The 71,053-nt window shown below is 49.3% G+C and overlaps 4 protein-coding genes across 5 annotated transcripts in view; 2 read left to right on the top strand and 2 right to left on the bottom strand.

The window, feature by feature from the left end:
• Nucleotides 1-9,418: 9,418 nt before the first annotated feature.
• LOC311177857 (phospholipase A2, membrane associated-like) lies at nt 9,419-12,691 on the top strand (the record flags this gene model as incomplete). Its single annotated transcript, XM_084244095.1, has 5 exons — nt 9,419-9,458; nt 9,859-9,906; nt 10,099-10,243; nt 10,493-10,599; nt 12,309-12,691. The coding sequence occupies 5 exons, from the start codon at nt 9,419-9,421 to the stop codon at nt 12,449-12,451; spliced, it is 483 nt and encodes a 160-aa protein (XP_084100221.1). The 3' UTR covers nt 12,452-12,691.
• A 7,459-nt stretch (nt 12,692-20,150) lies between these two features.
• LOC311177856 (phospholipase A2, membrane associated-like) lies at nt 20,151-21,487 on the bottom strand (the record flags this gene model as incomplete). Its single annotated transcript, XM_084244094.1, has 3 exons — nt 21,357-21,487; nt 20,950-21,107; nt 20,151-20,293 (listed from the first exon to the last, which is right to left on the bottom strand). The coding sequence occupies exons 1-3, from the start codon at nt 21,458-21,460 to the stop codon at nt 20,151-20,153; spliced, it is 405 nt and encodes a 134-aa protein (XP_084100220.1). The 5' UTR covers nt 21,461-21,487.
• An 18,596-nt stretch (nt 21,488-40,083) lies between these two features.
• On the top strand, nt 40,084-43,032 carry PLA2G2E (phospholipase A2 group IIE; the record flags this gene model as incomplete). The annotated part of the gene is made up of 4 exons (XM_084244093.1): nt 40,084-40,123; nt 41,145-41,283; nt 41,482-41,588; nt 42,884-43,032. 4 exons carry the CDS (start codon nt 40,084-40,086, stop codon nt 43,030-43,032), a joined length of 435 nt encoding a protein of 144 aa, XP_084100219.1.
• A 10,497-nt stretch (nt 43,033-53,529) lies between these two features.
• OTUD3 (OTU deubiquitinase 3) overlaps nt 53,530-71,053 on the bottom strand; it is a gene marked incomplete at both ends in the record, with an annotated part of 17,924 nt that continues 400 nt past the window's right edge. Inside the window, 7 exons of one of the 2 annotated variants that reach the window (XM_084241668.1) lie at nt 53,530-53,706; nt 54,598-54,782; nt 55,516-55,612; nt 56,082-56,213; nt 56,657-56,779; nt 60,280-60,392; nt 64,366-64,514. In XM_084241668.1, the coding sequence (XP_084097794.1) occupies nt 53,530-53,706; nt 54,598-54,782; nt 55,516-55,612; nt 56,082-56,213; nt 56,657-56,779; nt 60,280-60,392; nt 64,366-64,514 (976 nt within the window). Of the gene's footprint in view, nt 53,707-54,597; nt 54,810-55,515; nt 55,613-56,081; nt 56,214-56,656; nt 56,780-60,279; nt 60,393-64,365; nt 64,515-71,053 lie in introns of both variants that reach the window. The other variant, XM_084241667.1, reaches the window with a different exon arrangement.

Genomic DNA, 71,053 nt, shown 5'->3' with positions numbered 1-71,053 from the left:
AACCCCCCACAACTTCCCTTTCTCTGGCAATGGACCCAGTCATTCACACACAACCATTAACACACCCCAAGCACGTCTACCCCCACAGAGTGGAAGACTGTGAAGGGCTGGATCCTTCTCTGATTCAGCCGTTGCTCAGTAAATAGTGCATAAGCACAGAGAGGCACCCATCCCAGAATGAGGAGGTTACTGAGAACTTTCTGGAGAGAAGGCACCTGTACTGAATCTTTAAGCGTGGATAGGAGAAATTGGCAGCCTTGTGCATTGATGGTGGAAACATGAAAAGCTACAGCTACTTTGGAAAACAGTAGAGTAGATGCTTAAATAACTAAAAGTAGAATTATCATATGATCCAGAAATTTCACTTCATAGTATATACCCAAAAGAATTGAAAGCAAGGTCTCAGAGAGATAGGTGTACACCCAAGCATTATTCACAATAGTTAAAATGATGTGGAAGCCACCCAAGGATCCATCAATAAGCAGTGATCAGCAAATACGTAAATACACCAGAATATTATTCAACCTTCAAGTGGAGAGAAATTCTGCAGTATATTTAAACATGGATAAACCTTAAGGACATGCTGCTAAAGAAATGGGTCAGTAACCAAGAGACAAATATTGTATGATCCACTCCTATAAGGTATTTAGAATAGTCACAAATCACAAAAACAGAAAGTAGGTCCATAGTTGCCTGGGGCTAGAGGGAGGAGGAAATAGAAAGAAACTATTTAATGAACAGGGAGTTTCAGTTTTGCAAGATGAAAACCGTTCTAGAAATGGGTGATGGGATGGCTGTACAATATCAGATATGTAGTTCGTATCACTGAGCTGTGCACTTCAAATAGTTATGATGGTAAATTATAGATGATGTGTATGTTGCATTTAAAAAATTGAAGAAGAAAAAAAGGGGGCCTCTCTGGTGGCCTAGGGGTTAAAGCTTGGCAAATCACCTCTACAGCCTGAGTTTGATCCTCAGCCAGGAGCAACCCACATGGCACAGCAGACCTCTCCTTTCTCACCGCTGCTCCCCTCAGCAGTGTATTTCAGTAGATGTGCCTGTTCTGCTCCCCACTCTGTCTCTGGGATATCCTTGCACCTCTGGACTATATCCCAGTTCTTTTATGCATAAATAAAATAAATCTTAAAAAAAAAAAAGAGTAGATTGGAGTTCACCAGGGCATGGGTGTCAGGAAGGGCATCCCAGCAGATGGACCAGCATGTGCGAGGCTCCCAGGCAAGCGTTATAATGGCTCCTTCAGGGAGCTTCAGGCTAAGGGGGTGGCTGAGGATCTCAGGTGGTGATATTCTGGTCTACATTTAATAACAGGCTCACTGCAGTTCACTTTTGCCAACTTATGCACTATCAGTGCTCCCACCATGGGCAATTTCATGCCACTCACATAAAATCACTGAGGCAGCATCAGGAGGAGATGAAGCCCTGATGGGAGCAGACGGAATGACCAATGAGCTATGTGGCCCTAACTGGGCCTCAATTTACCAAGCTGAATACTGGGGTTAATCATTTCACTTGCCTAGTCCCTGCATTCTGAGTTGCCACACGGCAGGTGGTTAGCACTATGTCGACGCTGAAGGGCTCAGTAAGTGCTGTTTCTCAATAGAGAGATGGAACACGCTGCCCTTGACTTCTCGGAAGAGGGAACTTTCTTTTTGAGTTTAGTGGGAATTTAGGAGTGGTAGCCAAGGAGATGCAGCTGGGTAGGTCACAAAGAATACTGGGGATCAGACAAAGGAGCTTGGACATCCCCCCGATGGTGCCCCAGGGTGACCTCAATAACAGGATGACATCAGTTCAGTGAGTCTCAATAGGCCCTACCCTGAAATCCCCAAAACTGAAATGTACGAGGTGCACTGAAATGCTCAAAGTGGGGTGATGCATCTCAGTACTCAGATGTACCCTAATCCCAGTACAGTCACCTCGCAGGAGCAGTGGCCTTCTTGGTTACCAGGCTGTGTCTGGTCCTGAGACCACTCTAGAGGGCTTCTGGAAACCAGGGACTGTCCAGGTCACAGGAGGGTTGGGGACACCTGGTATTGGGAAGGGGTCTCAGGGCACCTGACCTCTATCTCCAAACTTCTAAGGGGGTGGAAAGATGTCCCAGCTGCCCATTTGGCCTGATGGAGGTCAGTCAATAACCATGCACTGGCCAACAAGGAGTCGGGTTTTTGCCAAAGACAACTTTTTTCTAGCAGCTTAGGGTTCCTGGGAGTAGCATGAACTGTCTCAGAGTGGGGAGTTTCCTGTCCTCAGGAACACTTTCGATTTATCATTTTTGAGGAACAGAAAACAGGGTGGGAGGTGGGAGTAGGACCAATATCCACTTGACCTTTCTGGAACCGTGGGGTGGAGCATGCCCAACTTGTCAAAAGCACAGGAAGTCCGCCTTGTCAGTTATGAAGCATAGGCACATGAGTCTGTAAAAGTATAAAAAAATTACATTTAAGATTGTTTTGTAATACAGGAGATTGTTTTGTAATACAGAAAATTTGGGAGCCCTTCAGCTGGTCCATGGCATGGGGAGAACTGTCCAGTATTCTGGTTCCCTGGCTCCTGGGCTCCCACCCACACCTCACCCCAGCAGCATGGATGGGTACCTGAGTCCTAAGTGGACATTTGCAGACAATATTATGGTGTGAGTGGGATGTGAACTGGACAAGCTCCAGGGGGTCCAGCAGGCATACCCAGACACTGCCTTCTCTTGATGAACTTGTTCTTGAACATTCCAAGCTTTTCTCCTGGGGACTTTGGCACTTGTCGCTGACCCTGCCTAAAACACTGGTACTGAGAGTTGGTATTAACTCCGGGTCTCATCACGAATGCCACCTCTTCCAGGAGGCCTTCCCTGACTACTTATGGTGGCTCTTCCTCCCCTAGGTAATTTCATATCACTCTGTTTTTCCCCATCATAGCACTTAACATCATCTTTAACTCCCTATTTCTTTTCTTATTTATGATTCATGTCTCCTACCCCTTCCACTAGAGGGCAGGAAACTTAGTCTTATTCTTTATCATACTGTCAGCAGCTAGCACAGAGCCTAATACATAGGGTTAATTGATACCAAGCTGTGGAATGAAAGAATGACTAGATGGATGAACCACATCCACTCCCTGCTCCCTAAGTGTTCCTGGAAAGAAGCCCTTCCAGTGTCTCACATGTTCTCTATCCATCTCCACCCTTCTTGGTGAGCCCCCTGCTCGTAGCACCAACCACATTACATTGCAGTGTCTCCCTGTCCAGTGGGGACAGGAACAGTATCTCATATTGGGACATCTCAGTGCCCAGGTGGGCTTAACCAACCAGACTGGGAATCCTTGAGAATGTTTCATTCACCTCTACCCAGTTGTCTATACAGCACAGATAGGGGGCAAGAGGATGTTTGTTGACTGACTAATAGAAATATCAAAGCTTATTAAGCACAGATGCCATGAAAATTTCCTTGTGCGTCTTATCCCATTGTATCCTTAAAGCCATCCTTGAGGCCTGCACCACTGACATATGGGGCCTCAAGGAAAGAGAGTGGCTGCCCCCTACTGCACAGCTGGGGAATGGCAGAGCTCTGAGCTGAACTTGGCCAGTCTGACTCCCAATCCCCTGGTTCTTGGCCCAAAGTCAACTGCCTTCCTAGAGCAGAGGGCCAGAAGGTGTGTCCTAGGAGTAAAGAAAGAAGAGGGCTCCCCTATGGGGAGAGATGACACCTCCCATCTCTGCTTCTCTCCGTGAACCACAGTGTCAGCACACGGAGGATCAGAAAGGGTTAAGGTACTTTACGGTATTGACAATTCCCATTCCCAAAGATCAATATTTCCTTGTACTTGGAGTTAAAAAGAAACTCAGCAGGTCTCCCTACATTTAAGCACAGTCCCAGCTCTAACCCATGCTACCCCTGCCCAGCAGGGCCCTCATTTTAGGGGTGATCTTCTGGGTAGTACCCTCTTTTCTTTAGCCGAGACGTGACCTCCTGAAAGGCCACACAGTCATAAGTGCCACCTGCGGGAAAGGACCCCAGCACCGAGGGGTCTCCTCCAGCAGCATCTGTGCCTTGTCACCCTCCTAGGGGCCCCTCTTTCTTCTCCAGAATCCATTTTTCCATTCTTTGTCTCCAGCTGCTTTGCCCCTCCCGGGCCACGCAGTCCCTGTGCCAGAACTGACCTCTCTGTCCTGGCCTCAGTGCCTGCTCCTGTGGCCTGCCCCACCAGAGGCCTTACCAGGCAGAATCTGGGGGGCCAGGCCCTGCGGGATCCCCACCTCCAGCCAAATTATGGGAGTCCACGGGCAGCAGATGCAACAATAGACTCTTGGCCTCAGAATCTTAAAACCCTGAACAGAGCCAGTGCAAAGACAAGCCCAGATGCAGTGAGGAGAATCTTCCGCCTGGATCCAGCTGGGTACCTCCATACTCCTAGCTCCCAGCTGCCCTCACAGATGCAGGAAGCCCCACAGACACCCAGAGTCTGGCCCTTCTGCCAAAGGGACCTGGGCAGTCACTCAGAGAATTCCAGGGGTGGAGCTGCATCCTGAATTAGCTAGGTCACAGCCTTATCCGGCTTCACAGACCTGAGCTAATCCCCTCAGCCTGGAGGAATCACCACCCCCACCACCAAGGCCCTGAGCTCAGGACTCTTGTTAGAGACCTCACCTGGTTGAGGGATTGGGCCACTGAACCCCTGGGGGTCTCAGTCTGGGCTGAGGCCAGAGCATGAACCCAGAGCTGGAGAGAGACACCCGGGTAGGGAGGAAGGTACTTGGATGAGGTCTAGGGCCCTCGGTGAGCAAAAGGACTTCAGGGAATGAGTCTGAGAGGGGACCAGAGTGGCCACAAAGGAGGTGGCGTCATCCACTCAGAGCCCCTTTCCCAAGGTCCAGCTGTGCACCAGCCACCAGGTGAGGCCCGGGCGGGCCCTGCTGGGAGCGTGGCATGAATGAGCAGGCCAGCAAAACCACGCAGGAGGGCAGAGAGGAGTGGAGAGCAGCAGCCGGCGTGCAGGCAGGGGAGAGACATCAGCACCCGCCACCGGCTGACGGGCCTTAAAGCAGACGGCCCTGAAGGCGCCAGGCTCGCTGCTAAGCGCAAGAGTGGGCGTCCCATTTAACACAGGCCCAGACTCAGGGGAGAAATGCTGTTCAGATGGGGGCCAGAGGGCGGCCAAGGTCACAGCTCCCAGAGGCTCCCAGGCACTTAGACGGACTGTTTATTCACACTGTCAGCCCCTAATTGACTGGGAGGCGCCTGACACAGCACAGGCATTAAGCCTTTTTTTCCTCATGATCAGAGAGACGGAAAAAAAATCATTAAAAAACAACCTGGAGATGTTTAAAGTTAAAACTGACCTTCCCCATATTCCACCCAGACAATCACTGTTTAGAATCATTTCTATTCTATTAAGAATAATATTTAAGATATCCATGATTAAGAATAACTTCTATTTTTTTTGTGTCTGTATTTGCCTTTTGCTCTTGTTCCCTCTTTTTTTTTTTTTAGTAAGAATTATCCCATGGACTAAGTCAAAATTTCTCATTGTCATTCTATACCCCCTGGCTCCTTCCCTCTCTGCTCCCCGACCACAAAACTGATGTGTGCTCACAACAGAGAACATTATTCCTTGTCCTTACTTCACCCCAGTGGACGTGCGCACTTCCTCACCCCTGCTTTGTCCACTCTCTGTATCGATCGCTGTGTCTCTGGTTTATCCTAAGGCACACGTTCGAAGGGCCATGTTGAATCCTAGAGATTCACATGTTTTCCCAGATTTTTATTTCAGAAAATTTGGCATCTACAGAAAAGTCACAGGAATCATACACTCATACCTGTAACTGTTTCTTCAGTTGACCAACTGGCAGCCTTTGGCTGCAACGCTTTCCTTTCTCTCTCCCAAAGGGTTGCAGACGCATCCCCTCCATAAATCAGCATCGTCATCGACCAGCAAGACACTGTCTCCGTAACTTCACACAATTATATCGCTCAAGGAATTGACCACGACTAGAATCCTATTATCTCACAGACATTAAAGATGTCCGCCGCCCTACTTCCTCTTCTTGCCACAAGGCCCTTCACAGCCTTTTATTTTTGACCTAACAGATTCTTTATTTTAACATGGGTATTTGCCAATCATACAACAAAGCCAATCAGGAGGTTTTTGTTATATGGCATGACATGTGATTTTTAAAATAAATTCTGCAAATTTCACAAAATAGAGTTATTATTACACTTTGAATGATTCAGACAGTTTCTAAAAGTCAGTTTTTCTAGTTATTCTATAAGTTCCTCTTCACTACTGAAATGGGGTAAATTCTGTGCAATTATTAATTTTACATATAAACTTGTTTATTTCTCAAACAAATAATTTTTGGTGAAATAGCATCAATCATGACAACTTTGCCTAATAAGTCATTTATAAATAAATAACAATAAAATTATATCTTGGGTAATTATTAAAAAGGGCCATTACTCTATCTCCTATATTAGTGGGGTAAATGTAAAAAATTAAAAGAAATTAAAAGAAAAATAAAATACCAATATTGTACATATGTTCACTAGTGAACAACCCGGCTGGACGGGGAAGGTCAGCAGGAGGCAGCGGTGAGCTGGCTAGTGTTACACAAACAACTCTTGTGAGAGGAAAAAAAAAAAAACCCTGGCTTGTGGCTTGTGAAGTGTGAGTGTCTGGAGTGTAAATTCCCCTTCTTTGGCTGGTTTCAAGCTACCAACCCGATGCCACTGAGAAAACGGGGAAAGGACTGTGAAGTTGGGCTTTATTAAAACTAAAAACTTTTACTCCGTGGGGACACAAGTCATAGACTAGGAACCAAAGCTTGCGGGGGGCCTCCTTGGTGGCGCAAAGGGTTAAGCGCCAGCACTATGAAACTATCTGAAGTCACTGCAGCCTGAGTTCAATCCCCGGCCAGGGAGGTGACCCACATGGGACGGCAGACTGCTCCTCACTTGCCCGCTGCTCCCCTCAGCAGTGTATTTCAGTCAATCTGCCTGTTCTGCTCCCTCTGTCTCTGGTGAACCCACTCACCCCCTGAGCCTCTGGCCTACGCCCCTGTTCTTGTATGCATAAATAAATAAATCTTAAAAAAAAAAAAAAAAAAAAGGAACCAGAGCTTGCAAACCCCACATGTGGTGAAGGACTTGTGTCCCAAATATACAAAGAGCTTCTGAAGCTCAGCAGTAAGGAAATAACAGTCCAGGTACAGAATGGACAAAAGTTCCAGCAGACACCTCACCAGGGAAGAGATTCTGTTTTGTTCCCTGGTGGACTCCAAGTGCTTCATGTTGTGTGGGATGAAGGAGGCTGACAAGAGGCCACACCATGGCCGCTGAATTCCTGGGGGAAATTCTGAAAATATGGGCAAAGAGACAGGAAACGTGTGGCATGGCCCGTCCTTGAGTGTCAGGGCCTGGATGCCATGCTGGGGCCACCAGGCCGTGGCAGGCCTTTCTGCCTGAGGCAGGAAGGACTGGTCCATGGCTATTCACTCAACAACAGGGGCAGGTCTAGCCTGTCCCCTCTCAGCCTTGACTCAGGTCTATAAAAATGCTATGCAGAGAAAATGTCAAGTAAGAGGAGCCAGGGGGCTGACAGGTCCCCCAGATTCTGCTGGGGAGCTGGGCTATGTGGCAGGTCCAGGGCCCCTGGACCCAGGGTCCTCTATCCTGGGGCGACAATGCAGCCTGTTTGTTTGCTCCTGAGGGCGGACAGGGCGTCAGGCCCAGGGCCACCACCCCCCAGCTTCTGGGGGTTTCCTGGCCATCCTAGGACTCCTTGGCTGACAGGGCATTGTCCAGCCCCAGCCTTCATCTTCACATGGTGTTTCCCTGGGTGTGTCTGTGTCCAAACTCCCCCTTCTCATGACACCAGTCGTGCTGGACGCTCTCCCCCCACCCCCCCACCCCATGGCCTCGTCTTAAGGAATCACAGCATCAAAGACAGAGTTTCCACATGAGGTCACATTCTGAGATCCCGGCAGATGGGCTTCCACATGGGGATCTGGTGGGGTCACAATTCAACCCACAACACAGGTCCAGCTCTTGATAAACTGTCTGCAAGGACAGCTACCCGCTGGCTGCTGTGCCACCCACCCCACTCCTGAAACCCCAGCGCCCAGCCTCACTGGCACGGAGCCCGAGGGTCTGCAGGCAGTTCTGATCAGCCCACTGAGCTGCCCTGATTCGGGTGGCCAGGTTGCTTCCAGGTGGTTCCACCCCAGGGCCACTTCCTCGTCAACTGTTGGTGCCCCTCAGCACTGACGCTCACGCTCTGCCCACAGGAGGGGTCTCCTGAGGCTGCGTCCCTGCGGGCCACTGGAGGATGTGGGTGCAGACGGATGTGCATGAGCCCCGCGGCTCTGCCACCTGAAGCTCTGGGATAGGAGTGAGGATTGTTTACTTAAGGAGGTGGACGCTAAGCTCTTAGCATACATTGGAGAACAGGGAAAAGATATTTGCTTTAGAAATGAGAGCCAGAGTCACTGAGTCCCTGAGGGCTGCAGAAGAGAGAGCAGCTGATCCAGGGAGTGAGCTGGTCTCCAGCAGGTGAGGCCTGGGGAGGAGGGGGCCACACTTTGAGGAGGATCCAGACATCTCTGGCCTTTGCCAGGTTTAGAAACTCATAGCAAAGTGGAGGAGGAGGAGGAAAGAGCACAAAGGGCCTCTCCTGTCCCTCACCCTCATTTAGGAGGCGGGAGCAGTGATTTAGTGGGGTCCTGGCTGCATAAGCGAGTCCAAAGCCTGGTACTGACCTTTCCTGGAAACTTTTGCAGGGACTTAATCGCTGGTCACGCCCAAAGTCGGTTATGGGAATTTACTCAGTAAGAATGAAGCCCGTGGAAAGATTACAAAATAATCTGAATGTTGGCAGCAGCTAACAGAACAAGACGTTTTTGCCTCCTGAGCTCCGTCCTGAGCTGATGAGGGGGAAAAGGGGGGATTTACCAGGGGTACCGGCAAGCCCAATTTTGATGGGGGAGGATCCAACTAGGCCGCACCCTGCCTCTTTGCATACCCCAGTCCCCCAACAGAGCAGCTATTTAAGGAGCAGGCATTCCAAAAAGGCAGGCATTAGCTTGGAATTAACAACTCCGGCATCCTCTGAGAGGTAAATATTCAGAATTTTATTCCTTGTTGGGAGAACAAGAGATCTTGCCCATTGGCTGACTTTAAGAGGGGCCTGCTGGGCACATGGGTGCCTGTGTGTGTGTACCTGTATAGAGGGTACATGCACATGTGCTTCCAGGGCAAGATCTAGTTAGTGCAAGAGGGTAGGTGTGCAAAAGTGTACAACGCCAGGTGTGTACGCATGCAGATGTGGGCACATATGTGTTTGTGTGTGGGGTATATGTGCAAAGGTTTCTGTTAAGTTTGGAAAGAGAGGGTGTTGCTTTAATTTTGAGACCATGGAGGGAAGTCCAAAAACAAAATCCACTGCGGGGACAGGTAATGTCTAATGGGGGACACATAACCTACGGCCTCAGGGATGCCCCACTTTGTCAGGATCACCCAGCCACAACCTTCCCGGAATCCTCAGCCCCAGGAACCTGGGGGATACTTGGTGGAGTGTGTGGGAGTCTGGGTGGCTGGGAGCGTGTGTGTGTGTGTGTGTGTGTGTGTGAAAAAGTTCCAGAGCTGGGAGCCTCAGGGGGTCCTGCTCTTGCACACGCCTGTGCCTCTGAGTGGATGAAGGTCGTCAGCCTGGACACCCCAGTGGGAGCCTGTCTGGGGGACCCTTGAAGGCTCCCCCGCCCAGGTCTGGGCAGTGTAAGCCACAGAGCAGGCCTGGTGGCAGCGGCTCCCTAAAAAGGTCTCTGGGCCCACCTACCTGCTTCTTCCCCCACAGAACCTGGCATGAGGACCCTCCTGCTGCTGGCGCTGGTCGCGGCCTTTGGTGAGAGCTCATCTCTGGACACAGAAACAGCCAGGAAGGGGGAGGCCCTGTTGTCCCAGCTTCCCACTGCAGCAGGGGCTCCCTCAGTGGCAGAAAGAGATAGTCCACGGGTGGGGACGGGGGAGCAGCAGAGTGAAACTGAGAGGAAAGACATGGCGTTCCTGCTGCCATCCCCTGGCAATTTCTTTCCAGGCCTGCAACAAGCTGATGGAGCCATATGGAATTTTTGGAAAATGATTACAAAGGTGACAGGAAAGGAAGGTGCATCCAGTTATGGCTTCTATGGCTGCCACTGTGGCGTGGGAGGCAAAGGATCACCCAAGGATGCAACGGATCGGTGAGGCCACCCCACTCCTGCCTTCCCTCTGCCTCTGTGGCCTGGGTGGGGCCCGAGCTCCAGGGGTGAGGCTGGGGCCATGGGCACAGACCCTAGCAGGTGGTAGCAGAGACGCAACCAGCATGTTACAAACCACTCTAGAATATTCCAAAGTTAAGGGGTCACTGCCAGGGTTAAGGGCATAAGACCAGGGTCACCAGGTTCCCTGAAACTATAGGGCCAAGCCCCAATTCTGCATTCTTGCTACAGATGCTGCGTTGCACATGACTGTTGCTATGCCCGGCTGATAAGACGTGGGTGTTCCACCAAATTTCTGAACTACAATGCTGATTACCGAGGGTCCACAATCATCTGTGGTAAGGAGAGTCCTCCAGCTCCAACCAGTGCCCTTTGCATGATTACTGGGTGTCCTTGTGCTGGCACTGTGCTGGACGCAGAGGCAGATTCAGGGGGACAGGATTCAGACTTTGCCCCAAAGCAGTAGGGAGCTCTGAACAAAGGTGTGATGAGGTCAATTTACAATTCAGAGGATCCCCCTGGGAGCAGTGTGGATGGAGACAGACGGATGGATGAGCCAGTGAGAAACACTTGTCACAAGGCCGAAGGGAGCTTGGAAGAACGTGACAGAGAACAGTGGTGTTCGGGAGGGAAGCAGTGGAGAGTGAAACCCAGGGGCCTCTGGAGTAGAACCAGCCAGTCTAGGGGTGGAGACTGGGAGCTGTGATGTGTGGATGGGGCAACTGAGGAAAGGCCCCAGGAGGAGTTCTGAGCCCCACTAGTGAGAGGAGGAGGAGACTATTGAGAGCACACTGAGCTGAAAGGACGTTAGGAACACCCAGGAGATGGCCGCAGGCAGCGATGCAGCAATCCCAGCACAGGGGAGGGGCCTGGACTGGGCAGCAGAGAGCTGGGGCTTGGCTGTGCTCACCACTGTGATGCTACAGACCCAGAAAGAAGACAGAGGAGGGATAGTCAGAGGGTGGGGGGCCAAGACAAGGTCATGCAAGCAAGAAGGAGAGCGCTCACAGCAGGTCCGACAGAGAAGGCGGGACAAGGTGGCTGGGATCCAGAGGCAGGAAGCCCAGTGAGCAGGGAGTCGCCTCTGGGCAAGCCGTTTCCACAGAAGGAAAGCAAAGGGCCAAGTCAGATTAGAGCGGGCTGGGAGCAGGTGGGGGAGGAGCACAGACTGTAGGTCTGGCCAACTCTCTGCAGAAAGTTGCCTTTGCAGCAGAGGCCAGAGTGGGCGGCATCTGGAAGGCTCTGCTCGGTGTCCCCAGAGAGCCAGCCACAAGGGCACTGGGAGAAATCCTGCGCAAGCGCCCCGCGGGGAGTTCTTTAGGATCACAGTCCAGCCTCCCATCATGGCGTCTCCACTGCCCCCGTATCTTTCGCTGCTGCTTTGGGTGCAAACTGGACCATGTGCAGATAGAAGACTGGGCAAAGGGGACGCTGACTCACAGCGGACACCTGGGGGAGGGCAGGCCAGTGCCCGGGCAGTGTCCGACAGTTTTGCCAAGAACCCAGCCTTGTCCTACCCTCCTCCCCGCCATGGTGGCAACATCCACACGGTGACGCCCGCACACAGGCCGCAGTGGAGGCTCCCCCAGGGCAGAGCTCTTCCTCAAGGGGGGAAACCCACCTTCCAGGAGCCCCCCGCAGACTTCCCCTGGCGGCTCATAGGCCAGCACAAGGGCACATGCTAGCCAGGGACCAAGGGCAACCATGATAGCCTCCCAATCCCAACCGTTCCCAGCCGCCAGGGGCAGGGCCTTTGCACCTGGGCTTGTCTGCAAACAAGGAGACCTTGGCTGAAGGCGAGGTCTTCACAGAGACTCAGGCCTGGGCTGCTGGGGGTCCCCATCAGGCAGCTTCCCCGGGCAGGGGTTCTGTCCCCTTCAGTCACAACTATCTGGAGCCTAGGTGCTTGTCTCACCATGGAAGCTTCTGGAGGTTGGGGTTGGAGGTGGGGGGCTGTAAGTCCCCCACCCCCACCCTGGCGGATCCCACCAGAAGCCTCTGAATACTAACAAGCCCTCACCTGGTATCTATTCTCCTGTGATTGCAGCAAAACAAGACAAGTGTAAGAAACAAGTGTGTGAATGTGATAAAGCAGCTGCCCTCTGCTTTGCGAGAAACAAGAGAAGCTATAATAAAAAGTACCAGTACTACAACAACAAGGCCTGCAAAGGGAAGACCCCCAAGTGCTGAGCCCCCTCCCGCCGGGTGCCTCCACTGCCCTCGCCAATGCCCTGGCCATGAAGAACACCCCTCTGTGAGCCTGGAGCCCCTCTCAACCCAGAGAGAGAGTATCCGGGAGGAGGGCCCCTGAGACTGGAGCCTGTGTGTCCACACTTCCCCAGCCTCCCTGGGCAGCCACTTCCCTGTCTCCCCTGCTGCCCTGCAAGTCCCATGTCCTGATTGTAGTAGCCCCTGGGCTCAGGCATATCCTCAGAATAAAACATTTCTTGAGAAACTCTGTGTGTGTGTGTGTGTGCACACACCCCATCCCCATGCACTGCTAGTGTGAGAACAAGCTGGCACAGGACAGGAGGCTGTAAGGGTGGACATACAGACTGTATCAGACTCCGGTTGAAGCCCCACAGGACTCCAGCCTGAGCTGGCTTCCCCGGCCCTAGGGTGCCAGCTGTGGTGCCAGCTGCCTAGGCTGGCAGGCGACGAGGAAGCAGTAAGGAATGGAAAGCCCAGGCTGGCAGGGCTGGCCCTGTGAGGCTATGACCTTGGAGCCCCCAGGTCCCCTCTGCTTCCCTGCAATAAGCCAGAGCAGCTCTACTGGGCCTGTGGGGAGAACAGCAATGCTAGTCTTGGTGTTGGGGGTGCTAAAGCCACTGTCTTCTGGATGCTACATTCTTGTCCCGTGTTGCACACTTGGGGCAGCTGGCCAATCTAATGCTGGCCACCAGGGGTTACCTCACATCCAGGGCTGCTTCCTGGACATGCAGCAGGTGCCCAGACCCTCAGGGTGTCCTCCAAGTTCAGGATGGGCCACAGCCATCTTGGGCTTCCTATTCCCCAGGAGTCCTGCATTGATTTTGCACTGGGACCCACAAAGTATGTAGCTGGTCGTGCCCTCACCTGGATGTCACGGCCTTTCTGTCACTAGTTCCCACTGGGATATTCCCACCTGCACCCGCTCCAGCCCCACCTGGTCTTACTGTGGTCAGCAGGGCTGCGGGTGGGTCCTGCAGGGAGCGCCCTGTACAGGCGGTGTGGGTGCGGCCTGAGCTTCCGCCCAGGCACAGAGCAGCAGCTCTTGTCCCGCCACAGCTGACGTCTTTCTGTAGGTCTCTCGGCAGAGGTGCCTTTTCTGATTCTACATGAAGTGGCTTCATCTGTTGCTTAGCTGGTCACGTCTCCTCTCGCGATAAGAGGAGGAAAGCGCCAGTAAGGTACCATTCTATCTACTAGCTTGCCCAAGACACAAATGTGGGCAGCCTGCACCACTGGTGAGGCTCTCTGCAGGCCCAGCGCTAGCCAGGATGGTAATGCTCACGCAAGGCCAAGTGGCACATCTATCAAAATTATAAATTATCCTTTGGGTAGTGATTCCACTTTTGCAAATTGGCCTTATGAACACACACACACACTCACACACACAGCTTGGCTTTGTCATGACCACATGGTGATCCCAAAGGAGCAAGTCTATGCCACTCTCCTGGTATAGGTCCTCACTGGGAGGAGCTCCTCCGAGCTGAGCACTGTAAGGGTTATGCTGCCTCATCAGATTCTAAGACTGAGTTTGCCACTTCGCTGGTGAACCGGGTCCTTGAGTATGAAAAGGTTGAGTTCAACATCAAGCCATAGGAACTCCCCTTCACTCTGATGGGGATGTAAATGGGACAAAAATTCGGGGGAAAAGTTTGACTGGTCTTTATGACATTACATATACCTCTACCCTTTGACCAAGCCATTTCACCTCTTGTTACCCAAGACAAGTGTGGATGTCTACACAGATACTTAGGTAAGAATGTTCAGGGAAGTTTTATTTAAAATATCCTCAAACTTGGGCCTCCCCGGTGGCGCAGCGGTTGAGCGCTGGGCTGTGAAACTGCCCGCAGCCTCTGCAGCGCCGTTTGGATCCCCAGCTGCCAGGGAGGGTCCCACATGGTGCACAGACCTCTCCTGCTGTGCCTGCTGCTCCCCTCAGCAGTGTACTTCGGTCCTTCTGCCTGTTCTGCTCTTGCTCTGGTGCTCTCACCCTCCTGCACTTCTGACTATACCCAGTGCTTGTATAAATAAATAAAAAAAAAATTTAAATTAAAAATAAATAAATAAAATATCCTCAAACTGCAAACAACCTGAATGTCCATATAGGAGAATGGTTAAGTAAATAATAGCACTTCCCTAGCATGCAATGTTCTCAGAAATAAATAATAGGTTGCTGATACAATACTAACATGAGTTAGTCTCATTGTTATGATCTGAATAGAAGGTAAACATAGAAGAGGACATACCGTACAGGATTCCATTTACAGGAAGCTCTAAAGCAGGAAAACTAAGCTATGTGAAGATAATGGAACAGTAGATTCCCCAGTGTTAGTGTCTGAATTGTGCCCCCCACAAATTCATATGCTGGCATCCTAACCCCCAGTACCTCAGGATGTAACCATGTTTGGAGACGGGGTCTTGAGAGAGGTCATTAAGGTAAAATGGGGTCATTAGCTTGGGGCCCTAATCCAATCTGACTAGTGTCCTAAATGATCATCAGGACATAGGGACAGGTGGCCATCTAAACCAAGGAGAAGGAAGCAACCCTGCCCTCACCTTCATCTTGCACTCGAATCCTCTAGAATAGTGAGAAAATAAATTTCTGTTGTTTAACCCACCCAGTCCTTGGCAGTGCAAGCAAACAAATACACCCAGGCAAAAACTGATGGGCCAGGAACACCAGGGAACTTTCTGGGAGACGAACTTATTCTATAGTGTGATGACATGTGTATTACAAGGGTGTATCCATTTGTCAAAGTTGTCTAGCTAAGAATTTTACCTCTAAGAACTGGAGATGATGATGATGATGATGATGGTGGTGGTGATGATGGATTAGGGTTGATAGTGATGGTGGTGATGGTGATAGTAATGATGATGGTGATGGTGGTGATGATGATGGTGATGTGATGATAGTGATGGTGGTGATAATGATGGTGATGATGGTGATGGTGATGATGGTGATGGTGATGATGGTGATGGTGATGGTGGTGATGATGGTGATGGTGATGATGGTGATGGTGATGATGGTGATGGTGATGATGGTGATGGTGATGATGATGATGATGATGACAATGACAATAGCCTGGAGGCGCAAAGGGAGTGAAATAGAGATGATAACAGAGGGTAGAATGTTGATAAACATTGAAATGAATGATGGGTCCAGGGGAATTCATGATTCTTTTACTTATATATGTTAAACATTTTCAAAGGTTAAAATGAGAAGGATAGACACATGGGAGTGATGCTCCCTCTCCTCCTGGCTGGTGGTGACTCCATGACTCCCCGCTCTGTTCTTCCACGTGACTGATTAGGATATGGAAAAGTTCTGAGATTCAGGCTTAGTGCAAGACCCATGCCAAGGTTTCACAGAGCTGATGCTGCTTAGGAGTAGCTGCTCAGTCTTTGGGGCTCTGGGTTGACATCCCAACTGCCATTATTGACCAAGGAAGACTTTGTATTCATCACTTGACCTTTTTCAGCCTCTGTTTTCTCATCTGTACAGTGGAGTTGATAGTGACTATTTCACCAGGGAAGTTGAAAAGATATTAAACGTAAGAAAGCATACAAGTATTTAGAATGCCCCCCATTTTCCTCCTTCTGTCCTTGACTATGCCAAGCTCAGCCCTGCCTCATGTCCCTCCGCAGCTGTCCCCCTGCCTGGGTGGACCTTCTGGACCCTCGTAGGACAGACTCCTTCGTATCCCGTGTGATCTTGCTTCAGATGCCTTCTGTCTCACTCACTGTCCCTGCACCCACCTAAACACAGCCCCTGCCCGCCCACTCATTTACCTTCCGTTTATCACTCATCACTGTAGTTTGCTCATGGCTGCATCTGTCCCCTCCACGGCCCGCAAAAGGGGTTCTTGCCTGTCTGGCTTTGGCTGGATCCTTAGTGCCTGGTTCTGGGCCTAGAATGTTGAAATTGTGTCTTGCTGAGTGAATGAATGGAAAGTGGGAATGACAGCGCCACCTAGCTCTGAGGGTTACTCAGAGGAGTGAATGAGAACATGCATTTCAGATGCGTGGCCCAGGAACTGCCTGGAAGGAGGTGCCTGCTGTTGCACTCTTGGCGCTGTTGCCACTTATTACCCCGGCTTCTGAGCGCCTTTCTCCATCTCTCATTTCCATGGAATTTACTCCCAGCCACCACCCAGCTGAAAAGCGGGAAAGTCCCTCTCTCAGCCATCTGGCTCCTGATCTCCCCCACGCCCCATGAAGCAGTGGGTGTGATGGTCCCTGGGGGACTGAATCCTTCTGAAGCTTCGCCTTGGAAAAGTCTCCTGGGTTAGGTCTGGAATAAATGTGGGACGCGCAGAGGATCTGGATTTGATGTTCAAGGTCTTAAGAGACCAGTAAAAGCCTCGTCTCTTTCCTGGGCAATGAAGATCCCAGGGGATCACTGTGAAGCTGTGACTGGAAAAAGGGGTCATTTTTCTAAAGATTCAGCCTTTCCTGGAAGATCCCCTTCTTGGAGATCATTATGGTTTTTTGTTTGTTTGTTTATACATTTTTTACATCATTTTTCATTTTTGCACAATGTATGCATTTTCCTCTTGGTTATAGTCCCCATGCAATTCCCACCCCCTTGTTTTGATCCTACTCCCTCCTCACACCACCCACCCCCCACAGTGTGTCTCTGGTTTATAGTTGCTTCTTGATTTTGCTTTTTACTTTATTAGAATTAGGTTTTTTCCTGGTCCCTTATTTAGGTTTTCTAAGTTCCTGCAATGAGGAGATGATTATGCTTTCCAAGAGTCCATCCTCAGAGTCTCTTGAGCTGAGGTAAGCAGGAGGGCCATCTGAGACCCAGGTCACCAGGTCCTGCCCTGGGGTGGGGACTTACAGCCGAGGGTGTGCCTCCAACAGCCCTGGTCCCCTTCCAGACCAAGATCTGGGCGTCTGACTCTAGAATGTTCTGCCAAATGTCCCCAGCACTTCCAAGACCAGGCTCACCCTGGGGAATGAAGGTGACGCATGTCACATGTGCAAGAAATGAGCCGAAGAGTTGGCTGAGGGGAAGTGGTTGTGGGAGGAAGGTGATGATGGATTCGGTTAAAACACAGAGGCAGTGAAAGCAGCGGGATGGTGGCTGTTTCGCTCACTGAGGGATGTCAATAATTAAGAAATCAGTGCTTCATTTGGGCCAGATAGTAACTCGGAACTGCTACCCACTGGACTCAGGCTGACAGCCCAGCCAAGAGCTCCAGTATCCTGAGCGGTGGGGAGATGGGCTTTGGATCAGGACAGCTCTGGGCTTGAATTCCCACTGTCACTAACCCGCTGATCACACATCTGTGTGTGTGTGTGCGTGTGAGTGTGTGTACCTGTGTACTTACAGGTAAAATTTCCAGAAGTGGGGTCGCCAAGTCAAAGGGAAAATGCATTTCCAATTGACCAACTGCTGAACCTATTCCACCACACCCTCTCCTCCTAGGCTGTTACACTGGCTTCTGCAAGACACCGGTTCTTATTTTATTCACTTTCCCCTTATCCTCCAGCTGCACCACCGCTTTATCTTTCACAGGTTTATTTAGACATGCAATTAGTACCTTGAAAATACTGAGTGTCTGTGTGCGAGTGCATGTGTGCATGTATGCTTTTAAATGACACCTGAGATCGTGCTGTGTCTTTCCCCTTCTCTCCCCCCCAGGGAGCATGAGCTGCCGGCGCCCTTTGCTAGAAGCAATGGATTTGAATGGAGAGAAGCTTGGGTGGGTTCTTCCGGGAGTCTGAGCTGATCACTGCTGGGCCAGGAGGGTGGGACGAGGAGGCCCAGTTGGGCAAGGGCAATAGAGGTTGGGAAGAAGATTCCTACCTTGGCCTCTCCATCCTAACAGCAGAGCTGAGCTGCTCACGCTCTGCGATAACAGTGGGACGTCCTAAATGATGCCAGGGAGGGATGGTAGAGGCAACTGGGCTGCTGAGTCCCTTCAGGCATCATTCTTTTTTTTTAAGATTTATTTAGTTATGCATACAAGAGCTGGGGTGCAGCCCAGAAGTGTGGGGGGTGCGAGGAGCCACCAGAGACAGAGTGGGCCATTCTTGCATCTCGTCCTCCCTACCTCCTCCTTCCCTGCGCCGCCCCATCCCAGGGTGGCTGATGCCGGCCTCAGCATGTACTTTCCTGCCTGTGCTGCTATTTCCCAAGGGCACCTGCTGGGGGTGCCAGCAAATGGCAAGCATCCGTTCTAGACCTTGTCAATTCAGAGCAATTGTGTGGCAATTTAAAAAAATCAAGAATCACTGTGGACGTGTATGTGAGTGCATGTGTGTGTGTGCATTAATAGGGTAAATTTCCAGAAGTGGGACTGCTCAAAGGATAAATGTCTTTGGGATTTTGGTAGACAGGTCGGTTTACCCTCTGTGGGCATTTTGCTTCCACCAGCGTCCTTTGAGAGAATGCCCATCTCCCCTTGCAGCCGTCCCGCTAAAGCAGGTTGTCACACAGCTGGACTTATCTGTTCTAACAGACAGAAGTGGCATCTCAGCAGACTTTTAATTGGGTTTCTCTTCTCATGAGGGTGAACAGGATCACAGCTACCGCCATCAGATGAAATACCTTTGTGCCAAATTAGAAAAGGCCCCTCCTGTGAGAAAGGCACGAATCACTCCCACCGACGCCATGGGAAAGCTGACATAAGTGGAGTCATTTTAAAGTGGAGCCAGAGTAGCCACTCCAGAGACACTGCCTTGCTGACCTTCATTCTTGAGCTTTTCCTGGGACAACCTGCCCAAGCACGACTGTTTTGAGAAACAGAAAGCCAACAATTGTTGGAGATAATCGTGGCCCTCAAGTGTGGTGGCCGAGGACATTTTGCCTGCAGACAGAATCAGCAGCCAATCATGGAGAGCCGAGGGTGGCTTCGGCTTGGCCACACTGATGAGTATTTTGAAACCACATACTTCATCCCCCTCTGTTCCTTCCATGAAGACCCCTAGCTTTTGTTCCTGCTCAGGAGCCTGCTGGTTTTATACAGAATCTCTACTATTGGATTGCAAATTGCAAATAGTGATGGCAAATAAGCGATGTGCCCTTATAATCGCCTCCTGATGTCAGGGTGCTTCCTGCAGGACCCACCCGCAACCCTGAGGACCACAGTAAGACCAGGTGGGGCTGGAGCTGGTGCAGGCGGGAATATCCCAGTGGGAACTAGTGACAGAAGGGGTGTGCCCAGCAGCTGGCACCCTAGGGCCGGGGAAGCCAGCTCAGGCTGGGGGTCCTGGGGGGCTTCAACCGGAGTCTGATGCAGTCTGTATGTCCACCCTTACAGCCTCCTGTCCTGTGCCAGCTTGTTCTCACACTAGCAGTGCATGGGGGTGGGGCACTTGTGCGTCCGCGCACGCATACGCGCGCACACACACACACACACACACACACAGAGTTTCTCAAGAAATGCTTTATTCTGAGGATATGCCTGAGCCCAGGGGCTACCGCAATCAGGACATGGGACTTGCAGGACAGCAGGGGAGACAGGGAAGTGGCTGCCCAGGGAGGCTGGGGAAGTGTGGACACACAGGCTCCAGTCTCAGGGGCCCTCCTCCCGGATACTCTCTCTCTGGGGTGAGAGGGGCTCCAGGCTCACAGAGGGGTGTTCTTCATGGCCAGGGCATTGGCGAGGGCAGGGAGGAAGCTAGGAAGGAAGCTCAGCCTGGGGTGTGGAGGCACCCGGGGGGAGGGCGCTCAGCACTTGGGGGTCTTCCCTTTGCAGGCCTTGTTGTTGTAGTACTGGTACTTTTTATTATAGCTTCTCTTGTTTCTCGCAAAGCAGAGGGCAGCTGCTTTATCACATTCACACACTTGTCTCTTACACCTGTCTTGTTTTGCTGCAATCACAGGAGAATAGACACCAGGTGAGGGCTTGTTAGTATTCGGAGGCTTCTGGTGGGATCCGCCAGGGTGGGGGTGGGGGACTTACAGCCCCCACCTCCAACCCCAACTTCCAGAAGCTTCCATGGTGAGACAAGCACCTAGGCTCCAGATAGTTGTGACTGAAGGGGACAGAACCCCTGCCCGGGGAAGCTGCCTGATGGGGACCCCCAGCAGCCCAGGCCTGGGTCTCTGTGAAGACCTCGCCTTCAGCCAAGGTCTCCTTGTTTGCAGACAAGCCCAGGTGCAAAGGCCCTGCCCCCGGCGGCTGGGAATGTTTGCGATTGGTGGAGGCCATCATGGCTGCCCTGTCTCCTTTGCCGTGACTGGTCCCTGGCTAGCATGAATTGCTAGGTGGTTTCCTAGGGTCCCTTGGACCCCACTGTGCCCTCTTCTCCCCTGACACCTGCGCTGTCTTTAGGACTCACTGGTGTCACCACCTCAGGAGCATTCCTTGACCCTCAGCTGTGTTAAGGACACCCTCTTTTGCTTATTTCACATAAGCACACCGTGTTTTCATTTTCCTCAATTCCCTCTCAGCTGTGAGCTTGTAAGACAGGGACACTGTCCCCCGAAACTGCATCTGTGCCCCATGCAGTGCCAGCACAAGGACATCCAGTAATCATGCAAAGGGCACTGGTTGGAGCTGGAGGACTCTCCTTACCACAGGTGACTGTGGACCCTCGGTAATAAGCTTTGTAGTTCAGCAATTTGGTGGGACACCCACGTCTCATCAGCCGGGCATAGCAACAGTCATGTGCAACGCAGCACCTGTGGCAAGAATGCAGAATTGGGGCTTGGCCCTACTGTTTCAGGGAACCTGGTGACCCTGGTCTTATGCCCTTAACCCTGGCAGTGACCCCTTGACTTTGGAATATTCTAGAGTGGTTTGTAACATGCTGGTTGCGTCTCTGCTGCCACCTGCTAGAGTCTGTGCCCATGGCCCCAGCCTCACCTCTGGAGCTTGGGCCCCACCCAGGCCATAGAAGCAGAGGGAAGGCAGGAGTGGGGTGGCCTCACCAATCTGTTGCATCCTTGGGCGATCCTTTGCCCCCCAGACCACAGTGGCAGCCATAGAAGCCATAACTGGATGCAGCTTCCTTTCCTGTCACCTTTGTAATCATTTCCCAAAAATTCCACAGAGCCCCATCAGCTTGTTGCAGGCCTGGAAGGAAATTGCCATGGGATGGCAGCAGGAACGCCATGTCCTCCCTCTCGGTCTCCCTCTGCTGCTCCCCGCCCCCACCGTGGACTATCTCTTTCTGCCACTGAGGGAGCCCCTGCTGCAGCGGGAAGCTGGGACAACAGGGGCTCCCCCTTCCTGGCTATTTCTGTGTCCAGAGATGAGCTCTCACCAAAGGCCGCGACCAGCGCCAGCAGCAGGAGGGTCCTCATGCCAGGTTCTGTGGGGGGAGATGCAGGAAGTGGACCCAGAGACCTTTTTACGGGGCCACTGCCACCAGGCCTGCTCTGCAGCTCACACTGCCCAGCCCTGGACAGGGGAGCCATCAAGGGCTCCCAGACAGGCTCCCGTGGGATGTCCAGGCTGATGACCTTCATCCACTCAGAGGCACAGGCGTGTGCAAGAGCAGGACCCCCTGAGGCTCCCAGCTCTAGGATGTTTTCACACACACACAGGCTTCCAGCCACCCAGACTCCCATGTGATCCCCCAGGGATCCCCCAGGCTCCTGGGACTGAGGATTCCTGGAAGGCTGTGGCTGTATGATCCCAACAAAGTGGGCTTCCCCGAGGCCATAGGTTATGTGTCCCCCATTTGACATATATTCCTTGTGCCACACTGGATCAGTAGTTTGAGAATTCTATCTATAAATTCTAATCTCTAATATTTTTTTAGAATTGAAACCACCCCCTCTTTTGCAATACCTTCCAACCCTTTGCATCATACACAAACACAAACAAATACATGTTTACATGTGTGCCTGAGTTTGACTTAAGCTTCCCCACTAGTGCAGACTCCATTCGCACCCTACACTCATACCCACACAGCAAACTGTGCCCTCTTACACAAACCAAATCATGTGCAAATGCACTCATGTTCAAGTACATCCACACTCACATGCACACACACACACACACAATACAACCACTCTCCCAATCAACCGATGAGCAAGGACTGTTATATTCCTAATTCTGGGTATTTACCTCTCAGAGAATGCTGGAATGGTACCTCCAAATGACTGCCTTGTTTATATATTCTCAGCTCTACTCCCCTTAAATAGCTGCTCCTCTGGGAGGTTGGGAGTTGTTGGGGTGTACAATTGGGGTGTGTCTGTTTTGCACCAGTCTTTGTCAATCATCAAATTTGCCATTGGACCAGCCCCTGCGGTCCCTCTGATAGCAGGATATCTTTCAGCAATAACCATAAGGAATCTTTGGGGGGGATCAAGTTTTTTTGCTTCCAAGGGCTGGGGCTACATAGTGAGGTTATGGAGAGAGAGACAAAGACAGAGATGGAGAGATACAGAGAGGGTGAGAATGAATGAGTTTCGGTCAGTTTTTCCCGAGGTTGAGAGCAGGTGTCTCGGTTTACAAGGCTCACTATTTTTTAAATTGAGACAACATTAGGTGACAACACTGTATAGATTTTAGATGTACAGACTCACTCCTGCAGCTATATGTGCGTGTGTGCGCGTATGTGAGTATATACATATATGCACCTATATATGTATATATGTATGTATATATATCACTTTTATTGGTGAATTTAAAACATAATAACGGGAGTTTACACTGTAGCAAGAGAAGGGGGGGGGAGAGTAAGCAAGTGCCCATATGGCCAGTGGAAAAAACCAACCAGCACCTCTAAACAAAGGCACCTCAGTGTGGGGAGAGGGGCTGAGGCTTTCGGTGTGTTTAATCAAGATAGCCATGTTTGACTTGGATGCTACATTGAGGGGATGTCTTATGGAAAAGAAGGGGAAAAACCAGCTGTCAGGGCTTACACTACCATCCGGCCTGGGACGCTAAGACTTGGCCTTAATGGTAAGGACTTAGCTGCCAGTGTGGCAGGTACACTAAATGTCAGGGGTGGCGCAGGGTGGGATCTGGAAAGTACACATCTGAAAGAGACCATTGCAGCAATGGTCTAATTACGAAGGGGATGATTTGCAATCAGTTCTGTAACCATCGTCCCAAACTTGAATGGGTCCAACCATGAAAACAGGCTAATGGTGTCAGGAGCTGCCTCTGGGTACCTGTTCAAGGAATTTAGGTGATACTGTGAGATACTTTAACATCTGGGACATTTGAAATAAGTAGATTTGAACCCGTCTTGAGAAGGGAGACTCTTCCATTTCTCATCAAAGGCATCTCTTAGTCTTAAAATTAGGTCAGTTCAAAGGTGGTGTCTCCTGAGGTGGTCGGGCAGCTGGGCTCCCAGTGTTAGGTCTGTATGGTGCAAGAAAAGGGAAAGAAACAGGGGAGAGACTGGGGCAGGCTACAGTGGCAGTTCCTGAGTTCTGAGCCTCTTGAGCCCATCAAGAGGTCCAGAAGCACTCCCGGCTTGTTCAGGGAGTGTGAGAACAGGAAGCAACATGCTCATGGATTTTTCTGGTTTGCAGTTTGTATGTGTCTGGTGGTCTGGGGGCCTGGGGGGCTACACAGCAACACTCATGAAAACTGTCCACATGTGCGCAGATGTGATGATTTCTCTGAAATTCAGATCAAGTTGTCTCACTTTTTAACTTGGATGATTTCAGAAAAAAAAAAATTAGTTCTCAATGATTCCAAGTCAGAAATATGGGGGGGAAATTGACCTTTTTAGTTGGGAGAGTTTTAGTCCAATATTGGAGGAAACTAGAAAGATGCAAGATCTAGTCCAGTTAACAGGTAGAAAATAAACCCTCAAAAACAACTCAGAGTACTAAGAATTTTATCAGCACAATGGTGGACAGCTGAAGCAGAATTTTCATCTCTACAATCACCCCCATTTCTATCAAAGAGAACCATATTAAGACCAATTATTTGCCTATTAGACCTGATATTAAAAGAGTTGGCCAGGTTATTTGCGCAAGAGCAGCAGGAATCATGAGTGACCTCATAAGCTATTTCAAAGTTTGATTATTGGAACTTTTTGCAAGGAATCACAGATTGATCTCTTATCACTCTTGAGGCTAAAAAACCAACCCAAGCCAAGGACTCGACATCAGGCTTTCCCTGAAATACTTACAGATTTGGGTAAATTCCCCTCCTTTTGAGGTCCCCAATATATCCTGAGGTTTCTGAACCCATAAGGAAGTTGTGTTCCAACTCAGTGGTGAGGCTGCTGGGAACTGTATAAGCAAGATACCTAATTTCTTTTTAAGATTTATTTATTTATGCATACAAGAACTAGGGTGTAAGCCAGAGGCGTGGGGTGGGGTAAAAGGACTCACCAGAGAGAGTGGGGAGCACAACAGGCAGATCTACTGAAATACACTGCTGAGGGGAGCAGCGGGCGAGGCGGGAGAGGTCTGCTGTGCCATGTGGGTTGCTCCCTTGCCGGCAGGAATTGAACATGTGTTGCAATGACTGGCGATAGCTTGATAGAGGTGTCTAGCCCCTGTGCCACCAGGGAGGCCCATACCACTTCGTTTTGTTTGTTTGTTTGTTTGTTTGTTTTAAAGATTTATTTATTCATTTATACAAGCACTGGGTACAGTCAGAAGCATGGGAGGGTGAGAGAATTCACCGGAGCCAGAGCAGGGAACAGAACAAGTAGACTAATGAAGTACACTGCTGAGGGGAGCAGCGGGCGGCAGGAGAGGTCTGCACGCCATGTGGGACCCTCACCTGGCGGCCAGGCATCAAACCAGCGCTGCAGAGGCTGCGACAGCTTCGCAACCCAGCGCTCAACCGCTGCATCACCCGGGAGGCCCCTCACTTAGTTTTTACAGTGACTTCATTGGCTTCACAAAGTCAACCTTAGTTCCTTAAAGCTGTCTGATCATATCTGATTTTAGGTACATTCTCAAAAATGACATTCCAGCAAAAGTTTTTGCAGTACTGCCAACATTTCCAATTGGGTCTATTTTCCGTTCTGAAATAACCAGCCTTGCTTTCTTCTCCCTAACAAAAATATATCTCCAGTCCTCATAGTTTTTCCTAGCCAAAAATACACTCTACTTTCCTTAAGTAGAGAGTCGTTCCTCTTATTATTTTTGTTAGTCTTAATTGCCTGTATTAGATGTTTAACCCTTAAACAAATTTAATTTCTAGTGAAAAATAAGTCAACAATTGTGAATGATCGGTCATTGACAAATTCATGAATCCATTTCATAATTCCTAAAAGCATACATATTTAGAAATACATGACATAGTTTAAGAAATCTTTGGTTCCTATGACACAGGAAGTTAAAAGTAGACAAATCTAAGTTCAGGGATTGATGTTGCAGTATTTTATCTTACTTGAAGATGATGTTGATAGTCATTAAATAGCCATCACTTAACTGATCTCACCCTGTTTTCAGATTTTTAATTTCTTTTTTTAGAATGAGCTTTTATTTTTCCTTTTTTTCCAGATATAGCATTACGTAAGTTTAAGATACGAATATGCCTGTGTGATACTCTTATATATGTTGCAAAATGACCGTAAATGAGCTAGTACCTCCAGCACATCACAAGATTACCATTTCTTTTTTGCGTTGAGAACATTTAAAGATCTGTACCCTTAGCAACATTCAGATAGATAAGGCTGTGCTGTAAAACTATCGTCAACATGCTGGTCATTACATCCCCAGAACTCATGCATCTCATATCTGGAAGTTGGAGTAACTTTTGATTAACTTCTCCCCAGCAGCCCCAGGAAACCATCATTCTAGCCTTTGTTTCTGTGATCTCACAATAACTTGTAAGTTTTTAAGTCATCAAAAAGATTTGGGAAACTATTTTTGAGTCACGTACAAAGAAAACATCATTTTAGTTAAAAAGTTCACCAAGAAACTCTTATGCCATCTCTATTTTAAGTCTTTAATTATGTTTAAACTAGCCATAAAAACTTCATGAGACACTGGATAAAATCAGCCATTATTCCAAGCTATTTGCCTTGTGGACAAACGTTATAAGAGATAATCCGGGTTTATTCAACTTTTTACTATTTAATGCTAATAGTTTTAAATACACTGCTGTTTAATTCAACTAAAAACTATAATGAGCTCTTATTTACTGAAGATTATCCTTGATCACTGAAAAAATATTTGTATTAGTTTCTGTGTGAGAATTTAGAGGCACATATTTCTCCTAAGCCAATTAAAATTCTTTTACAAATTAATTTAAGCAATGGCAACCAGAGATAGAATGTCATATATTCATAACTTATATCCATAGACAAAAATAAAAACACTGACAGACGCAAGAAACCCCATAGCTTCTGTTCTAAAATTTAGCCAGGAATCAGGTCACAGAAAGTTGTGGGTAGAGTTTTAGTTCCTTCTTGAAGTGTTTGCATTAAAAGGCTGGGTAAGATTTACTTCTCCAAGGGAAGAAAAAGAATATGTGTAGTGCCAGCATGCACAGGGCAGGTTCACTACTGATTCGGGCAGATGGATAGAGTCCTGGAGCCCTTGGTGAGGGCATCTTGTAGAAAGTTATGGATTTTGGTTTCTTTAGAGATACCTGCCAGATGACATTGATGATTGGCAGCTGTGAATCACAATTCAGAAGTCATTCCCAGCAAACAAAACCCACCCATGGTCAATGATCCACCCCCCTCCTTCCTGCTACATAAAGTCTTTAAGAAGGATTTGAATTTCACCTTAGGATTTGTTTTGTTTTGTTTTTTTACTCTCAGCTTCTACCTCTTGATTTTCTCCTGTTGTCTTGTACTCAGGTCCTGTTACCAGAAAATGTTGGGTGACACCCCTGTAAGCCCTCTTTGAGGTGGCCACTGCTGAGATAACTCAGGACGAGGTCTGCCTGCACAGCATAATATGACCATGCACGGGGTCTCTGGGAAACCCCCTAAGCTCTGGAGCATCGCCCTGGCCTACTCATTTGCATGGCACTGAGCAATGGCCAGGAAGCTTCCTCAGGCTTCCGTGTTTCTCAAAGAGCTGGTTGAGCTTTTCATGGCTCTTAGGAGGTGCTGGTCCCAGAGATTCAGGGCATTTATATTTGCCAGTTACTTCTTTTTCTTAGCAACAGTGTGCCAGGAATTGGACCCCCTCTACCCCATCGGGTCAGGGGATGGAGAGTAGTGAGTAAGATGAGGACACAGACACCATAGGCCTCTCCAGTATTTTTCTCTGGTGGTGACTTTGGGCTTCCGGCTGCAAGTCTGTTGCACTCTGGGTGGCCGCGGCACAGCCGCGGTGTTTGCAGCCGAGGCCTCCCATCCTCCTCACCTGCAAGAATCTTTTGTGCCTTTAGGCTAGAGCTTCTCCTTAAACAGTGGCAACAGCCTTGTGATCCAGTTGCATCTTAGCTCAACTTGGCCTTGTGGCCTGGAGGACCCTCCTTCACATTAATAGCCCATTAAGACCTTTATAGCCTCATCATCTTGTTAGACCCTGTGGCCCAGCTCCTGCTGCTCGCAGAGATCTGTGGCTCATCATGACAGCCATGACCTTTCCTGTTGGACGCCGCAGGCAACACGCAGCAGATGCATCTATGAAAGCTCGTAGCAGTTGGAGAGCAAGAGGCCTCTCAGCAAACACTACTCGGAAACTTTGAAAATAAAATAAACGTTTATTACTTACTGGACCTGAAAATTACACAGCACATCTGAGGCCACACAATAAGGTGGGCAGAGAGGAGAGAGAGACAGCACAGGCCGGGGCCCTGCCTTATTAGGGTCAAGGATGGGTATTTGGGGTCTGGTGGGCTCACTCTTTATTGATGAGTTAAAACATAAGGCTGAAACAAACCTCTGAAAGAGAAAAAAGAAGTCAAAGTCCAGCGATCTAAACTGACCCTGCTCTCTCAAACAGTGGAGCCGCAGCCGGGGGAGCGGGCCTGTCCTTGATGGAGCCCTGGCTGGCAGCTGCTCATTCACATTAGCCATCCTGGATGTGGGCGCCTGCACAATCAAAGATTAAGTCAGGAACCTGCATTAAAAAAAAGACAAAATGGTCAGGGTTTACACTACAGGGTGCGGCCAGCTGGGGGATTCAGTAGTCCGCTGGACTGTGCTCCTGGGAATCCCCACTCCTTCCCCTCATAAGCAGCAGGACAGACTGGATATGGAGAAACCTATGAGCTATTGGCAGATGATGAATTTAGATTATTTTATAATCTTTCCCATGGGCCTGACTAATTCCCACAACCGGATTTAGGTGTGATCACCAGTTCCCTCCCTGCAAGCACTCCCAGGAGAAGGCCAGCGCATCTGTTCCTGCAGGCTGGGCCCTTGCTTACACGGTCAGCGGGACCTTGACAAAGGGTCACCCTGTTCTCTGCTCCCTCATCATCCGGGCCTAATGGGGAACAGTTAGTTGCTCTTTCAACTCACCAGCCATTTACTCACATGAACAAATGAAGCCTCTACAAAGCTCCAGGATGGGTGCAAACCTGTTGGGACAGGATGAGGACCCCTCACGCACCCAGGGACTCCAGAAGGAAAAGGGGTACAATGAAGCAGATGGCCCCTCCCACAAATTTGGGCCAGAGCCTCCACCTTCTTCTCTTATTCCCCATTCTTTCCTCCTCCTCCTCTTCTCATATGAGTTTCTAAACCTGGCAAAGGCCAGAGATGTCCCGGATCCCCCTCAAAGCACGGCCCCCCTCAAAGCACAGCCCCCTCCTCCCAGGCCTCACCTGCTGGAGACCAGCTCACTCCCTGTATCTGCTGCTCTCTCTTCTGCAGCCCTCAGGGACACAGTGACTCCGGCGGTCATTTCTAAAGCAAATATCTTTTCTCCGCCTCCAATGTGCTGGCAGAGCGTGAGTGTCAGTGCTGGGGGCACCAGCCCGAAGAGTAAGCAGCCCTGGGGTGGAACCACCTGGAAGCAGCCTGGCCCCCAAGTCAGGGCAGCACAGTGGGCTGCCCCCGAGCCACCTGCAGACCCTTGGGCTCCATGCCACTGAGGCTGGGTGCTGGGGTTTGAGGAACAAGGTGGGTGGCACAGCAGCCACAGGCAGCTGTCCTTGCAGACAGTTTATCAAGAGCTGGACCTGTGTTGTGGGTTGAATCCATGTCCCCACCAGATCCCCATATGGAAGCCACTTCTGCCAGGACCTCAGAACATGACCTCATGTGCAAACTCAGTCTTTGGCGCTGTGATTCCTTAACACGAGGCCATGGGCGGAGGTAGGGGGTAGGGGGAACATGTCCAGCATGACTGGTGTCATGAGAAGGGGGAGTTTGGACACAGACACACCCAGAGAGATGCCGTGCGAAGATGAAGGCCAGGGTCGGGTGAGGCCCTGTCAGCCAAGGAGTCCTAGGGTGGTCAGGAAACCCCCAGAAGCTGAGGGGTAGAGGCCCTGGGCCTGACGCCCTGTCCACCCTCAGGAAGAAGCAAGCAGGCTGGATGGTCGCCCCAGGACGGAAGACCCTGAACCTGCCACACAGCCCAGCCCCCCAGCGCCCCCCCACAGTGGGAGAACTTACACTCCAGACACTTAAACTCCACAAACCACAAACCAGGGGATTTAGTCGTTTGTGAGACACTAGCCAGCTCACTGCTGCCTCCTGCTGGCCCTCCCCAGAGCCGCCCAGCCACACTGCTCACTAGTGAACATATGTAGGATATTGGTATTTTGGTTTTCTTTTGACTTAATTGCTCCTGTTTTTTACATTTCCTCCTCTAACGTAGGTGAGATACTAGATTGCATTGCCCCATTCCCTAGAGATAATCCAGATATACTCGTCCAAGCCCTGCAGGTAAGACCTAAGTCTGCTGAGTGGAGAGCCACTGCAGGTAAGAAGTGGGGGGCATTAGGAGACCCGCTAGCGAGTGAAAGGAGAGAGCTTGGATCCTCTGCCGAGCCTGAGTCAGTGGGGAATTGCATGAAAGGGGGAGAGTGAGAACCTAAATCCCCTGCGATTTGAGCTGGTGAGGAATAATCACCTTCTCTTTTATCTAACAACGTTAGAGGCTGGTTCATCTTCGGTTTTATCTGCAGAGGTCAAGAGTGATTTTCACAGGACTGGGTCAAGGATGTGACCTGTCAGACAATTATAAATGACATTCGTCTTAATGTGCAGGTCTGCTTGGGGCTGAGTGGGAGATTGTGCATTTTAGAGCAAAGGACCTAGAGTAGCCTTGGGACTTTACTTTCTTCCTGAGAATCAGTGGGAGGGGCTCTTTATTGTCAGATTGCTACCAGATTATCTTTGGTAGATTGCTATTGGAGTGCCTTTCTGATGTCACTTGAAAGCACTGCAGAAGCGCTATGCTGGACAATGAGGCTGAACAAAATTGGAAGCCAGGTATTCAGGTTTGGCTTGGGGTGTTGTAGGATTTGGTTCAGCCACGATTGATAGAAATACAAAATCATGATGGTCAAATAAAATAAAGTTTACTTTTATCTTACAGAACAGTCTGGAAATATGTAGTCTTTAGGGTAAAAGTGAATTCAAGACCTCACGGACTGGACACCCTCTATCTCACGGCTCTGTCATTCTAAGTGTTGTACCTCATGGTTCAACATAGTTGCTAGAGTGCCAGCCATTGTGTCCACATTCCACTTAGGAAGAGGGCCCAGGGACAAGTCCAGGGGGAGGTCAGGATGCAGAGGAGGGACTGCATGGAAATGGAGGAGAGGCTGGTGTGGTGAAGGAGAAAGCAGGACAGTGTGGTCCATGTGGTCCACGGGAGATGAGTCTAAGGAAAGGAAGGAGCAGAGTGTCTGGGTAGGGCCACAGCATTCCTCTCTTGTTGCGGGGTTTGTTCTCTGTTCTTTAAAAACCTTTGTGTTGAAAGATTCATCCCAGAGGAACATGTAATATTTTTCATGTCCTCCTCATTTCCAATTAAAAACTATCTTGGCTGCATTTCAGTCATAAACGTTTACTTCTTTCTCTGCAGTTATTGCACATATTGGCCTCTGTGGAATTAAAAATACTGGAAATGCCTCCCACCCAATCACAGTCGCAGCACACACTGTTCTCACAAACCTGCCCTGTCCTGGGTATTTCCACTTGCCCTCTGGCTCTGCACTCCCACAGCCAGGGCCCTGGGGCTGACCTCTATGGCTGCATGGACCTGTCCCCTTGTCTTCTGGTCCCTGGTCCTGCAGTTCACTCAGAGCAGGGAGGAGAGTGAGGTCAGGGCTTGTATCCCTGGGCCCTGCCCCCCTGGGAGAAGGATCCCAGCTCCTAAGACCTGTCCTCAACTCCCTCTCGGGGTCCAGTGGCCATTCTACTGGCTTTCCAGGCTTAGAGATGCTACCAACCACCCACAGTCCTTGGGGTCCCCCTACACCTGCCCACTTTTGCCAATATCCCCTTTATGAAAGTCCCCTCCAATTGCCCAGTTTGAAGGGCCCCTCTTTTCCCTGGACCCCTTGATGTCCCTACTCTGACCAATCAATCAACTCCCAGGACCTCAGCACACAGCTCTCCCCAGGTCACTGGTGGGGCCCCATGGCTGCCCCAGTGGCTAGTTCTCCACTTCACCTTGAGGAACCAGTTACCCGACAAAGGATCTGAAAGTTGCCACTGGGTCAGAACCTCTCTCACCTGTTCGGTTCTCGGGCCTGCCATCTGCTGCTACAAAGGTAAACAAATGCAGCAAAAAGGGGTGGGGGATGTATGGTAACCAGCAGGTGAGAGGGGGAGGGAGAACATGCAGTTACTGATACTGTGGAGGTGAAGGGGCCAGCAGAGAGTGGCAGACACCTGTCCTGCTGAGGTTGTGGGCAACCCTTGCCCCCCAACCCTGGGGTGAGAGGAGGGTGTGAAGGCCAGCCATCTTCCACAGCAGCTCCAGCAAAAAAGAGAGAGAGCCCTTGTGCCTTACGGCCTTTGAAAGCTCCAACAGGGCCTCCCTAGTGTTGCAGGGGTTTAAGTCTCAGCACTATCAAGCTATTGCCAGCCACAGCAGCTCAAGTTCAATTCCCAGCCAGGGAGATGACCCACATGGCGAAGCCCGCTGCTCCCCTCAGCAGTGTGTTTCACTAGATCTGCCTGTTCTGCTCTTCACTCTGTCTCTGGTGAATCCTCTCACCCCCTGTACCTCTGGCCTATACCCCAGTTCTTATATGCATAAATAAATCTTTTTTAAAAATCAGGAAATAAATAAAGCTCCAATAAAAATGGCCGCTCTGCTCCATCCCCTTCCCAGCAGCCCCCTCGCTCAGGAGGCAGAGGTCCCATCAGCTTCAGCTGGGACGCTGTGGGAATCATGGGGTGGTGGCCCGCCCCTCTTCTGCACCAGGCTGTTCCAACAGGCCAAACCTCACTCCTCCACCTCCTGCACTGCTCCCCCTCACCTCACTTGGGAGTGCTCCAGGCTGACAGGAATACTTCTCTTCTCCCGCCTTGCTCCCGGGTGAGGCCATCACCTCCCACACCTGTGTACTGGCTGACAGCTCCCAAGTTCGTGCCTGCAGCATCTACTCCATGGAGGCTCACGAGCCCCTCACACTCAGCACCCAGTGTGAGCACCCGCCCTGCCCCCATGGAGTGCTACAGCAGTCTCCTCACCTCCTTCATGGTGCTCTCTGCTTCCACACCCTCGGCAAACCAGACTCCTACCTCCCCCATCCTTGTCCCACCTGCCAGGAAGCGGTGCTTGCTGTCCTTTCAAATTAAACCCAGAACTGACCTTTCCTCAGCACCTCCACAGCTATTACCTCGCTGAGCCAGCACCATCCTCACCTATGGGACCCCAGCAGCTCCTTCTCACTTCTGCCTTGCTTTCCCCGGTCCCGCCCAGCCCATCACCTCTCACAGGCTCAGAGTAAGACCATCTATGGGGCTCAATTCTTTGTTCAAACATCACTTCTTCAGTGAGGTCACCGCGCCCCCCCCCCCCCATACAATTCCAGCTTCTGCCCCACTCCATTTAACCATCTGTATTTTTTCTTTTTTTTCCTAGAATTTATCACCTCTACCATGCTATGTAATTTGCCTGTTAATTATGTTTAAGCACTGACCATCAGCTGCCTCCTCCCACCCCGCCCTCACCTGCCACCCCCATGCAGGGGCCTTGACCAGACAATTGTTCTATCTGATGTGTTCTGAGCACCTAGAATGGTTATAACAAACATTCAATAAATGCTCACTGAATGATTGTATAAACAACGTACTAGGTCGAATTCTACGCCCTATGAACACAGGCTGTTCCTTCTAGCGTGTGGCATGCAGAAAAAAAATGGACAATACGTGAGACCTCGAAGGAACCATCAATTAATGTTTTTAAGTAGAAATAGTAGAGACTTGGTCTGTGACACAATAAGCAGCAGCCATCACTAACAAAGGAGGAACAGAGCGTCCCCCAGCCACTTGGGAAGGTAACGCCTCTAAACACTCTTAGATACAGGAAGACATTTTCTCGTATTGCAGAATATTGCAAATATACAGTTTTGGATTAAACTGCATGAAAAAAACAATAGCCACCATAAATGCATTCATAAGCCAGCAAGAAGGAAATACATGAATTAAGGAGTTTCAGGAGGCCCAGGTCAGGAACCAAAGACTCCCCAAGGGTTGGGTTCTAGGCATCTGGGGTCCCCTAGGGAGAATGTGGAAGAGCAAAGCGCAGATAGTTAAGAGAGACAGCCGGGGTTCAGCTTCCCTGTGTCCAGGAACTAGATGCCCACTTCTCAACTCCACCCGGGGCATCTGAGTGAGCAGGAGGCATCAGGTCAGTCCCTAATCTCACCACGGGGAGGCAGCATGGAGCAACAGTGTTGGGCTCATCTGGCTCCTGACCCATCCTGTGAATCCAGCAGATGTGTGGCCACTTCCTTGGCAGGACCCTGAGCGAATCACCTGTAAAACAGAAGCAGAGCTATGGCGAAGGTGAAATGTAACACCCCTAGAACAACATGGGGGCGCTGAAGGGATGATGCTCACTCCTACGCACACCACCGTGAGATGCAGGCAGAAAGAGGCCCTGCCCTGGGCTCCACACATCACCTAACAACACAGACACATGAGCACACAAACACCCACCCACACAGAGACATACACGTGCACACACGCACATACACCAAATCGCCACTCTCGTAACCAACACCATCTGGGTGCCAGTGACGTGTTTCCTTGCTTCTGTTGCCCAAATATCACCAAGGCCGTGGGCTATTGCCCCGTGGACACTGGAGGGAGGGCAGAGCGGCATGAGTAGGAACCTACCATGGATTGGCTCCCAGTTCCTTTCTTGGGACATCTCCCTAGTCCATTTCCTGGCGTCTGTCCATTCCCAGTCACAGGTCTAAAGGGGCTCGTCTATTTGTGGGGTGCTTGCTGTATGGTTAGGGATGTGGTGATCTCAAACACTGTGTCTCACTCATAAATGTATGTAATTGTAGGTCTCTCCAGGTGCGGGTTTTACATTGACAGCTAAATAACATGGAACATGAGAGTCGCAACCGTTTTATTTTTATTAAACTATTTGACAAGATGTGATTCTATGTCAACAAAAAGACTTAGAAAGTCAACTGTATTCAAATCATTTTGACACTTTTTATATTCGTTAGCTGTCATTTATTTTTGCCTTTTAATTTTAATAGTTTAGTGCATTTCAGAAAATCTTTTTGAAAACATGCTTTAAAATCATTTCCATTTTTGCTCATTACATTTACTGTGTTTTATCAAACATCATTAGATTGTCTACACTTCAAATACAATTACATTTTTAAAAACTTCGATCGTTCTGTCAAAGGAACACAAATCACATAAAAATTTGATTATAACATAATTGGAGGTTTGGCCGAGATGAAAGTCAGAAAAACAAATTTTATAGAATAAATGTGTAGTTATTGTTTTGAAGTGTGGGTGTCTTTATTTTAGAGTCATTCAAACACACCCAACCTGTCAACAGACTCCCGGACACCCAATAACAATTCAGCTCAGCCAACTTGGCTCTATTTCTGACTCCCAGTCATATAAAAAGTGCAGCTTTCTGCATATCCAGATAGAAGCATGGGACAGACCATCTCCCTGCTTGCAGCTGATTGACATTGGCGCTCATGGCTTGTGGGCCCCCGATTGTCTTCATCTTGTGCAGACCCCACAAATGTGACCATGTTGGAGGCAAATCTGACCATCACCAACCAGAACAGGTTCGCGAGGCCTCCAGGAAAGAAATGGTTCCAGGTAGGAAGGGCGTTTGCAGGGGGGGTGCGGGTGGAGGGGGCCACAGCTGGGCTAGCACCATTCCTGCTGTGAACAGCAGCATCGTGACAGAGACTACCTGCCGCTTCCTTCTGGTCAGGTACAGCCCCCCATGCTTCAGCTCCTTCCATATTGTTCTGAGGAACACAGTCCTGGGGTCAGGTGAGGGGGCCCATGGGAAGGAGGGCGTTCACCCAGCCAGCCAGTGGCAAAGCCAGGCAGCCTGAGTCCACTGTGCTGTCTCAAGCAGGACACTCAGGCACTGGGGAGAAAAGGGCCCTCACCAGGAGCGGGGCTTCCATGACCCCACAGCCACAGGCACTCACAGATACTTGGCGACCTGTGCCTGCCCGGGGAAGCGCTGTTCCCAGAGCCCTGCCCTCTGCCTCCTAAGCCGTGGCTCTCCCCAGCCAGCTGCAGGCAGCCTTACAGGATGAACATTACAGTAATGGGAAAGGGCGGCCCATGTCCCCGCGAGCTCCCGCACCCACTTGGAGTGTTGGCCATGACGCACCCTTTTGCCTGAGGACAGGGCTGTGCCATCCCGGGCCTGCAACACCAGCTGACTGGCCTTCTCTTCCTCACCGGCTTCCCGCCTGTTCCTCCTCCTCCCGGCCACCAGCACTGTCTGTGCAGACAGACGCAGCAGGTCTCCTCCTCATTCCAAGCCCTTCCTTGGCCTTCCACTGTTTCCTAGGTAAAGGCCAACAAGGCGCAACTGTGCTATTTCACAAGGACACCAGTGACCTTATAGAAGGTGGAACAGACCCACACCAGAGAGTCAGCTCTGTACCCTCCAGTGCAAGCAGGAGAGCCCAGCCTTGTGATGACGGCTGTCCAAATCCCCTTCTCACTGGGGGGACGTGCCATCCTGGGTTCCTGGTGTCCTTGGAGGCTCCTGATGCCGATGACACTGAGCTGAGGATACCCCATGTCTTCCAGAGCAGAGCTCATTCTCCTGGCCCTGTCCAGCATTCTGCCAGCTGGCTGCCTGCCCATCAGGCCCAAGCAAAGGACTTCCGGAGGGGTGAACGGGGTCAGCTTCTCAGTGAATCATGCTCTTTGAAGCCTGCTACCATCAGCCAGCCACCCGGGCTCCTTTCAGTCCCTACTGGGCGCCATGTCTCAGACCACAGGGCCTTTGCACAGACTGTCCCTCTATTTAAACTCTTTCCATGTCCCTCTTTATTCAGTTACCTTCTCGAGACCTTTCCTGAATCATTTCCTCTACATTGACACCTTGCTCAGAGCAGACACCTCTGTTAAACGCTCTCATAGCCCTATGGAACATTCTGTCACACTACTTAACCCTATCTGTGAATTATTTGTGTGATTACTAATGTCTGTCTCCCTGCAGGACTATCAGCTCCATGAGGACAGGAATCAGACCTGGTTTCCTCTCCCGTGTATTCCCAACACCTAGTAAGTCCTCAATCTAGTTGATTAACTGAACCACCCATGGTCCCTTTCTAGAAATAAGGTCTGGAGGAGTTTAGTAAATGAAAGTTGGTTTTCTATTTGTATTGGTCAGACAATGATGATAACAAGGACTTCTAAGTCACAGGGACAAGTTAACACCAAGAGTAAGAAGACGATCCTGACCGAGTAGGCCCTACCCCTCCACTCACTGCCACCACCACCCCCACCCCTCCACTGTGGAAGTTACGACCTGTGGAGTGAGGGCATAGCCACACTGAATGGCTGGGGTCCCTGGCCCAGATCGTGCCAACCCTGGCAGGGGCACGTGCTTTGGTTCCTGGGACGGCAGTTTCCTCCTCTGTGGCCAGGCCAGGAGGAGGGGCAGGAGGGAGCCAACGTCCACGGCTTCCGCCCATGGGCATGGCAGCTGCAGAGGGCTCACACCTTTCATTTCCTTTTCATCCAGTCCCAAACTCTGAAAGGCAGGTCTAATTATCCCCAGATTATGGATGACGAATCTTGGCCCAGAGAAGTGACAGGACTGACCGAGGTCACCTGGCCTCCGGTGTAGCCAGCACTCAAGTCCTGGTCTGGCCAGTGCAGCGCCCTGGCACATTGAGCCTGGCTCAGTGTGCTGCTGGTGGGAACAGCGTCACACCATCCACATCTCCTGAATGCCCAAAACTCTCCTCCAAGCCCAAGTTCTTCCAGTGCCCCCACTTCAAAACTCAGCTGAGGACACCTCTGCCTGGACGTCTGCCTGGATTTTCCTGCCTGGCGCTGGCCCTACAGTCCTGTTTTCTGCCCCAGGTTCATACGGGCATGACTTTTAGGGGCCCCACCTGGGCCAGAGCAGAACTCAAAATGGCCTACAAAGGAATGGCCTCCGAAACCCGGCCCTGCCTGGGAACCAGCTCTGCTGCGATGGCAGGCAGGGCTGAAGGCCAAACCTCCCCAGGAATCAAAGCTAATTTTCGGTTGTTTAGGAGGTAGCTACTCAGTGACTCACCGTTTGGGCTCTCGTGACCCAGGCCAGCAGCCAGGGGCTGCCAGGAGGTGTCCTCGTTAAAATCAAAAGGCAATGGTGAGCAATGAGGAGCCCCCCTCGGGAGCCCGTGACTCATAGCGGCTGGGCAATTCAGGCCAGGTGGACTCACCTCTCTGGCCTCTGTCCCCCGAGTCCTGTGTGGGGACTGAGCAGGGCCTCTGTGAAGAGCACCAGGAGGAAACCAGCAGGAAATGGGAGGGGCAGGAGGCAGGGCCGCTGGGGGTATGTGACAGTGTTGACAGCTGTTAAAAGCCTTTAATTCCAAATCACCACCAGGAATCCCTGCCACCAGAGCTCCCTTCTCACTCCAAGGCTACACCCCCCAGGGAGTGGTAGTCAGGGAATTTGTGTGGAGTCCTTCCTGTCCGTGGTGTGAGACCCAACCCCCTCTCAGGGAGAAGAGGCCTGCCAGCCGGGAGTGGGCTCCTCAGGGGTCCGCCCGCCTGGTGTCGCCTGGTGTCGGGCTCTGCAGCTCATCTGTCGTGGCCCTGCACACTCTTGCCGGCTCCTTCCCTCCACTGAAAAACAAAGGAAAAAGTGTCAGGACCTCATGGGCATCAAGACAGAGACAACCCAGGCTGGCTGACAGTCACCCTTCCTCCCTTCCGCTTTCAAAGAAATTAAAACATTTGGCTGCTGGGGGGTGGGGGTGGCTAAAGGCCTGGTGCTCGGTCCCTGCCTACTGTCCGCACTAGCTAAGCCCTTTGACCTGCCTAAGGCCAAATTCCGGTTCCTCACATGCTTAGGTGTGTGTGCCTCAGTTGGCTTCTCTGTAAACTGGGGTTATCATCATTGCACTTGCCTCGTGGGCTGTTTGAAGGCACCTGGAGACCTTGCAGGAGAAGGGCCTGGCCCGGCGCTGGCACAGTCAGTCCTCGGTGCCTCTGAGCTCCCCTCCTTCTTGAAGGGGGCAAGGGTGGGGTGCCTTCTATCCCAGAAATGTGGGCAGGAAAACTGAGGTTCCGAGCAAGGAAATGGCCTAAGGCCACATAAAAGGCAGTGGAATTTGGGCAGCAAAGCCGTAGCTGCCAGCCCCGAACGTTGATGAAAACGGCCGGCCAGGTTACCCCAGTTACAGGCCAGGCACAGGAGGGCGGGGCGCAGGAAGTCGCAGCCGGGACAAGGGCTTCTAGTCTCCAGTTCTGCCCCAGTGGATGCCGGGTGGAGCCCACTGAGTCCCTGATCTGTGGGGCGTGACGCTTCAGGCCTGCCCGGAGGGGTGCTCCGTGTCCCGCTCCACCCCGCAGACCTCCAGCTGAGCTCGGGGCTCCCCCAGGGGACAAGCTGGGCCAGGGACTGCATCCCCCACCGAGACCCAAAGATAACATGGAAGGACAGAAGTTTCCAGTCCCTGCTGGAATGTGGGTTTTCCAGCTGACTCAGAACCTATTTCCACAGCAGCCACACAACCCACTGCCCGAAGATTTGGGAGACAAAAGTCACATCTAGGAAAAAACAATTTAAAATCCCTGAGCCTCGTGGGCTGTGGCCCCGCCTTCTGCTATAGGTTCCTGGGCAGAGCCCCAGGCCGCCAGGCCTGCGCAAGCCAAGTTGCTCTCCCTGTGGGTGAGGCTGGGGAGGGTGGGGCCGGGAGCAGAGGGCATGCTGGAGTGACTGGCATCATAGAAATGGGACCCACTCGGCACGTGGCACCCCCAGGCCTTTCTCAGCCTCTCCGGGCCACATCCATAAAGTGGGGATGAAGAGAAGACACCAAGGATGAGAGGCCCTGAGCCAGCCTGGCTCACAGCTGGCAGGAGGGAGCAGGCCGGGAGCAGGCCAGGGGGAAGGAAAGCCAGGAGAGCCGCAGGCAGCCCCCACCGGCCTCCTCTGGCCTGGAAGCAGAGCCCAGGGCCCCCGCTAGCCCCTCCCCTGGGGCCAAAGTGTCAGACCTGCAAGTGTGATTGCATCACTGGGCATTCGGGGGTTAATGATGGGGAGTGGACAAGACGGGGTATTTAACTAATTGGGGAGGTGCCCTGAGATCAGAGGCACCCCTGCTCACTTCCTTCTCCCACAGCCGGCTCCTCTGCCCCCTGCTCACCTCCCCTCCCCCAGGATGAAACCTCCCCCTCTTCTGACCTTCTTGTGCCTCCTGGGTAAGTGACTTTTCTGACCTTCATCCCCCACCCCCAGCTAGGCCCTCTCCCCCACCTCCCCAAAGTGGCTGAGTTGTCCTGGGGAAGGAGCTGCTCCCTCCTGCCACCAGGGTCCTCCCCAGGTCAGCTCTGCCCAAGCCCCCCTGGCCAGCAGAGCTGGAGCAAGGGTTCAGAGACTGCAGGCTGGGGCACCTGGGGGCATGGGAAAGAGGCTGGCGGGGATCCCAGACTGCAAACCCACCGGGGCTCCTGCCACCCCAGCCCAGCCCCCACACTAGCTTCCATTTTGGGCTCCAGCCTTCCAGAGTGCCCATCTCCCCTTGTTACATGGGCAAGATTGGGAGGAATCCCGGGAAGCAGAGGCTGATAGGACGCCTGCCCGGTGGCATCTGATGAGACTCGGCAGGGACTGAGTGCTCCAGGGAGGAGCCGACACCTGAGGAGATAGTCGGCGCCCACTGGGAGAGCCTGCTGGGGTGGGGGGAGGTGGGGGGGATTCTGGGAGGTGGCAGAGATCATAAGGGCCACGGGGTGTGCTGTCAGCCTGGATGAGGACTGAGGGCCCGGTGAGAACTAGGGGACCGGGTGTGGACTAGGGGGCCAGGTGAGGACTAGGGGACCAGGTATGGACTAGGGGGCCAGGTGAGGACTAGGGGACCAGGTGTGGACTAGGGGACCAGGTGAGGGCTATGAGGCCAGGTGAAGTCTAGGGGACCAGGTGTGGACTAGAGGGTCAGGTGAGGACTGCAGGGCCAGGTGAGGTCTAGGGGGCCAGGTGTGGTCTAAAGGGCCAGGTGAGGACTGGGGACCAGGTGTGGAGTAGGGGACCAGGTGAGGACAGGGGACCACGGAGATGCTGTGATGGGTGCATTATTGTTACGGGAGTGGTTCTTGGGGAGGCGAGATTAACTGGACAATCAGAGAGACATCTGGGTGCAGACTGGAGGGGCCATGAGGGGACGCTGGCTTCTGAGGGTGGGGCCTTGGGGAGTCTGGCAGCACCTGCCCTCCTTCCCTGCAGTGGCCCAGGCTGCCAGCAACCTGGTCCAGTTTGGGGTGATGATCGAGAAGATGACGGGGAAGTCGGCCCTGCAGTACAACGACTATGGCTGCTACTGCGGCATTGGGGGCTCCCACTGGCCAGTGGACGAGACAGACTGGTAAGGGGGTGCCCCCCAGGGGAGTTCCCTGGGCTGGAGAGGGAAGGCGCATGCACCCTGGGAGGAGTGAGGAGCTAGGGGCTGACATCTCATTTGAGGCCCTGAGGCCCTGGGCCTTGTCAGCCCCACGTCCAGGCCCACCCGGGCCCCCTCCTCTGGTCTCACAGGCTCCTCCAGGTGGGACCCCGACCCTTACAGGTGCTGCCAAGCCCATGACTGCTGCTACGGGCGTCTGGAGAAGCAGGGCTGTGAGCCCAAGCTGGAACGCTATCTCTTCTCTGTCGGCCGGGACAACATCTTCTGTGGTAAATACACAGCCCCCGTGTCCCAGACACCAGGAGTGGGGAGGAGGGAGCTTCAGACAGGAGCCCCGTCCTGAGGGGGAGCCTGGGCTCCCCATGGAGGGGTCCCCATCAGCATGGAACTGTGGAAATGCCAGTGCATTGCCCAGATGCCTACCTGGTACTCAGCCTAGATAACCCAGTGCCCACCTGGGCAGGCCCACCTGCCCTGGGCCCAGTGCTTCCCGTCCACCCAGAGGCCTCCAGCCCCAGTCCTTGAGGAGAGAAGTTAAGGGGGCAGGACTGACAGAGGCTCCTCACTCACCCACCCCCCAGGGCTTGGTGACAGGCAGAGTCCGCAGCACAGAGCTTTGAGCCGGGAGCTTTGGTCCGCGTCAGGAGGCCTGTCCCAAAGGTGGGCTCCCCCAGCGGGGCTGTAGGCTAGACCCATCTGCTCAGTTTGCCAGCTGCAGTGCCTCCTTCCCTCTGGCCCCCAGTCCCAGGAAGCAGCTGCTAAGCCCCTCCCACTCGGAGTGTTGCTGAAACAGCAGACCCTGGTGGGAAGAAGCGGCTGGTGCTGGGTGGGGCAGAGAGGGGCCCTGGACATTGCTGGCCTGGGACAAAGCACCTGTAAGGATCAGGGTCCCACCTGGAGGAACCTGAGATGGGAGGAGGGTGGAGGTGAAGAGGGCTGGGCCGAGGTGGGGCTGGACTGGGGCTGGTCAGGACCAAAAGGTGCCAGAGCCACTGGGGACAGAGGCCACGTAGGGACGAGGAGACTCTGGGTCTGGGGGGGCTGCTGCCAGCACTGACCTCCAGCTGGATGTGGGCACGCCCATGGGGGGCTAGGGAAAGCCGAAGGTAAATGCCAGGAAAATAGGCCCCATCTACTCTGATGGAGACAGGACAGGCCGGAGTGGACCCTGGCTTCCATCCCTGTGGCCTCCGGTCTGGGGCCCACGCGGGCCACTGGGCTTGAGTTGAGACAGCTCATAGCCTTCTTCTCTCTTGGTGGCTGGCTCCACGCTGGCAAGGCCGGGGGGTGGGGTTGCTGGGAACCCCAGCTGGGGCAGATGAGTCAGTGACCCGGCTGGTGTCCCTGGACGGTGTGAGTGGGCTCAGGAGAGGAAGGAAGAGAAGCCCAGACAAACCTCCAGCCCTGCCGGCCACCAGACCCTTCCCTTCACCCACCCTGAAACACCTGCCGCCCTGAGCATGGGCTCCAGCGGGCGGGGCCGAGAGGGGGACGCGCCACCCCGGGCGAGTCTGAGAGCGGAGGCCCGAGCCGCCTGGACCCTGACTCCCCGTGTCCCATCCAGCCGGGCGAACCAGCTGCCAGCGCCAGACCTGCGAGTGTGACAGGAGGGCCGCCCTCTGCTTCCGCCGCCACTTGGGCACCTACAACCGCAAATACGCGAATTACCCCAACAAGCTGTGCACGGGGCCCACCCCCCCCTGCTGGGGCTGAGCCAGGCCCTCCCAGGCCCAGCCTCCCTGGGGCACCAGCACCCTCCCTCCAGAAGCACCCTCTGCAAACCTGCCTCCCTCAGAGCTCCCGGGCTGGGGCTGGACCCACCTTCCTCAAAGCGAGGAAGAGCCGCAGGAGCCACAGTCCTTTCAGCACCCAGAAGACTCTTACCCAGTCCTGGGGTCTCCACCCCCCCCTTCTGAATAAGTGACAGTATTTCCCCATCATTCTAACACTCCTTGGTTCTAGTTTCTCTCCTCGTAGGATTTCTCTGCTCTCCAGTTTCAGTCATTCATTTCTGAGCACCTGCCACGTGCGTGTGACGTCTGCGCACCCGGAGGCTCAGGGGCAGGTCTGACGTGGGGCCCCAGCCTGCAGAGGCAACACTGCCCTGCTGTTCTCCACACATGTAAGATTTTTTGACTCTCTTTTTCTAACATTCTACAATCTTACCCCAGACAATAATGGCACTATTTCCAGCCCTATGTGTAACGTGTGAAGTTTGAACAATGTCCACCTAAAAAATCTATTGTCCCCTTGGGGCCTCCCTGGTGGCGCAAGGGGTGAAGCACCTCACTATGAAGCGATCCGCAGCCTCTGCAGCACAAGTTCGATCCCCGGCTGGCCAGGGAGCAACCCACATGGCGCAGCAGACCTCTCCTGTCTCGCCCACTACTCCTCTCAGCAGTGTACTTTGGTCAATCTGCCTGTTCTGTTCCCCACTCTGTCTCTGGTGAATCCTCTCCCCCTCCTGCATCTCTGGCCTGTACCCCAGCTCTTGTATGCATAAATAAATAAATCTTTAAAAAAAAATCTATTGTCCCCACCCTGTCATCAGGCATCAAGACCTCCCCCATTAGCAGCGTGGCTAAGATGGAAAAGAAGCTCTAGAACCATCCTATACAAACTCAGCCTTTGACGGAAGAGCGTCTGGGGGCCAGAGAGGACACGTCCTGCTTGGGGGGGCTCCTGCTGCCAGGCTGGTGCTGTTGTCACACCATGGGTGGTCCCGAGGGCCCCAGCCAGGTCTGCTGTGGGGCGCCTGGCCCGGGTCAGGTTCCTGACCCTGAAGGAGACGGAGGGAAGATGGAGCCCATCCCAGAACCAGGAAGAAGTGAAGGCCCCTCGAGACCCTGCCAGTGGGAGTGCAGCCCCGAAGACTGTGCTTCAGCAGATTCCACTCCGCAATATATGACACAGGGAATAATCCTCCGTAACATGCTGATAAAGTGCTCCAGGCCTGGGATGAGCCTGTTCGATGAGGTACTGCAGGTGACAAGCATTGGCCCAGCTGGCTTCCCGCCGACCAGCCTTCTCCTGGCGTGTTTAAGCCTTCGGGGCTTTGAGGACGGGAGAGTGAAGAAATCAAAGGACCGATCTTCCAGCACTAAAAGGTGAGGTAGATCTGTGCTGGCCAAAGTATCTACTAGCAAGGTGTGCTCACCCTGCGGCTGTCACTTAAACCTCGGGTGAAGAATCAGCACAAGGCCAGAGGGTGGCAGGCCAGAGGGATGACCTGCGGGAAGGGTGCTGTGCTGGGCAACGTGGTCCTCGAGCGCCCCCTGCTGTCCATTTTATCAGGTTACCAGGCGGACACCTACATTTGGCTGGAACCTGGATTTCCCTTCGCCAGGGCAGTCAAGAGTGTGCCTGGGCTCATAAAATGGGTCCCTTCGGATTGCCAGTAGTGAATAACCAAGAGAGTCCTTACAACCATGTTAGAATGATGGTGCACAGGGCCTCCCTGGTGGCGCAAGGGGTTAAGCACCGCACTATGAAGCAATCCACTGCCTCTACAGCACAAGTTCGATCCCCAGCCAGCCAGGGAGCTACCCACATGACACAGCAGACCTCTCCTGTCTCGCCCACTACTCCCCTCAGCAGTGTGTTTCAGTCAATCTGCCTGTTCTGCTCCCCACTCGCTCTCTGGTGAATCCTCTCACCCCTCACACCTCTGGCCTGAACACCGGCTCTTGTATGCATAAATAAATAAATCTTAAAAAAAAAAATGATGGCGGACAGATAAGAAACACAGGAAGGAGGAGCTGTTTGGGGAGACAAGGAGAGAGGCTGTGTGGGGGTGATGGAGGTAGATATCAGCGGTGCGGGTACCTGGTGATCCCACAAGCTCCGTGACCATCCACCAAGTGAGCATCGGAACCGAAGAACAAGACTTCAAGGCAGCCTGTTTCCCAGGATCAATAAATGATTGGTGAATGCACTGTCTAAAATCTGTGTGTGCATGCTCGTGCCTACAGCACAAACCCTCGTTTTCCAGCTGTGACAATAAAGGGCTGGACTTGAGGCGGGGGTCTGCGTACAGTGCCGTCTGTCAGCTCCTGATCAGCAGAGAGCCTGCCAGAAATGCAGAAACTCTCACCCTCCAATCAGAATCTGTAAGTTAGCAAGACCGCTCTCTCCCCTCGGCTTCTGCATTGGTCAAAGAGGACAATGGCATCTCCCTGGCAGGTTGGTTGTGCCAAAGTACAAAAAGCATGCCTTACGCATAATAAGCATTCATGTTCTATAAATGAATGAATGATGGTCGTAATGACAATGGCTGACTTTTTAAAGCACCTGGCATTTCCAAGCACTGAGTATTTCAGTGAATGAATGACCCAGTGAAATATGAATGAGGCCTAGGGGTGGAGGAGGTGGGAGAGCAGGGGCTTGGTGGCCTGGATACTTCAGAGCTTGCCTCTCTGATTTTGATGACGGGATTTGGATTGGTTTTTTGTTCCCACTTAGCCCTTAACAAAAGCCATTCATGAAGTGCTCAGTTAAATAACTTGCCGAATAAGTGACGAGAAATCAGATCACATTGGAATCCCCAAGTTAACCTAAGATCCAGTTACGATTTCACGGACCTTCTTCATCTGCTTCTTCGCGGTTCTTTGCAGGGATACTGCAGAAAACTGATCAATGTGTTCAAGTTCATTGATGGTTAAGGAAACTCTTACACATGCCCCTGGCCCCTGCTGGGTGCTGGAGACAGACACACACCAGAGGTAGCCAGCCGACTAGGAAGGGCTGGGATTGAGCTCAAGTGGGGATCTTCAGCCCTTCATCCTCCAGTCTCCATCTTGCCCCGATGCTGGTTCATCTTCCCAGTTTGCTTTCATCACGTCACTCCTGTGCCCAGGAACCATCCCGCTGTCACCCACCCCTGGCACTCAAGCGTGGTGTCATCTCCTTTCCAGCCTCGTTTATGCAGCCGTGTCTGTCTCTGCTCCTCAACATTCCCAGGACATGCCAATCTGCCTGCACACCTTTATGCATTAGCTTCTTCCAACCTAGAAGCCTCCCCTGTCACCGGCTCATCCGCACGTTCAGATCCACAAGCGTTAGGTAGGAGATCCATGATGACTGACCAACCGGAGCCAACTTCACCCGCTGAGCCACCTTGCCACGCGCTCGCACCTTTCCTAGTGCTACTTACCTGTTATTTGGGTTCCTGTTTGGGGTTCCTCTTTGGTAGGCAGATGACCCTGGGTTCAAGTCCTGACTCTACTACCGATCTGTAATCTTGGGCCAGCAATTTATTCTCCTGTGAACAATGTGGGTGGAACCATCAGCCTCCCAGGGCAGTTGTAAGGTTTATGAGACGACATATTCCAAGTGCCTGGACGGTTAGGGATGCTCCGTCTGTGCCACGTTACTTTATGTATTTTTGTCCCTACCCAACGGTCCCCATCACACAGTGCATGCTAAATTGTTGTTCAGTTGAACCCATGAATACATGATAATTAGAATTATTTTAGGGAAGTGGCATCATACAGACATAAATACCATACTGATTTATTTGAATTGCCCCCTGGCTCACAAGTCCAAGTGCTCATTTATTTTAACTGGACACATGTTTGAAGATCATTAACCTTCAGTGTCCCCAGATGATATCCCAGAGGCACTGAGGCGAAAGTGACTGGAGAGACGTGTGTGCAGCACCTCCTCTGGGGTTTCCTGTCACATGTCTAGAGGTCAAAGTGTATACACAGGCCAAGTCCTGACACTGTAGGACACAAGGTGGCCTATCTCTGGGATCCCTTCAGTGAACACAGCATTAATCTTCCAGTAGCAAGAGGCACATATGTTTGAAGGGGAAAGAGTCCAGTCTTTCTCCAAACTAACCCTCATAAACCCTGTCCTCACATACGGGACAGCCACTCTAGGGCTTTGTTTATGCTGGTCCCTCAGTCCAAATGCCTTCACTCCTCCCACATCATCTCTCTTTTCATACCTAGTCCAAAGGGCACTTCTTCCAGGAAGCCTTCCTTGATTCCCTCTGAACTCACACGCCCATCAGGGCCCCCTTTTTTGGACACGTGTTCTCTTGGGTCACAGTTCCAGTCCATTTTCACTCCCAAAGTGGAAATTTTATGAGGGCAAGGTCCGCTACCTTTGAGTAAAAAACACATAAATAAGGAGTCACACACAGCAGGGTTTCAGGAAATGTTGCATGTACTCTTGGGTGTTTGGATGAGTGAATATGTTGAATAAACACTGAATCTCTTACAATGGCTGTCTCTCTCCCACAGGGAGGTTCTCACAAATTTCCCTAAGGTGGAAATGTTTCCTTCTGCCAGAATCCACAAAGTGGCAGGATTGGTGTTGATCCTTTACAACCAAAAACTCCTATGGCCCGAGAGATCTTCTCATCCAGACAAAACCATGAATCAGAGCACAGCATCTTATGATCACTTTTACCATCTTTCCAGGCACACATCCACATCTGCATGTTGAGGGAAGGGCTTGGGTAACGTTCATTTCAACCTGGCCTCCTAGGCAGTCACAGCAGTTCCCAAGGAGGGACAGGGCCACAGCCACTCTCCCCTGCACGACTCTGGTCTCATTAACTGTCTGTCACTCAGCCAGAGCAGATGACGCTGTAGCCTAGAGGAAAATATAAATAATAAATTTGGTCTACCCTAATTATCCCCACCTGGCCTGCGAGCATTTCTGTCCTCACAGGCGCAATCTCAGAGGCCCTCATGGTCACCAAGATCCAGGCAGGGAGCCCCTGGGTGACCGCCCGACCTAACAGGCGACTCCAGCCCCAAACCAATCACCACAGGGATGGAGTTTAAGGCCAGTAGGGGAAGGGGGGGGCACCTAAGTCAGGAGACCAATTTGTCCTAACAGGACCTTTCAGAAAGAATCTCAGCTGAGTAACAAGGTCCAGCACTGGGGCCTCCCAGGCTTAGGAAGTGGATGGTGCTTGTGTCTCTGGGTCGTGGATTGAGTAAACCTCACAAAGTGGGTAGTGGTGGAGGGGGCCTCCTTGCCAGCAGAAATGTTCTCTTTCATCCGGACTGGTGCTGGGTAACTCTGGTCTCAAGGGACTGTGGGGTCAATCCACAGGCTGCTGGGTGAGGACAAAAACAGGAACAGGGGTGTGCGAGTCTTAGGGCCAAAATCATGAGGCTAGGCCCTTCCGTAGGCTGGGTTCCTGCTGGATGTTTGAGGGGTTCCCCTCTGATTTTCTAAGGCTGCCCTCCCCTGTCCGCTCCTGAGGACCTGCCTTAGGTGCAGTCTCTGCTCTGGTCGCTGCTGCCCACAAATGTCTGGGGGAGTGAGCCTCCTCCAGGACCGGACTCATACCTCAGAGTCCTAGAGAAACTCTGAGGTGGCAGCCGACAGCCAGCCAGCTGCGCCAGAGGTAGGGGCTCCGGGTCACGAGATGACCTCGCCATCAAGCAGAATCTTAAGAGTCCAGTCCCCTGGAGGCCCTGCCAGAGCACTAAGGCTACAGTCAGCTGAGGCGGCCCCGCGAGACCATGAGATTCCCACATCTTCACCCTGAAGTACCCCCGCACATCTGCCGGGAAAGGCCTCCTAGAGGACATTTCCCAGCATGCTCTCGGTCTCGTGGACTCAAAAGAGGGTCAGTGACAAAAACCACGTGAAACCTAGTCTTTAAACTAGAATTTATTGGTGTACAAAACTCCATTTCATAGATAAAGTGGCACATCTTTGCAGCTTCTATTGCACCAAGTATTGAAGATAAAAAACACAAAAAAAGAAACATTTAGTTTTGAAAACACTGCAAGTAGCCAAGTACAGTACTTTGGTAAATAAAAACTAAAATGGTTCACATGAACACGATGAGGAAAGAACGCAGGGGAGATGAGCTGTGGACGCGAGACATGGTCGCAGTCCTCCGTCGGGCGCCACAGCTAAGGAAGACGCGCTGAGTCTGTGCAGCACGGCCTGGGGAGGCCTCGCCTCCCTCCAGACCGAAGCCAGAACAAGCACAGCACCAGGAGGGAGAGTAGGACCCTGAGCCTGCGAACGCCATGTCTGCACTGGCGCCGGGCAGGAGCCCGGGGCTGAAGCCCGATCCTGGCTCCCTCCTGGCTCCCTCCTGCATCAGAGCTCAGTGCTGGCGAAGGGTCGCAGGGTCGCAGGGAGCCAGGCCCTCCCCACCATGGAACATGCACAATGGGAGCGGGAAGATGTGAGGCGCCCCACCCGGCATCCCTCAAGTTTGGGTTGGGGTCTGAGGCGGGTCTCCAATGATTGTCACGACGGCGGCAGCGGAGACCTGCCGGACAGGGACGCGCGAAGGGCTAGAGGCAGACCAGACAGTCCAGAGATCACTGCCACGCCGCCAGCACAGTGTGCGGAGAAGCCCGGTGCCACAGGTACGCCCCGCTCAAAGTCGGCACGCGGACATCCACGCCTGCACGGAAGCCTGTCCATTCCTGCGCTAGCCCCCTCTCGCTTTGTAAGGCTGCTAAACTAGGCTGGACAGACAACTAGCAAGTAACTCCTCAGAAGAAAAGATCATGAGCCAGAGGCGCTTCCAAGGAATTCATGGGTGGGGACAGGCCAGGCAGGCAGCCCACCACCCCAGCTCCTTGCCCAGGGCAGGCTGCGGCACACAGCCTGAGGCCCACGCCGGACACACACGGTAGCCAGTATGCAACAGCTCCACGTCGCGTACCCCAACGTGAGAGAAGATCCCCTGGAGTCTAAATGTGCCATCTAGACCTTCAATTCAACCATGTCAGAGGACAAACGCAATTGCTTTCGAGTCAGGGAAACACAGCTCACAGAAAGTGCCATTAAACCACCTCAGAACAACTGTCCGAGGCCCAGGGGTACAGCAACACCTGTTCTGAAAGCTGATGGGGGAGACGGGAATGAAGACATTGGCGAGACAGACACATACATCAGACTCTGAGTCTAGAGGTTTGCTGCAGAGACAGAGCTTGAGGTAAAAAGGTAGAGAGCCACGCATCCCCCCGAATGGGCATCACAGGGCCACGGAAGGGCACAGTAAACACCAAGAGGCTCCCTTCTCACCCACCCACCAGGGACCTCTGGATCAGGGTGACACTTAGTCACTAAGTCTGATCTGGAATCAGAGTTTCCTTCAATTGACTGAATTCTCAAGTTGAACGTGTCTATGTTGACCTAGTAAAACCCAGGCCGCGTCGACAGAGTTCCTCAGAGAGAAACCACACACTGACCACGGGACTCCCTGGAAGCACGGCCCTGAGCCGAAGCCCACCCGACCTCTACATACGGGATACATGCGCCGCTTCCCCCATGGAGCACGGCCCTGCTCCCACCCCAGGACCAATTCATTCACCTGGTAAAGGTCCCCCAGAAACAACAGGCGTTACCCACACAGTCTCCCTCCCTCCGGCCCGGCCCCAGCTGCCCCAGGAGGGAGATCCCACCTCACGGCCCTCAATCAAAATGGGTCTAGAAGTGTTGTTAGAACTTATAAAAGAAACTATAGACAACTTGAACAAACATTTAAGACTCTTCTTTCAGCCACAATTCTTCAACCAGATTTTGCTCCTGAAAGTACATGTTCATGTTACTGAAAATTTAAATATACATATACATCCTATCTCTCTAGTACCTCCTGGTGGCAACTGTATTATTTAGAAGTTGTGGTTCTATGTTGTTTTAGTGTATCTACCTCTCTAGAACAAAGCTGTTGCCACTAAAATTTTATTTATTTTGACCTTTAAAAAACCTTTTTTTACCCATAAAACCTTTATATAGTTTTAAGACTAGTAAATAGCTATGAACCACTGCCCCATCTCCTTTCTCCTGGCCTCACTAAAAGCTACTGGGATAATCCCATGTCACATAAACTTGCAGCAGATGAGATGTAGCACAGAGGTGAGGAAAGACTCACTTCCCAGCACGGAGCACGCCTGCTGACAGGTCAGCATGGACCAGACACAGCCCCTACTCTGCCCGCTGTGAACCCAGGAACTACCTCACAGCGTGGTGACTCAGGCAGTGAAGGCTACATTTAAACCCTTAGCTAGAAGATCACTAAAGCTGGCTACATCTACCCTATTCCTAGTAATTAACATACTAAGCACAGAATAGTTATAACTGGAAAACTGAAGCTGCAATAAAAGAAAATTACTGAAGCCGTTTGATGAGTTTTAGAGCCGAAGTTATTATAGCCCAGAAATGGGAAGCCTGTTATCAGAAAAAGGTAATTTGTAAATAAATGTGCCCAATATTCTGTAGTAACTTTTCAGCAGCTTCAAAAACTTCTAAAACCCAAAAGGGCCCAGGGCCGACTTCATTAACCAAGTAAAGCAGTTCCACTGCTCCCCGCCTTGGTTAAAGTCTCCCCCCTTAATCCTTAATCACAGAAGTTCTGGCACAAGAAACTGACCTTTCTGAGAGCCAGGATCTTATGCCTTCACAGTTTAAAAAAAAAAAAAAAAACAGAAAAGGAAGAATATTCATTGGAAAAGCTCAGTCACGGTAAGGAAATCTGCCCAGAGTCAAAAACCAAACCGTGGTGGCTCCCGAGCCCTGGCTCTCATGCCCTTGGAGACAGCAAGGCAGCCAGACCCTTCCCAGAGGAGGGATGCCGGGAGTCACGCTGTCAGGACTCCCCAGTGTGCAAAGAAGAAACGCTGTGCAGTTTCTAGATCTGCTAAATACTACAATGTGATGTACCAGGAAGAAGCCCAAGCCACAATGTCCTGGGAACAACTTCCAAGAGACTATTGATTCTCCAACCACAAAAAAGTCACCGGAGTCAAACAAACACAAAATTAAAATATATCACTGAAACTGAAGAAAGCAAACTGCCTACTGATAACTGAATGAAACCAGAGCCAGCCTAGATAATCAGGTCAAAACTGCCTTGCAGTTTTCCCTTCACCTCACAACTTTCATAGTTCTGAAATGTGATGGGATGGGAAGATAAGAATTTACCTTTTGATTCAGCATCTATTATTTGCCCAAATATTAGGTTCCCAAAGGCCAAGCCTGACAAGAGTGGCCACTTTACACTTTAGAGTTCCGAAGTTCATGCCCATCCAGCTCAGCTCTAGGAGGGACAGCTCTAACTAGGGAGTCATCTGAAGGACCCGGCCAAATGATGCTCTCCCCCTTTGGGGCAAATCCACAACTTCTGGAGAGTGCTGGGGAGCTTTTCCAACATCAAAATCCCAAACAGGGCTTAAATAAAATGTAAATGCATAATTTTATGGGATTTCATTTCCACAATACTAAATTTAGCAATAGGTAAAGTTCTTTTATTTCTCTGATGGCATCGTTCTAAGTCTAGAATAGTTGGAAAGAAAATATAGCTACTTATCAACATGAAAAACCCCGATGTTCTTCTAGACATCCTCTCCCCACAAGACAAAGTACCTCTTTAGACTTCGTAGGCAAAATCTCAGGGACACCTTGGTTTCTCCCTTTACAGCAACATATCCTGCTTCCGCATTATCAGCGCGCAGATCTGCATGTGGAGCAGAACAGGCCACCTTCCTGCCAGTAGTAGACAAGTACCCAAAGCCTGCACCGTCAGCACTCCGGCAGAGCCCAGCGCCCATGGAGAGTCAGCACACTGGTCACACGGACCAGCAGCACCTGTGCGCCCAGGCAACAGCGTCCGCATCAGGAGGAAGGAAACACAATTGTCTCATTTCCACCCCGACTATAGGCCACAGCCCCCACATCGTGTTACTTTGGGAAAGAACTTCCTGAATTATTTTCTGATTAACTTGGATTAGAAAAAAATTAAATCTAAACATGTTCCTGAGCTGGAAATCATTTATAAACTGTCCTGTATACTAGTATCTGTTTGAAGGTGAAAGAAAAAAAAAAGGAAATTTGTTATCATGAATTTCTGACATCTAAACTACTTTATGAACAATTACAGCAAAACTCACTCCAAACGTTAAGGAAAGATTCCCAAAGTCACTGAACTCTGATTTTCAGGGCAAATAAAACCGCACTTAAAGGGTTTTTCCTGACCTAACCATCAACCCCTGAAGCCTGATATTTTAATTATGGAACAGGAATTGCTTCTCTGCACTTTCATAAAACAAAACACATCACTAACAAAACTCTGAACAAAAAGAGGCAGTTTGCAGGAAACTCTGTTGCCAGTTTATGTGGACGTGTGGGTTGTTGGTGTGTGAAGGGACAGCCTCCCTGGAAAGCCTGGCACACAGACTCCATTTTCCATTCGCCTCTTAAACTCCCCGAAGGCCAGAGTCAGATGTTGAGAGCAGCAAAGGTCTTCACCAAGGTGACCTGCGCGTTCACATCTGCTTCACTCCTGTGACTGTCCCTGTGGCTGCCCCTGCTCTCCAGGGCTTTGTGACGGTGCCGTTCCTCCTGTCGCTTCTTCTTCTCCAGCCGCTGCTGCTCTCTCCTCTGTTTGTTCGTGACCTGAAAGAGAAGACTTTTGGGTGAGCTGCCAGCGGGCCGACTCAGGCTGCTGCCCACTGACAGGTGCAAAGGGTGCAGGCTGTCTTTCGACAAGAGCCAGAAAACCCACCTAGCAGATCAAGTGTTTTCTTTCCCATTACTGATCAAATTTACAATTAAATTTACAGCCACCTGCTGAGTCAGAAAACAGTATCAATTCCATCCTCCCCATACACCAATCCAAAATGGCCAAGAGACCAGCCGCTCCAATGCACCAGGAGCTGACACTCCGATGTGCCACAGGACACCTTCCCCTGCAGGACATACTGCCCCAGGTAATCTAAACAGCCCTCAGAAGCTTACCGTGGCTTCTGACATGTTGCATTTGAGCTCAGAACTTCTTGGTAAAAGTCTTTAAAAACAAGTTTCAAATTCAACTAAATGAACAGGGCCATACATAACTGTGGGCATGAGGGGGAAGGAGCCACACCCTTCTAGGGAAGCACTTGATAAATTATCCAAAGGTCTTTAATATTCAAATACCCAGGCCTTTTAACCGATCAAATTCCTCTTCTGGGACTCTAGCCAAGAAAATAATGCCACTGCGAATGACTGCATCAAAAACCAGGATTTCTTTTCTGGCTGAATTAACAGGGAAAGCACCCAGGCACACTACACTGGCTGACGAGAGGCTGCACTCACGCGCACAGGCTATGTTCTATGTATGCTTTCTCCAGTCACTCTCACTCACCAAACAGAATGAGCGAAGTCTTCATTCTACTTCCTCCCATTTTCTACAATAACTATGTTTATTAATCAAAAGAAAATCACACACCAGGATGAGCCCATTCCCTGCCGCTGCTGCGAATCACAGCAGCCCACCACTGGTACCTGCAAGCCCCTCTTTCATACCTTCGGCAGCTGGTTTTTATTTGCTTTGTTTTCTTCACCAGGACTGGCCCGCGACTTATTGTTTTCTGTCCTGCTTTCATTTAGGCCCTGATTTCCGAAAATTCTGGTGCCACTGCCACTCTCCTCCCATAAAGGGCCACAATGCTTCAGCGATCGGCCACTGGGCTTAAGGTTCTCATCTGCAGCTTCCAAAGAAAGACATTTTATTAAAACTGAGAACCAAACATAATTACATACTGTGATTAATGTTAAATGACTCCAAAATTACCTAGGTCCCTCAAGCACTGTCATTTGGAGAGCAAGTTTCCATGAGGCAAAATTACAGTATCAAGTGAATACAAGGGGCAACACAGGAAAAAAATAATTGGTAAAATTTGGAAGTTAAATTTACATACGCTTATTAGCCAGCCTTATCATCAGCATCACACCAGCACAGTATTTTATTAGATAAATTGCTTTTCAACATGAACTTTTAGGGAGAAATCTTTCATTTGCATCCACAAATAAGAAATAGGCTCAAAAGCTGTCTAGTCAATAGAGTAGCCACAAGTCACATGTGGCTATTGAAAGTGAAGTAAAATTTACAGTTTAGTTCCTCAATCTCGCTTAGTTGCGTGTCAAGGACAGCACAGATCTGGAGAGCACCCATTTAAAGTCACAAAGACCATGTTACTTAGCTTTATAAACAGGCACAGCAAATACATAAAGAAGAATAAAATACCCAATCACCTGGAAAACTAAAATGCCAGGAAAGGTATCTGGCACATAATACCTGGCCATCATTACTTAAATCATTAATCTTTAAGTCATTAATACATTAGGGAACTATAGTCCACCTGACTTGATTAAAAATAACAAAAATGAAAAATCACCAACACAATACTTCTGAAAGTTTGTAAGTATCAATCATGAACTTACTATTTCTTTTTCCCTGGTTCATCTGCAGCATGGCAAGTATTGCAGATTCAATATTGTAGTTTTCAGCTTCCAGGTTCTGGACTATCAAATTAAAATCCTATTCAAGAAACAAACATTTCAAGACTTGAGTAAGCCTTTGTACCTATCTCTACTTCAACAATTTAACGGGGGAAAAAAAGTGTAATGGTGAGAAATGTGACAAGATTTCATGACCTTTTTCTTTTAGAAAATGTCTTCATTTTCAATAATGCTGGTCACCTGAAATAACCGTTTAATATAAATGAATTCTGTTTATAAAAGTGCAATTTTACTAGTGTAAATACTAATCAGAAAAAAATAAATAAATCCACATACTACCTTAGGGTTTTGAACAGTACTGGGAAAATTTAGCAAAACACAGGGACGTGAAAAAATAGCTCTCACTGTCTGGCACACAACCTGATCAAGCTACAAATACCGTGGACCTAGCTTGGCCTGGCAGATGTGAGCGTGCCAGAGGGCGCCACCGAAGTAAGCTGGTGACGCCTGTTCCTAAGTCCTCGTTATCGCCCGGCAGGAATACTAACGGAACACCCGGTAGCATTGCAGACTTTCTGGACGGCATCTTCTACTTCATCTCTCAGATCATCTTCAGAGTCCACGCCCTTTGTCTTGATCTTCTCTCTTTTATTTGATTCATCCTGATGAAGTATCTGAAACTAATGGAGATATAAAGAGTAATAAAAATTTTTTCACAGAAGTCAAGAAACTATGTTCACGATCTTCAACGCTCTATTCAAAAACGTTCAAAGATAAGGGGTAAAGATTCCCAAGAACACTTTCAGGGAATGGCAAACATTATGGTTGAATTCTACCCAGACATTGAGTTCCAGGGCACAAGAGAAATATTCAAAAGAAAGGCCCCAAACGGGGTGAACTGCTCGGAAAGAATGGCTTAGAGCACTGACAGTTTCCAGAAAGCAGCGCTTTGGCAATGGCTGCTGACTTGTGCAGCACACACGTGCCTCAGTCAATTTCCAGAGCTGTGGGCGAAGTAACCCCACAGAAGAGACCCCCTCTGCTAGCACCCACTGGTTTCTGGCCCCAGGACACACTAGTTCCTGCAAGACTCGGAACACAGTCAAACACAAGCCTCACTCACATCTGTCTGGAGGTGTGCAGGGGCCTCCGAGTTGTCGTTGACCCTGCGCACGCTGTCGTAGTGCTCTCCGTAGCGGTACGCAATGTGCAGCTCCCGCACGTTGCTTTTATCTGTGCCACGAATCTGCAAGGATGGGCAGGAAAAGGGCAGATGCCCATGAGGATCTGGATGGTGCCAACTTCTGCAGAGTAATGCCACCTGGACTGCCCATGAAGCCCAGTCACCAACTGGGACTCTGACTGGGACAGCCATTTCTGAATTCTCTCTCTTCCATGTATGTATGCTTCGAGGTGCTTATTAATATGTAAGTACATGAAACAAAGCCATAAGAAAATATATATTCCCAAGCCAGGAGCATATTAACAACGAAGTTAAATAAGCTAAAGTTTCATGGCCCTGGGTACCTCAAATGCACAGGACATTTCTAAAAGGTAAAACAACAAACTCAAAATTTCCCTCTCACATTACTCTCGAGACAGAACCACATACAGCAAAGTAGCACTACCTGTGCGCCCTGGAGGCACCACTCACACGCGTTCTGTGTGAACGCACCCCTGGAGCACAACCCAACAGGAACGGTGCTCCCCAGAGTTAGGCAGTACAGAGCCCTAAGGTCCAGTCTGGGAGTGCCCCCCAGGAAATGCCATGCCCACAGAAATGCTGCAGTCATTCTGCAATATGTCCCCTAGGAAGCCCAGTAGCCATCTCTCTGTTAAAAACATCCCCTCTTGCTCTGAATGAAAGCACAGACAATAAGACACATAACTTAAACAATATTTGTGGTCAAAAGACAAAGCAAAAGCCACGGAATAAGTAGGAACCACACAGGACTGGAAGTCAGAAGTATGGATACCTCTCTAGGTAGAATATATAGGTCTCCAAGTGCAGGAGTGTACTTTAACACACATTAAAAATAGAGACAGCACCATTTACTTCCAGCAAGACTACTGGGAAAGGAAACTAGTTGATTATAATCTTTGAACAACGTGACCCTTAAAGCACTTAGATAGCTAAATAATGCCACTACCATATTCAAATTCCAAATAGAAAAAATAACTGGAAAAACAGTCGTTAAGTGTGATAATCGTTAACTTTCCACGCTCCTTTCCACACTACACATGTCTATATTTTCACAGAAGCATACTCTATTTCATTTGTAAGGAAAAAATGAGCCTTCAGTATCTCCATGCTGTGAGTATAAACCTACTCATTATTAAAGCAAGACCTCTTGGGCCTCCCCGGTGGCGCAGCGGTTGAGCGCTGGGTTGCGAAGCTGTTCGCGGCCTCTGCGGCGCCGGTTCGATCCCCGGCTGCTCCCCGGCCACCGGAGGAGGGTCCCGCATGGCGCGCAGACCTCTGCCGCCCGCTGCTCCCCTCAGCAGTGTACTTCGGTCCTTCTGCCTGTTCTGCAACCCGCTCTGGCTCTGGTGAATTCTCTCACCCTCCCGCGCTTCTGACTGTACCCGGTGCATGTATAAACAAAACAAACAAACAAATAAATAAATAAATAAAACATGCCTCTATTTAAAAAATAAATAAATAAATAAATAAAAAGCAAGACCTCTTACCTACCACAGTAAAAACCAATGCAGTTTCAATTCTTAAATTTTATAACATGCTTTACTGGGGGGGGAGATGGGTAAGATCCGAGAGCCAGTTCAGCAAAGATGGCTAAACAGCAGGTACTCAACACTCTCAATGTCCAGGAACCCATGAAAGACAACACTACAGAAATGCATTTGAAAAAAATAAATTCTAACTAAGCAGAATTATCTTCCACAACTCCCTAGATATTTAAGAAACTTTAAAAAGTTATCATCACTGGTGGAAAAGGCAAGCTACGGTTCCTAAATTGGCACTATTTTCCTTCAATAGGGTCATTATGCTTTATATTCAAATGACTGATGACTTCTGCTAAACTAAAATGTAATGACAAAAAATAGGACAATAAAGGAGGTAACCGGTAGTCTTGGCTGAAAGACCATCCTTAGAGCCTCAATAAAAATATGTCAGCTCTCCCTGATGCAGGGGCATCCACAGGGGCACCCGACCACACTGCCCCAAAGAACACACATAGTTGTTGTTTCCCCTAGTCAGTGCAAGGAGAAATTCCTCACTAACTCCTGGGGTATCTACTTTATTTTGCTATAGTGTCATTTTGTTAAAAGGATATTATTCCAGGCACAAAAGGCTGTATACTTCCATTCATATGACATTCTGGAAAGGCAAAACTATGAGAGACGGGTAAGCGGCTACAGGAGGTTGGGGGTGTAGAGCGAACAGTGACTGCAGGGGACTGAGGACGCTTGGGGGCAGTGGCGCTACCCTGCACGTTGACAGGTGGTGCTTACATGACTGTTGCCATACACAGAATCACACACCTGGGAAGGTAAATTCTGCTGTATGTGAACTATAGCTGCTTTAATGAACAAAAGCTGGGAATAAGCAATTTATACAGGAATATACATGCAGATTGCATAGGAAAAAAAGCCACAGCTGCCTTTATAATAATATACAGGGATACACGTGTGTACATATACAAACATTTCGGTTTATACGTATACAAATGTACCTCAAACGTGCATAAAGACACTGTGATACATTTCTTCTTCATTACAGATGAATGTTTCATAGTTAAGAATCTGTATGACAGGGACACACAATAAAATACTAACAATCACCATCTCTGGGGAGTGTGACTGAGTGATTTGTAATTGACTTTATGGGCTTTTCTAAATTTTCAAATTTTCCTTTAATTGACATGCTTACCTTGCTAATTTAAAAAAAAAAAAAAAAATCACATGCCCAGTCTTCAGGAGTTGAGACAAGGTGGCAAGAATCATTCTGAATGCAGAAGGAGAGGGAGGGTGGGTAAAGGTCACCTGTAATCACTTACTTATACCCGCCCCCTGGCCCGCCATACTCCAGAACGCTTGGTTTGATGGATTGTTTGTAAGATTAGGTTGATTTAGGACTAAAGGTAAAGAAAGGAGAAAACAGCAGAATGGGCAGCTACTTCACAGCGGGAGCTAGGGAACCCGCACAGCGACACTGCACTCTGCTGTTCTACAGCCCAGATTGACTATGGTAAAATCTTCTTGGCAGTAGAAAAACCACTGTAACTGTTACATATACCTCAGCAGAGCACAGATAGAGAAGCTGACGTCCTAGACCATGAAACAAATTTTGGTGTTCAGAACACACTTTTTTGTAACGGTTATGAAAGTGATTTTGATCTTTGTTTGCCTCCACCTAAAAAACACAAGCATCCGCACAGAAAAAGGCATACTTCAGACTAGACCTGCATGCACCAATCCTTTACATTCTCACTTAGATATTTTTACAGTTATCTAAGGATTTCTACATTAAGCTCTCTGCTGTCAAATGACCAATACACCAATTTCAGAGGTTTCTGAATTAATACTTCGCACTCCATTTGTGCACAGCACAGCAGGCTTTAATTCCAAGTCAACACAACCCACTAACTGTATCTTTGGTTAGTCTTGAATTCTAGGTTACCCCACATAGTTCAACAACAAAGGTCAAGCCCGGTCGTTTTAGGACATCCCCAAAGCTAATTTTTAAATAAGAGCCTAAGATAAATCCTTCAATAGGTGACGTACCTGCCACAAAGGGGCATTAAGTTGATGAATCACCACATTCAATTGATGATTTCTTGCAAAGGCTACAATTGCATCATTGCCAGCAAATGTACCAGACTTTGCCAAACTGGCCACTGCATGAAAATAGGAGAGAAAGAAAAATAAAGTCTTTAGGACGAAAAAATCCAAATGCAAAAGTGCTTTGGTATTTATCTAGTTCCAAATAATGAGAAACAGAATGTACATCTGAAAAGTCCATTAGCTTCTGTCAGAGTTCAGGAATTTAGCTGGTTGAATGGAGACCGCTACTCAGATAGGCACTAATCATTTCTAAAGGATTCATTTATTTCTTCAATAAATATTTTCTGAATGCTTCCTATATGACTGACTCTACCACACACTGGAAACAAAACAATAACTACAGTAATGATAACATTTTGCATGAATGATCAGGCACTGTTCTACTTGCATCCCATAAATGAGCACTTTTAATCCTTAAACCAATCCTCTAAAAGAGGTATTATCATGAACACCATCACAGGAGAAGACTGAGGCATGGAGCAGTTTATAACTGTGCCCAAGGTCACAGAACTAGTGCCCAAGGTCACAGAACTAGTGCACAGCAGAGCTGAGATTTCATTCCACACAGGCCACTCCATTACACAGCCAGCCACAGGAGTTTGCAACCAGTGCTGAGCAAACAAAAAGAAAATAGACATTATATGTGCACAAGGGCTACAGGAAAGGGATGAACAGAAAAGAATTTGGCCTTGCCTGGAGTTCTGGCCCTTGTCACTGGTTGCTGGGAGATAACCTCTAAACCCTTCGGGATTTCCTAAGAGATAGGAGTTAATCACAGCAGTCTCCTCAGCAACCTACAACTGATAGCTTATGCTAAAGAGGTGACTCACTATAGACCTCTGTGGCCAGTGATGTCAGGACAGACCTGGGAGCTGGAGATTGGGCCTAACCCCTTAGGTAATCGATCAGTAAACCTACATAATGAAGCCCCAAATAAAAATTCTAGACACTGAAGTTCAGGCGCACTTCCCTGATTGACAGTCTCTTCATGTAGTGTGTGACCTTCCCAGACTCATTTCGATGTGTGTTCTTTCCCTGTAATAAATTATAACTGCGAGTATAACAGCCTTCAGTGAATTCTCTGAGTCCTTCTAGCAAATTATCAAACCTCTAAGGGGTTTGGGAGAAACGCAGATTTGCAGTTGGTTCCAGGAGTGAGGGAAATCGTGTGCAAGACTGTGCCCTAAAACCTGGCAGCTTGACTAACTCCAAGTGGGAAACAAGCCAGTCTGGTCGCGGGAAGGGTGGGGGCAGTGGACGAAGGAAGCTTCTCAGCTGGGGTAACTAAGCTGATTCCCAAAGGACAAGCAGGAGCTAGGCAGAGGAACTGATGATGGTCCCAGAAAAGGAGAAAGAGAGAGAAGGAAAAGCTTGTGGTATGACACAAACTGAGAATGCTGAGGTGGCAGTCTAGAGGAACAATCAGATGTCGTGGGAAATGGCAAGAGATAAGGGTAGAGAAATAAGAAAATCACAGATCACAGAGGATTAGAGTTTAGATTTTAACCTAACGCCAATGGGGAGCTACCAACAGGTTTTAGAGAAGAGGAAGGCATTTTAAATGTGCACTGAGATCACCGTTCTGGCTGCAATGTGGAATAAACTGAAGGGGAGGAGAGGCAATGAGACCAGCACAGTGAGTACTGAGGCCTTGGCAAACGACCACAAAGGCCCAATTGTACAAGGTGGTGCAGCGAGGAAAAAAACAAATACTGAGGGAGAAGTCACAAGACTTAATGAGTACCTGGGTATTGAGCAGAGAGGGAAAGGAGGCACAAAGAATATTCAATTTTCTGATTTCATTTGTACAACTACAAGTTGTACCTGTACAATGAGGGGAATGATACCACCAGTTCTCCAAAGCCACAGTCCATAGGAAAAGAATAATTCTAAGACAGGGTGAGATGCAAGGGAAACAGAGTCCTGGAGAGTCAAGGAGTCATTCATTGATTCATGCCAAAGTGTCTTAGGAGTGCCTACCGTGAGCCCGGCTGCACTGCAGAACAGACACAGTCTCCACTTTCAAGAACCTCACAGTGTAACTCGGTAGACTGGTTGGCATTAAAAATACATAACTGTGATAGGAGGGAGGCATGTATTAAGTCTAGAATTCAAATGACTTTCGGGTTTCTCTTCATTTCCTCTATTGCAGTCAGTCACTTTTCACTTCTTTAAAGCTCCATTTCTTATCGCGCTCTCCCCAACCATCGAGCATACACAGTGACATGTCAAAAAAATACCTTCCATTCTACATCGATAGTGACTATCGCACCAGCAATTGAAAGTCTGACTTTCTTGTCCTACCACACCCCCAAATCTACCACACAAGACCTTCATTGAGGATTTTCAAAGTAGAATGTAGAGTGACAAACTAAAAACTTCCTTCATTCGAAATGATTATCTTAATTGGATCAACAACACATATCTTAATTGGATCAACAACACAATTTATTTTACATCACACTGTGTCCAACTGCACATACATAGCTTGTAAACTGCTGGCCATCTGATAAACTATCTGCTAGATAAAAAGTGATTCAGGCACAGGGAACATGAGCACTCAGGAGCGTACAGATTACTCAACTGGAATCAAACTGGCTTCTGTGTCCCTTTTGCTACTGTTGCCTCAGTTGAGTTCTTTCCCAAGTGAGGAATTAGAAAGGCTTTGGGCTCTCTGACAGCTTCCTTCCTGCTGCTGCCCTCTCTCTTACAGCCACCTCACCTTTCCCCCCGCAGAAACTTCAGAATCACCTGCCTCCTCTCTTTCCACTCCAATGAGTCCCAGCAATAACAGTGCCAGACGTTCTTCAGCCTGGACTCCCCTCATGATCCCCAGTATATGCTGTGATGGAGACCCGCTTATTCTTTCATTGGGCCACATGGAAAGTCTTCTACCGCATCTCCCTTCTCAGTCTCTCTCCTCACCCGCTCTCAACACAATTTTCAGTGAGCTCTCTAATATCCAGGAATGACTCTTTCCTGATCAGACAGGTAAGACAGACTGTGAACTCCGCGATAAAAATGTTATTTGTAAAATAGAAATATATCAGCACCTAGCATAATACCTTTCAAAACTATTCGTTCTTTCATCCTTTTTTCAATAAAAATCTGTTTTACTCAGATTTATTTTCTTTCATCGTTTCAAAACACTGTTACTGGATTAAAGGACCATGGATTTTTGCCCATTTTTTTTTTGTAGAAGCAGAAGCTATTTTCATAAGACTCAGAGGGGTGTGAGGAGGGGAAGAGAGAGTAGGTATCTGTCAAAATTAAGTTTAAAAGCTCATACATATTCCTTACCAGATTTGAGCCTATTAAAATTTAAAATTAAAAAAAAAACTAAAAAATTAAAACCACTAATTGACTTGGCTCAAAAAGGAGGCTGTGTTTGGGTTTTCTGTGATAAATCCAAAATGACTTTACTGGTTTTTTTTATTACAAATGTAATACATGATCATTTAAAAATCAGGAAAATCAACAAAAGTTAAAATACTGGTAATTATGTCATCCCCAGATGGCTGGTACTTATTAAGAACTTATTTCAATTGTTATTATCTAATTTAATCTGTTCAAAACACCCCATAGATTAGGTGTTATTATCTCCCCTTTATAGAAGTTGTTGAAAGTGAGTGATTTCTGAAAAATAAAATGGAGTCAGAAATCAACAACCATAAAATGCTAGTATCTTTCCAGACTTGTCTAGTTGTCTATCGTGTTTCTGTTGTATGCACCTTTTAAAAATAGGATCTACGCACCTATTTAATAGCCTGTCCCCCCAACCCCCCAGTGAACAAGGTGTCATCAGTAGTTTTTCATGACTTAACAGCATCATTTTTATTAAGTACATATACATCTAAACCTTTTAATTCCCAACTGCCTAGCACAAAATACAGCAGACAAATGGTGAACAAATGAAGGACGTAATTTACATAACCAAACCCCTGGCTGGCAGGTTGGGAGATGCTGATAGATTTAATTACCCAATGCATTACTCCTGGAGGGGCCAGTGTCCCACAGTGAACCTACCATGTTTCTCAAAAGGAATGTCATCTTCTACAAAGGGTTCGAAATCCTCCCGCTGCTTTATCATGTAGTCCACTGTCTCTTGTCGGTGCTTGAGATGATTTCGCGAGTGTCCCTCCAACTGATCCCCAAGAGCTCTGAACAGGCAATTGCTATCAAAACAAAAATGTTGGTCAAGACCCTTGAAAAACTAACAGTTCATCTAAAACAATGATGTTTCTTTCATGCTAGGCCATCCGCGGAAATCGTTCATGCAGAGAAGAGATAAAGCCTCAATTCCGACAGTACAGGATTCGTCCCAGATGCTGGGAGCGCTCAAGGGCACATTCAATCACGTTACCTTCCTGAGATGCAACAAGCAAGGATTCTCTTCCTACTTACTGCTGGTTGACTCAGGAAAGACACTGAAACCTCCCTGGGCCTCAGCAACTTCAAGTGAAGTTGGTGATGTATTAACTGCCCTAAAGACAGGGTCCAGATATCAATATTACAGTCATTCCACACCAAAGGATGTGGGTGAGTCACATCTACTGCCGCTTTTCTGAAACAAGTTTTGCTATAGCTGCGCAGCTAACTAATCAATCACCGACATGAATGATCCAATCATTCGTCTAACAACAAGTATCCAAAAGATACCCCTTTGTCAAGCTCCCAACACAAGCAACACAACACAGAGAAAACCACGAAAGGGGAAGCACACACCCGCCCCCCTTCACCCGGGGCCATGGTGCCGCCATCAGTCCTGCAGAATGAAAACTGGTGACACCGTTTTTGTTGTTTCTAAAATTAAAATGCTGGTAATAAATCTTAAGAGCTATCTTTACTTACAAACTTTCAGAATTTTAAAAGTCCAAACTATATTACAAACAGCCCAGACACAGAGACTACAGTAACACAAACACAATCTGGAATCCCTACAAAGAAAGAAACACGCCATGCTGAAGCCAAACAGTAGCCAGTTTCAAACCAAACTGTTTACTTTTCCAAATGAAAATCTACAGCATTCTAATTCCAGAAAAATTCATCACTTTGGACAGAACTTTCCATCTAAATGTATACAAGAGTTCTCCGTTTTTCAATCAGAAAAGTGAGATTTCTGTAGAAAAAGAGGCAAAAATCTCTTCAATTGCATAAGGGTTTTTTTTTTTTTTTAAGATGAGGGGAAGGGAGAATTTAAAGACAACAAATTGTGTAAGTTAAAAAACAAGAAATGTGCATCATCATCTGGGGCAAGATTCTGGAAAGGAGTGGAATATAGCAGTTCTATATACTGGACAAAGGTGTCTGTTGCAGCACCTTCTTTTCAACCAGAGGGAAAAGTAAGCTAATGGAGAAAACATCTTCAATGTTAAGCTTTTCTCTCAAACTTTTTTTAAACCTTTAGCATTTGCCACCACTGGTCTATTCTTGCATATACTTTAATGGAAGTATGATGTAGCACAGAATTCGATCATTAGTTATTTCACATTTAATGTATCAAAATCCATGGTGTTCTACAGAAAGTAAATGCTTTCCAAGAACTTGTCATAACATGGGCAAATGTGCTCACGGAAGTAAAAAGCACAGGCATGACACCATGTTCCCCTGTATACGCTACACACACGGAACAAGAAAAGCAACAAAACAGCCACCTCGTGCCAGGGACAGTTCTAAGTACTGTGTATATATGTATTAAATGTGTTTAGTCCTCACAGATTTTTGAAATAGGTGCCACCAGAATCCCCTTAGGAAAATTTGCCCAAGGTCATAAAACCAGCAAGTGATGGACCAGGCTTCAAACCTGGGCACCAAGATGTTAGCTCTAGTTAATGGAATTTTGTTAGCCCAGGGTAATGGAATTAGGAGCAATGGTTAAACTTAATATATTTTCTACAGTTACCAAACTTTCCTTGGGCTCACTAAAAATAAGTATTCGAAATGAAAAATCAAGATAGACAAATCACTTCCTTCTCTGAGCACTTCAAGGTAGTCACACAGGAAATGTCAAGAAACACAGAGCCAACCTGGGTTCCCTCAGGGAGTCCAGCAAAATCACGAAGGATGCCCTGGAGAGCAAAGCGACCAGAGCCCCAAGGACCCACAGGAGCTCCCAGCTGTTTCCCGAACCCACCCCTTCATCTGTTACACTAGCAGGGCTTCACAACCCCACTCCACCCCCACCGCCACGCCCCACCCTGACAACTGGGGAGAATTTTCTGTTGGGAGAGCTGTCCTGTGCCCTGCAGAGTAATGAGGAGCGTCCTCAGCTACATCCACTAGATGCCAGTATCATCACCACCGCCTCCCTCCACCTCAGTTGTGACAACCAACCGAAAACGCCTCTAGATATTGCCAAATGTCCCCCAGGGAGAGCAAAATCATATCCACTTGAGAATCACTGCACTACAGGGATACAGGTAGGGTCTTGCACCGGAGTTCACAAAAACAACCAACTACATAAGCAGCATGAAAAGGTTTGGGGTGTTCCATCATTTACTATGAGAAAATACTGATAGACATCACAGAATCAATGGGTTCATAGGATGCAGTAATAATAAATGTGCAAAAAAGGGGGGCAGGTTTTTGAAGGCAGATAACAGCTAGAGTGCCATATTATTCTGGTTATGACATTTTCAGGGTCACCTTCAGAGGAGATGGTGTGGCTTTAAACTACATAGCATGAAGAACACAGTGGCTTTGAGCCTACAGAAGGTTCAAGGGGACACGAGATTTGCCTCCAACTATTTGTCATTGCGAAAGGGAGGTTATACTTGTCAATACAATTGACATTAGAAAATGGGAGCTACAGAAACATAGATGTCAACAAAAAAAAAAGTAAATTTCATTTTAGTTCTATGGAGACAGACCGTACAGAAGATTTCTGTAAACTCCCATCTATAAGCAATCCTCGGGAACTGTCTACATCCGTGCAGTACAATGTGGTGGTCACACGCAGCCACTTCAGAAGTGCTCGATCCAAGTTAAAGTATGTTAGAAGTGTAAAATCCTGGACTTTAAATAGTATTTTTAAAATGGAAATATCTCATTAGCTTCAAATTCAATTATATGTTGAAAATACAGTAGCTTAAAAATTTAAGCATGAAAAATAGTTTCACCTGTTTCTTTTCCCTTTTTTAGTGTCACTGCTGGGAAATTTTTAAATTTCATTTTGTGGCTTCCATTTTATTTCTGTTGGGCAGCACTGGTCTAGATGACCGAATCTCCCAGTGTGATTCCTGACTAGCAACACCAGCATCACCTGAGAACTTGCCAAAATGAAAATTCTGGGACCACGTCTAGTGTACTGAGTGAAACACTGGGTTGGGACCCAGCATTAATCCCCCAAGTGTCATAACTAGCCCTCTAGATGATGCTGTAGCGTGCAAACATTTGGGAAACACTAGTCTAGAATCTAGACTCTAAGTCAGTGGTTCTCAATTATGGCTGCATATTAGAATCACCTGTGGACATTTTTCAAGTTGTCAATAAGCAGGCCCCCCTGCATGATATTCGATCTAGGGCTGAGCCCAAGCACTCTGTTTTTTCCAAGTGACTCTATTATACCACCAACACTGAAAACCACTGAACTAGACAAGTGATGGAGCTGATATGCAGGCGATGTTGGTACTAATGGATAATTACACAGAATTAAAAGAAAAGACAACTTGTTTGGGACAGAGAAAAAGAATACAATTAGCGATTCTTTAATGTTTTAATTTGAGAGCATTACTAAGTAGTAATGTAATTTAGAACTACACAGTAAGATAAAGCTGGATATTGTTCAATGAGGCACTAATACAGCACTGACTAAATCCAATTAGAGGTCCTTGTCATGCTATAATCAATAATGTTTTAAGGACAACATCAAGGTTAAACTCTTTCTTGTTATGCAATTGAATCCAACATATATGGGGGTCCAGTCCACAGAAAACACGACAAACATGAAGGTAGCCACGATGTGTTCCAAGTAGCAATCCCCTTGTTAGGTCCCCTAAAAAAAACCAGATTAATCTATGCTAAAGTGACAGCTAATGGAAAGGCTACATTTGAGGATACCAGATAATTACTTCCCAAGCATCCAGAGATTCCAGAATGCTGCAGAAGCATACTACCTACATTATATGCCAGTGTAGTGAATGTCACCTCAGGTTACTCAACATTGTCATCAGGCCAGAATGGCTACTATTTTCTTTATATTACCATAAAAAATACCAGAGAACTCACTAAGTATTCCTAACCAACAGAATCTGTTGACACCTACCAACCCATCATACACACAGCAAACAACACTGCACAGTAACAAAGCCTGTCGATGCCATATCCCAACGGGCCACAGTGGTAAAGAGGGCTGAGCCACAGTTCATCTTGTAAGACCCATAGAAAGAATTTGTGAACACAAAGGATCAGTATTATCATTTTACCTAATATTGTCCAAAGAATAGGAACCTCGCAACTAAGAGATACGAGCATGCCAAACAAACTGGCCCCTGGCCTCTGCAGTCTCATTGTCCCGGACTTCTACCCCGATCCCCTATACTCCTGTCATCCTAAACAACTGGTCAATCACTCAAAAACAATGTGCTCCTGTGCCTTTATATAGAATACCACCTCCATCTGGAATGTTCTCTACTGGTCCACCATAAGTCTGAATCAGAGGCATCTAGCCTCAGTAAGGTTAGTACGTCTCAAACAGCATTTGCTGAATGAATGAGAAGATCTCCCTGACCACTTCAGGGAGTACCAGCCACTTCCTTTTCAACAGTGCCAATAAAATAGGTCACTATTAAGACTATACCAAACTGTATTTGATTATATTATCTGTTCTCAAAGTGAGGGGGCTTGGGGGGAGAAAGGTGACTCGGTGACCCTTTCAGATGGTCCTGTGTTCATGAATTCAAAATCAAGACGTTCTTTATCTTTTCTCTCTCATTCTTTGATATATGTGCAGTGAGTGGAGTCTTCCAGAACTGATAGGAGGTTATCACTCAGCTAATGAAACTGTGTACTCCTGAATTTTATATTTCTGTCTTACTTTCTGATATAGTAAATACCGTAGCTATAACCCATATAAATAAAAGCTCTTTGGAGTCTTCAGTAATTTGTATAAGGAGTCCAATGACCAAAATGTTGGAGACCTGCTGTTACGTGTTTGCTCATTAGGCTATGAACTACTTAGGTATCTCAGTCAGTGTATGCTCAACCAACATTTGCTGAATTAACGAAAGAAAAATAGGCTCTCTTTGGGGTGGAGATAAAAGTAGCACCCTCAGATTTTCCTGCAGCATTATGAAAGCTCCCTCAAGATTTTATTAACTCCCTGTGTGGTGATTCTTGCTCATAAGCAACCTTCTGCTAGTACTTCAGTTGTTTGGCACCATCACTGAGGATATGGTGCCCAGAATAACAGACACAAGCAATCCAACCACTTGCAAGGAAGAGCCCCAACCCGTCCCACTGTATTCGATTCGATTCATTTTGGTTCCCACAGCAGTTCTGCACTTGTGAATTTGATTAAGATCCTGAATGGTTCATAAACTTTGTATTTGAGAAAGTCAAGACACTAGGTTAAATGCAAGCCTTTAACTGTAGTGACTCCACTAAGGAATGCCCCTTTGAGAGGCCCTACGGAGGGTCTAGTTGGTCTTCATCTATAATTTTGTAATTTATTCAACAAAAATGTATTGAATGCTGCCTTCCATATATCAGGCACTGTGCTAAGTGATGGTTAAATGCAATCAAGTTCTAAATCCAATTTGCCTGAAGCAATGAGAATATGTAGGAACGGTGGGAAAAGGAAATCAAGGCCAGATCATAAACACTGATTAATACATCTGATTAATAAGATGCAATATAATGTGAAATCTAGAAAACTCCTTTCCACACTTATTAGCTACACCAATTCTGCATGGTCTTTAGTTTCCATCTTATTCCTTCCCCTGTCCAATCTGAGCATTCAAACGAAGGAAAATCAACAGCTAGGCTGTTGCTAATACTGCTTCTTCCAGAGTGGCGCACCTGGCAACCAGAGTTCCTTTCACCTAACCCTGCAATGGGGATGCAATCTGTTCCCCTTCCCTCTCCCCGAGCCTTTCACTTCTTCCAATCATGCTCTTGTATCCATATGCCCTTTCCTGCGCCACATTCCCTTCCCTCTCTCCCACCCATGTTCCCTAAAAAAGCTGAACTTAGGTTCCTGCCCAAGCCCAAAGCAAGCTTGCGTGAGCTGCCTTGCTTGCAGAAAGGGAGGCCCATGAAAACAAGAACTAGAAAAGTTGCCGTTAGCGCAATAAACAACAGGCCCTCACAGATCTGACTTCCCAAGTGTGAGAGCGGGGCAATACCGCAACAGGACGGACTCCAAGGTGGCAAAGCATTATACAAATGGGGTGCACGCCTTTCCCATCGTCTCCCTGTCATCAGGACTCTACGTGCTGTCCTGCTCTCCCAGGGACTCGCTCCCTCTCATGCCATCAGCTCTCCGCTCAAATGCCCCCCTCCAGGAGGCCTTCCTGGGCACCGATCTAAAGGAGACCTGCTCCAGGATGCTCAGGACCCCTTCCGTCTCTTCGCGGCCTTTGCCATGATTAGAGCAAAACCGGGGCTCCGCGCTCACCCCGAGGGGCGTGGCCCGCGCCGGACCCCCGGCCGGGGACGCTGCCGGCTCGCGGCCGGCGCGGGGCCGCCCGAATGAATGAGAGGACGAGCGGGCGAC

Source organism: Talpa europaea, assembly GCF_964194135.1.
Source record: "Talpa europaea genome assembly, chromosome: 9".
NCBI lineage: Eukaryota > Metazoa > Chordata > Mammalia > Eulipotyphla > Talpidae > Talpa > Talpa europaea.
Note: the sequence above shows the minus strand (reverse complement) of the source record. Positions and strands in the feature narration are given on the sequence as shown.